This window comes from Styela clava, chromosome 10, assembly GCF_964204865.1.
Source record: "Styela clava chromosome 10, kaStyClav1.hap1.2, whole genome shotgun sequence".
Taxonomy (NCBI): Eukaryota; Metazoa; Chordata; class Ascidiacea; order Stolidobranchia; family Styelidae; genus Styela; species Styela clava.
Genome location: NC_135259.1, coordinates 15,032,741 through 15,093,688, shown reverse-complemented (window position 1 = coordinate 15,093,688; position 60,948 = coordinate 15,032,741). Strand labels below are relative to the sequence as shown.

The following is a 60,948-nucleotide window of genomic DNA, read 5'->3' as shown; positions in this document are numbered from 1 at the left end:
GTGTACTGGTATGAGATTTGTTAACTAGTTAAGTGTTTTCGGAAGCATGGACTTGATGGTGGAGGAAGCCGATAACAAAAGAAAATCTGGTCATTTCGCATTGTTTGTTTCATTAATCAATATATCATTTTTATGGTTACGAATTTTATATTTTCTATTATTCTAATGGATCACTGGACGCCTTGTTGCCATAGTTCATTTTGAATTCTTGTTGTTTTTTCTTTGTATGATTGTGTCAAATTAGATAAATGTGTAAGTAATAGGCCTATTCCACAGTTATTGTGGCATCCCGTAAATTAGTTCAATTTTTTATCAGATTTTTTTATGATTGTGTTTAATTAGGTTGTTATTTAACATTTAGTTGTTTCGTTACTATATTTGCAGCTTCAATTCAGCCGCAAGGTGTCTTTGAATAGATAACTTTTTGAATCTTTCGCCACCCCTCGTTAACTGCAACAAGCCGATATCCGTATTTGTAGTTCGTTACATATATATATTTTATTTATTTCATATCATAAGCTATATAGATTTTGCACGAAGAAAATAAATATGTGAAACTATCCGTAGGGTGGTTCAAGTAACTGATGGTCGGTAACGGCTTCCTCCACCATCAAGTTCATTCGTATGAAACTATTACCTGACTGATTGAGTTATCCTATAGCCCACCCGACAAGAATTGGTAACAGGGCGAAGAGCCGTGATTGGCTTCCACATACGATTGAGCCTACTTAACGACTTCCCTCTCCCCGGGATAAATATACGAATCCTATCTATTTTACATAGCCACTTCTTCCATGCACTGCAAAGCAACGAAAACAGCAAGAAAGGGAGAAAAGCTAAAAATCTATATTTAGAAAATGCTTTTTGATTGCGAATAATGATACCACTGATGAGATGATATTATTTTTCAAACTAGAAAAAATTTCCACAAACGGTGATATACGATATACTGACGTTCTGACTTCTTTTTCTGTCGGCTATTCTCCCCCGAATTTATCCAAAAGTGAATGGAATACCTATGATTAAAGTTGATCAGACTGAGAATCTCCCGATGCAACGTATTTTAAGTCTTCAAAATCATTGATTATTACCTAATTAATTATTAATAATTGAATTACATATTATTTTACAAATATTAATAAAACAAGAGAGCTATGCTCAAATATATGGACACGTCACAAGGTGCCGCTATTTTTTATTCTGACACTAAAAAACGAATCTCTTGAAGGCCACAGAGATTTTGGTAATAAGTAAAAGTAATACCCTTCTGGCAAAAAAAAATCAATCTTTAACCACTGAAAATTTCAAAGCAATTGGTCCGTATTCGAAAAGAAAAGCGATTTTATAATAATGATGAACAACAACAACAACATAATATTGAAACGGTCGTTATGTCCACTGACGTGTTCAATTAACATTCTCACTGTTTATACATAGGAATGGTTAGAAAGAACCAAGTGAAAAGGGGTATATCTGCAATGAGTTTCCTTTGAACGAACGTCGCTTCCAAATTTATAAGCACACAACTTATGAAAAATGGGTGCTGTCGAGGGATCAGAAAAAACAATAAAAATGATTCCTCACTTTATAGAAGACTGATCAAATTTATATACTGAAGACAACAGTTTCCCTCTTATTTCTATATACTATTATTTAAACAAAATAAATAAAACGTTTCATCATAAAACGTTGATGAAATTGAATTAATAAAATATTTATTTTGTGCAAAGGTTAAACATGATATGCTCAATAATAGAAATGAGTAGTGAAAAATAAACGGAAAAGAAACAAATGAACGTATTGGTCCAAAAAAGCGAATGGAACGAACGTTCGTTCAGTTTTCGTCCCATTTGTAATTTTACCTTTTTATCGATACTGGCACAATGATAATACTCGTCAGTTGCATCCGTGGTTTAAAATGTATAAATGCTTATAAATTGAAGTTAAAGCAATATATATATATTTAATATGTTGGAAATGCGTCCACTCTATATACGTGACGGACGCCAATCTCATAAAAAAAGGAAAAGGTTTGGCTACGTCTTCCTTCAATATTTTTTTGAGTCTTTAAAATGAATTTTTGACAAAATTGGTATAATATAAATAATATTAAACAATATCTTGAATAGTAGTAGTTTCATTCAATCGTTTATAAACGTCACGTCGAATAATCGGGATTACTTTTCATAGGGCTGAGATGTATTTCGGTCATTAAAGATGGATCTATTGTAGGATCATCTTGTTGTGCTGATTCATCAGCCGAATATTTTGTACTTTTTGGATCTTGAGTGTTATTGGTTTTGTTTGATGGTGATTCATCTGTATTATAATAGTTTATGATCAACAGTACACAGTACAATTTGATGCTTCATCGCAATTTCTAACTTACCCAAATTTTGCATATTTTTATAAGTGAGCGCAGTAGAATGATTCAGGGTTGGTCCATCTGTTTGTGACTGAGTTCCAACTCCTATCAAAAGAAATATTATCAACATAAAACCTAAAAACTTTTTCTAAATTGCAAATACCTTAGTATATATAGTCGTAAAAACTTACTCAGAAGACTTTTCGCTAAAATGCATTGTCGCGAATGGTAGGATATGACCCCGGTAAAAGGAAAATCGGCGAGTAATAATATGGATAACCATGGCCTCTTGTCCGTTTACCAGTCCATGTCGAGTATGGGATTAGTTAGCCAGTTATTTGTTTTCAGATGCAATAACTTGATGAAGGAGGAATCTGCAACCGTTACGTGAACTCCACAGCGATGATGAGTCAAGCAACTCTCTCGCATATATATGATTATCCCCCACGGGAGTCGAACCCGCGAACCCAATCAGGGTAATCAGAGGTGATGTGGCCAGTGTATTCCTGATGCTTATGGCGATGCGCCACACCGCCGATGCGCTACCGAGAACTACCGATTGTCCCTTTTTGAACATATTGTTTCCTACTGAGTTTTCCATAAGACAAGTTTGAGTACCTTTTGGCTCATATATGCTCATATATATATAAGAGAAAAAGAGAGATGCATGAGATTTTAAGTATTTAAACAATTCACAATATAAAATATATTAAATCAAAATATTATAGGGAACTACAGGTTATTCTCAAATAAGGTTGTTGTCCACCCGGAAGATAGTAGCCTACCTGTAGACGCAGTTGATGTGGCATCATGAACATCGTATACAGATGATTTTCTGAGGTTTATTTGAGGCAGATATTTTGTCCACAGCGTTCGAACATCTTTACGTTTCACACAGAAGAGAAGAAATATAAAAAGGCCCTAAGAAAGACGTATACACGATCATCGCATATAGTAAAAGATAGAAAGGAATAATGTTGGACGGGTCAGAGTTTTTGATTAAACCTCTACCTGAAATGGTAGTTAAAAAATGTTGTTATATGTGGAGTTTGTATGTTTTTTATCAATTATTGACAGTCATAAAAAATAATATCTCAACAAATCAAATTTTAGTATTGCACGGTTTCGAACAGAAAAGACAGTCGTAAATTTAGGTTATTAGCTGGCGAATTCGTACTGTTTGAGAACGATTATATGTGTGGACTGGAAATCAAATTTGTGAGGTAATTTGTTACCTGGAAAGCATTTGATAGTGAAAATAACCATCCAAACACTTCGTTTACAATAGCGTCATCAGTAATTGTTAGTGGAACAGCAAATATCCATGTGATCCCAAGAAGAATAGACACCATAAATATTCTATACGCGTGATCCTTTGTTTCATTTTTTTGAATTTTCGTTGATCTTAACTATAAACAACACGAAGTTAAATTTTATTGTTAGTTATTTATATGTTTTTTAACTGTCATAATTACGTAACATTTAGCCTACAATAAGATTCGGAAATTAATAGCAAAAACAAGAGAGCGATTCTTAAATATATGGACACGAAGACCAAAACGTAGTAATACGAGTATGAAATCGGTCACAGTAGACGACCGGTACAGCAGTTTTTATGACTAACAAAAACGCGGAACCGCCACAAAGTGCGCAAATTTTGATGGCGTCATCGCACAAAACAACGAATCCCATGGAGCCAACAGGAAATTTTGAAATAAATAAAAGTATTAAACTTCTAGCAAAAAAGACAATCATTGACCACTGAAAATTTCAAAGCAATTGGTCCAGCAGTTAATGAGAATAGCGATTTTTTTCATAACAATGAGAAGAAAAATGACGAAAGATGTTGTCAGTAAACAATATTATTTAGTCCCAACACTTTGTTTTGGTAATTTTATAATTCTAACCTCTGAGTTGGATTTCGTCAACACTCGAATGATATTGATAAACCCAAAAATATTTCCGATGAACATTATCCCAACAGGTGTCAAGAATCCAAAATACAAAGAATATCCATGAAGCCAACATAAACGATCGCTTACATAAAAGGACGGATGAAACTGGGGATCTGAAAGTGTATTTTCTAAGAATTAATTAATATAACAAAGGACGAGAAGATAAATATCAGTATTCTTTCAAAATATATCATCAAGCGTACGCTATTTGTCCGAATTCTTGGCCTAGAATAAATGAAACAATTCGAAAAACATTTGGCATTTTCCCACGATTTCATGCTGAAAGTTAATTTTCAGAATCAAATTATTTTACCGTTATCCGCGGCAGTAGACCATCCTTCATATTGCATCATATCTCCAGTGACGTAAGCCACGATGATTGTTAGACCGGTTGCCAACAGTGAGAGAATGTAAACAATAAAGGACGCTTTCATTACATAATTAGATGACATATGACTGAAGATATATACAAATTTCCTGAACATAACAAATTTATTTAGGTTAGGCTTTTCTTATACAAAGTTACATAACTTTTGTCATAACGTAACCGTTCATTGTATGGGTTGGTACCACTGATTGAACTTAACAGTAATGCCAATTACTGAAGGTGAAAGTACAATTTTCGAAATCAAAGGACCCAGTAAACCCACAGAAAACTAAAATTAAGTAATATCTCTCTTGAAAACATTTTCGTTTTTACCTACTACAAATTTGGTAGCGATTGATGTAAAATTACAAAAAGGTTTCCTGTAAGCTATCAGTAAAAACAACAACAGCACTTCATCGAAATGACCTATATGTCAAAAATAATGAACATACGTCTACCTGTACATTGTTATACTTTCAGCAAACATCCAACCCCAAGCAGACAAAAATGAGAATTGAAGAATTCCTCCGACAATCATGCAAGGTATATACGAACGAGGTCTTTCGACTCCGATAATAAATGTCAAATAGGCAACAAGTAAACATATACTCAAATGAATGTGAATCTGATTGATTTGACTAACACGAAGTTTTCTGGCAAATATAGGAATTTATATTACATTATTTAATTCAAGTTGAATATCACCAAAATTGTTATTAAACGCTAACAACGCCTTTTTAGTCACAACCTTTGACCCTTTTGCGTACGAATATTGTACCTTGAAAAAGTAACCTAATTTAACTGTGTCTCAAAATGAATTATTGTTCAAAGTTGAATAAATATGGTCCTTACTGCTAATCAGAGCAAGCTATTGATGAATATTTACTTACTTAATGGACAAATAGATGATCAGCACGAATGTCAATCCAGCAATTGAGCAAGAACAACCAACATAACTTGCGATATTGATTGCGTAGCTGCCTGCAACTGCATGCGTTTGCTAAAAAAAGATATAATTTTTTTTTCGACAATATTTTTTATCATGCTGTTATGGGTATGCATAGCACCAGTGACTAGAAAAAATTGTATCCCACGTGTCCCACACTTGTTTCACTCTTGTTCGCCTTTAATCATACTTTCTCACCTTGCACCTCGATTGTTCATAAGGAGTGAGATTAATACAATTGGGACAAGTATAGAACAACTGGGGGAGCGTGACATTTTCGAAATACTCGGTACATAATTCGGTTTCGAGGGTTATGGAATTTCTCCGACGTGTATATTTAGTCGAGTAACATTTCGTTCTGAGGTATTGCGATGGTAACAATAACTTACGCGACAATAGATACATTTTCAATTTTCCAAAATAAAACTAAAATTTGTCCTAGTCGGAAATATATCTTCCCATTATATCTGGTTCATTTGTCATTGAAAACTTTTACATATTTGTGTGAGTTCTCGTTGTTTCAATTTTCCTAATTAACTTAAGAAACTTTAAATATAAATATCTTACTACAAGAACTGCAAAATTAGTTGTGTGATCGCAGTCACAGGTAGTTGTTATTGAGTCAGTCACTGACGTTTGGCATCCATCATGTTTCCAGCCTCCATCGGATAAGTCCAAATAAGCACAGCGATGAGTTATAAAATCCTATATTTTCAAGAAAAGCTAAATAAGGAAGGTCTAATAATATACACTAATAATTATTCCGAAAGCTGTGGTCACAAATCACAGTTAAAATTCTGTCATCACCCATAATACGCGATTTCATCATGCATATCTGGATAAATTAAAATTCAAACATATAAAAGATGATTTTGGTCTTCCAGGGGCATTGTCGGTCATCGGGACAAGATCGTAACCAGCTCAAAATTGGGAGGGGGGGGGGCAAATTATTTTTTGTATATTAACGTAATACGACGCTTACTCGTGTTATTTGCAAACGAACAACGCTAGATAAATCAGCCATTGTTATCTAACAATATCTTATTAAAGAATCTCTCCACAAACTTACTTCGCTGTCGAAGGTATCCAGGCTATATAACCGCGCATGTTCATCTATCTCGGTTGTTCATTTGGAGAAAAGACTATTGATAGTATGCAAGAAAACCTCGGGATTTCAATAAATCGTTGAAGAATAAAGCAAAATGGTGTTGAAAAGACGTAATAATATATGTCATGGGCCCTCATATAACCCCCTTGACTATGCTGGGACTGCAAACTTCAAAGTAGGCGTGTACATGAATTTTTAGCAATGCCAAAAATTATTATTTACCCTTTTTTGTCCAGTTTCTCGTTTGGGTTGTCCAAACTTGTGTGATATTGGTTCTGATAGTTGACTCAACTTAGTTCTGGTAATTTGTGAACTGAAAACCTGACGAAATAAACATGCCAATAACATATTTTCCTAACCGATGACTTTTGTCTTAAATATTGTATTATATTGTAATTAATATCTTAATAATATTGTATTATAAATATTGTATATCGGTATCCCATAGATATCGTCATATTTGAGATCATAGTCTATTTTTCTTTTGTTGAAACATGAATTTCCAACAAAATGGTACAAGATAAAGTACTAGTTACTTTGATCTTCACTTACGTATTACATATTACTCAAACATTTTAAGCTTGTATACCCAAGTTTTTGTAATTACACCCTATATGCGTGTACATGGTTAAATATCGTTTTTCGATTGTCTTATTTACTTTCATACTTCATATTGATGAGAGTTCATTACCTGATTTAGTGTAGTTTTTGTTCTGGTTAAGCTCGGAAATAAGGTCCCATCTTTATGCAAATAAAATACTGCAAATGCAGTTTCATTACATGAGTTCGGAAAAGCAGAATCTGGAATTACAGAATGCACGTTGGGTTGAAATGTTCTCGTTCGGTCAGAGATCGTCTGGTTGAATGTGATAGCTGATGATGCATTTGTTGAACATTTGATCTTTTGTGCCTAGAATAGGATAAAGTTCGCTGTTGAGATTGCGGATTGTAACACAGGAAACAGATAAAGGTGGAAACGAACGGAAAAGAAAATGGATGGAAAGTTAAAAGAAGAATAGCATTTAATATATATTTTTTTTATAGTTTCCGGTAATTAATACAAGTTAAAAATACGGAGAATTTCATGCTAGTCCGGTTACCAGTCAAGATGAAGCAGAGTATGCACCCTGCATCATTCGTTCAGAGGCATTTACTGAAAAAACAAGATGTAAAGAAGATAGCCTAATATGATAGTATACCGTGAAAACGTTCGAATTCGAAGTTACAGTAAGTTCATCGTCATTCATAACAAGATTAGATGCGAACATTTCCAACGTTTTTGCAAAAGACATTTTATCTTCGTTTGATAAAGTTGCCACACCATTTGTATAATCCATCTGCACCGCGTCATATATGTCATCAACTATCGACAGTAGGTACATCATTGTGTTTTTCGTTATCTAATGGCAAGAAAACAAAATTTGTAATCGATGGCACGGCGAACGGCTCATCGTGCTGATCGTTGGGAATACGCTTGCTATCCCAGCCCTGATTCCCTGCGTTCGTTTGCAGGTTTGTATCCCGTGGAGATAATTATGCTCGAGAGGATTGCTGGTTCCTCACTGCCGTATTGTGTTTCAATTGACCGCTGTTGGGATACGGCTTCAACCACCGTCAGGTACATGCAACAAAACAACTTGCTCACTTATCAACCCCATACTTGACATGGACTGGTGACCGGACGAGTGACCGTGATACGCCATGCGACTTTCCCCTGCCCGGGTTAAAAATATTGATTTATCCTTATATATAAAATTTTACAAGATAATTACATCGATATCATCTTTTTCAGCAGCCTTCTGTAAGACGTCCAGGGCGTTTACAATGTTTTTTACACCATCGTCCGCCATATTTGATGAAATGGAACTCAATGCCCCTATGGTCAATTCAAGAGTATAACTCGTATAGTTGGTGTCCTGAACAAATACAAATAGTCCCGATAAGCATGAGAAAGTATCTGGAAATGCTAAATTTGAATCAGCTATCAACTTACATAGAAGCTAATTTTGGTCTCATGGAAAGTATTGAGGCTTGCACAATTTTTGGAATGATGACTGATTGTTTACCATTCAATTTGAGTTTAACGTTAAAACTCTAAAGTACAGCATGTTATTGGGATAAAATATTGACGGTATTACCTCAAGCATACACCCCTAATCTTTGCACAAGTTATATAGTGGGGCAAAACCAAACGTACGCAATGAAGCAATTTCATCATAAGTGTACAATAATCTGTGTAATGTATGTCAAAGCAATGAACAAATACATATTGAAGTCTATGACTATATGCTTTTAAAAAAAAAAATAAAAAATAATTACCTCATTAACAATTTCCGAAGCAGATTTGTCACAGAAATATTCTATCAATGTTTCAGTATCATAATATCCTATCGGCTCTCCTTCTTCGACGTCCAAAAGGGCGCATTCGATTAAAGCATAATAGCCTGAAACAATTCCAAATACATGTAAAAAATCAAATCACGGTGGGGTAAAATTTGACTTCATATATTTTACTTTGTCAATATTAACTAGCCTTGCATGAGTCCAAGAAAGTGGTTTTCAACCGGCTTACGCAGAGCCCTAGGGTTTCGACGGCGCAGTCTAAAGAATTCCGTGAGTTTACATTCAACTACGAGAGTCTTTATGGTCAAAAGTAAATATACACTTTTGATCTTGATTTGTTTTTAGGTACTCACCATAGAGCGTTCATTTCTTCATAAAACACAGTATGGTTATTAAGTAATAAAATTTAGTTACTTTTTGTATTTTGCATCAACCTACAGAATCACAAGGAGATTAACCCAAGAAATGTAGCGTATAAATCAGTAAGGCATATTCAGCGCCTCTTTAACAGAGAATTCGGAATTAATTCAAAAAGTTACCTGGACTTGAACACGTTTCTTGAGATCGTTGTATCGTATGAATTTCAGCATTTGGAAAACTGTATGTTCTACCAACTACTTTTCTCGACTGAAATGTATCTCCGACGCATAGAGGAGAGACTAGATGTCGAAATATGTATAAAAGGAAGTATGTACTTATTATTTACAAAATATATAAGACACTAAATGAAGATCCTTGGACGATTACAAACTACTATGTCGAATTGCCGTTCTGAAGATTTCATTGGCATAATTTGAATTTGGGTACTTGTTGAAAAAAGCGAAACGGCGATTAGAGATAACGCATAACCATACAGTAATGCAGTAACCCCTTAAACGACTGCACAAACTTTGCCTTTGTCGCTATGTCATAAAAAGCTGTGAAAAGTATCCAATTTGCATGTACCATTTTTGCGAACTCGTATACACCCTGCATCAATCATTAGTATGGGGCATCGATCGCGTTCGCCACTCTTTTTTGCGCAAACGATTTACTAGGCTTAGACCAATTTTACGCATTTCGTTCTTTCATTTGACGAAAGTCACAGTTGGTTAGGGTTGGAGTCAGGGCACGGCCCAAGTTCGTTTTTAACCTTTTGAGGGTTTGCAGTAGTTTACTGCTTGGTTAACGATTCTTGATTAGTGATTATTTGGTCTTTTGCCCTTATTTTGGGCTCAAAGTTAGGCACAAACCGTGATGATAACGTTTTTGTTATAATCTGTCGCAAACACAAATGATCGAGGTCATTTTTATGAGTCGAAAAAAATATGCTTCATATCGATTGCTCAATTCTGGAACAAGTCAACAGCAATATTCTTTACCTGACATGGGAGCATCCACGACAATACCCGGTAAACCTTGCAGCGAATTCCAGAAATTTGTGTCAATAGTTATGTTGTACATTTTTTTGAAAATTGGTAATGTAAGTTGCTCGCTGGTCAAAACTTCATAGGTTAGTATTACGGATCCTGCATAACAAATATTTTTTTATTATAATAACAGTCATCAAAGTACGTAAAAAGTGAGTCAGACTCAATTCTGCTTATGGTCGAATCTGTTATTTTGTTTGTGATTCAACCTAAATGAATGATATTACGTAACAATCTCATCGTTTCTTGCGATGTTCTGAACTGTATATCATTACACGGCGCTCCAGAAGTGTGTGTACCAATATGGAAGTAACTAATTGTTTTTGCCTACTTTACATCAAGTTGGGGACGAAAGCGTAAAGGGACGGAAGCGTTTGGGCAGGGGGTATATTCACTTGGCCAACACTAACAGTCCCTGAACTCGTAATAGACTTAAAATAGAAGATTTGAATTGGTCGCCGGCGTTAAAAAATGTTGCAAATAACTTTATTGCTTTGTATATATATCAACATTGGTTCCCAACCGTTTGTGTTCAATCTTTCGTGTATCCTTAGTTAGTGTGTGCGTAAATAAGCATTATATAGCAATGAAAATAAAGGATATTAGTAGTTTTTTACAGCACATACAAAGCTAAAATTCCTCCCAAGAAAGAGAAAATTCCTCTTCGGAGAGAAATTCATCCCAAGTTGCGAAACCTTGATCAAAACATTAGAAACGTATACCTTTAGTCAACTTGACCGCATGTATTCCATGAACATAAAATCCATATGGTGTTACTTGGTAACTGTGCATAAGTCTTTGTGTCAATAAACTCGTCATATTTTGATACTCAAGTGACGAGGTATTCGACAGAGATTGAGAATATGGAAATCCGAAACGTTGACTGATGATAGTAGCGCCTGAATTTAATTCCATAATATATATAAAAACATGAAGCAGAATCACTCAATGCTCGCTCAAAAATAAACTCAAAATTAATCAAATAACACTACATGCATGTTTAAAAGTGATGGGGATTTAATTTAATTTGCAAATGTTATCTTTTTCTATGTTACAATTTTGAGTGTCGGTTTCAAATTTAATTTTATCACCCATTTTTAGTTATTGCCATTTTCACACTTGCATACTTTTGAAACAGGACTATTTCACCAAAACTCAATGGAAAACTTATAATACACTTCTCCTGCTTTTGTATTACAGCCTATAGTGACATTGAATCAAAAAACACAATAATAGAAACCGTAGACTTACAGAAACATGTGGTTGTGCTCGAAGGAAAAGCAACTATATTGTTTCTAGGTATTTCTGAACCATCCAAGTCTGTTTCACCCGACCATATATTAACAGTCCTGCGGAAATATCCTTTTGGACAAACGCAGATGTATCCGCCGGGTATATTCTTACACAGCATCATCGGACATAGATTTCTCTCAACAATGCATTCATCTATATCTTCACAAGTTCCATTCACTTCTTGATAACCGGTTTGACAGGGATCTATATGAAAAGAACAATACTTTCAATGCTGTGCATACTTCATATTATATATGCATATATGCATAAGAATTAACTAACAACAGATTCCATTATTTCAATCTCACTACGTAAGCTACATTAACAAAACACATATAATATAATCCAAAACTTTACAACGCCAACTATAATGCTAGTCGTCAGCTGCGGTGAGCGTACCCCCCCCCCAATAACAAGAACGGGTACGCTGACTACGTTGTAAGAACAGAACGGGTTCCCTGTGCGAGCCTCCTGAATCCCACCGCTGATCATACGAACAAATTCTAGTAGAACCTAATTGATAGTTCATTCCAATATTCCATAACAATGTATACCAATTTGGTAATAATATCATCAACGGCGCTCCAGAAGTGTATGTACCAATATGAAGGTAACTAATTTTTTTCGCCAACCTTATATCAAGTTGTGTAAAAGGGACTGAAGCTTACAGTCCCCGAACTCGTAATAAAACTAAAATAAGGAAAATTGGAATAAAATTATGGCCTAACCCTAACATTATCAACTATAGCAAGCAGTATACGTTCAGTACAACGATTAGACGTTTTGTGAGGTATCATTTTCATGTTTTGCTCTTTTGTGCTTTGTCAATGAATCCTTCCGACTTTCAATTGAGGGATTTTTATTGAAAAAAGGTGTTAAAACTGTTTTGGCGACTACTTCAAAAGTGAATCAATTGGTCCAGGTATATGGCGCGTCAGAAAGATTTCGTTCTTTTCATAATTATCAATATATATATATCAAGTTTTGAGCAAAATGTGAAATGACATTTAGATCTTTTCTCATTCAACACCACGATTTCTACATGGCTGAGTATTGTGCTAAAAGCATAAATCTGATATTTATTCAACTTCAAGAGAGCAAAATTCTGAGAAATTGTTGAAAATTTTATTACGACATTTGAAAGGTTAGCTACCACAAATGTATACTTTTAGGGCGCTCCCGTATTATGCGAACCAAGATGGCTGACACCTGAATATAGAATGTGTACCAGGTGATGGTCAGGCCATAATTTTTTACAACTTTCCTCAGTTTAGTTCTATTAAGAGTTCGCGCACTAGACAAGTGACTCTCGTAGTATTTGTACCTGAACTTATGGCCTAACCCTAAACTGGTATACATACTACGTTTCGGTGTCCGCCTTCTTGGTTCACATACTACGGGTGTACCCTTTTAAGTTAGTATTTTTATCCTAACGATTTATGATCAGCTCGAGATAAAGGATTAGATTTCTGGTGAGTGTGATGATTAATGAAACGCAATCAGACCGGAATTTAATTACGTTTATATTGCAAATCCATCCCAAGAGAATTAAAGTTAACAACTCTGACGCGAGTTATATCGAACAATCTGGACAAAGATTTGCAACTTCAAGTTCATATTATACAACCCTATGCAGCGCAGTATGAAAGATATAAAACACCTCGAATCGTGGTGAATTCTGAAGTGGCTTCAGATGACTCGTACGTAGTTGATCCTTCGAACAATCCGCCTGTTAAATAACGTGTATTCATTATTGATACAAGGGTCATTTTGCGAAATTTTATCATAGTTGTATATATAATATATATTCGGAATTTAGTTAGTAATTTTCACTTGAAGCGTTTGAATGATGATTTTACGTGTAAGTCGCGTAGATAAACTACATTGCTTGCTTGTCTCAAAAATATCATTCTTTTATATAATTTATTTACCATTATATAATAAAATATTTATTTACTGGTTAATTAGCTGGTTAACTATTCTTATGCCGTAGATGGTTTTGGTATCGTGCCGAGGTTTAACTCTCAATCAAAAATCGAAGCGTCTTGTTGATTTCACAACCTTATTCCTTGCCTATCTTGGCAGACTATCAATATTGTTTCGAATGTTTGGAGTGGCGTAGTTATATTTAGGAAATTTATAATCGTAAATTTATTTCCATTGTGTATTACGTCCCTATATAAGTCAGTAAGTTTATAAATTCATCTAGTTTTTCTAGAGTACAGGCAATGAATTAGAACAGTCTGACGTCCACTCACTCGCCTGCTTTCATCGTTTTATCATTTACCGGAGCGAAGTTCATCTATGCTCAGACTTATCGAACACGTTTTCTTACTACAGGTCTGCACTTTGTTACTGTAGTAGTGCTTGAGATAAACAAAATATTTTGGAAAATCCCGAATGAATTTCTAATAATAACCTGCTTTCACTTTCAGGTACATCGACCTCTTATATTGCAGTATAGTATAGACATACCTTGTTTTGTAGCCAATTCTGTTGTGGTTTCTGTTGTTGAAGTTATTGTTGTTAGGCTTGAATTTGTTGCTAAAATTATTAATTGCAAAGAAGCATTTTAATACATTTTGAATGAATATGTGTCTTGTTCGAAGCTCACTTTCGAGACATATAGAAATTTAAGTGGGCTCATCAATATGTGATAGATTTAGTCGATCTACCTGTTCGTCCAAATAAAGTAAAGTACTAACCACTGCCATTTATAGAAAATATGAAATACAGAAAAATACACGGCAATTGCTGTTGAATAAATGTTATCAAAACTTTCTCTTTAGTTTGTAATCAACCTTGGTATGCAATAAAAGTGTCGCAAAACTTTCTCCGTGACTTAGCGTTTTAGTTACAAAGTTAGAATCGTAAAATATTTCTATTAAAATTGGGTTCCTACATAACTCAGTAAATGTATAAATTTATCTATATCTAGAGTCATTGACGAAAACATTGGAGAAGAACAGTCGGGCGTCCACTCACTCGCCTGCTTCATCCGTTTTATCATTTACCGTTGCGAATTTCCTTTATGCCCAAACTTATCGACCAAGTTTTCTTACTGAAGGTTTGCACTTTGTTACTGTAGTAGTGCATATGAGATAAACAAAATATTTTGAAAAATCCTGAATGAATTTCCAATAATAGCCTAGAACTGATTTCACTTTCATGTGCATTGACTTATTTTGCATTATAGACAGACCTTGTTTTGTAGTCAATTCTGTTGTGGTTTCTGTTGTTGAAGTTATTGTTGTTAAGCTCGAATTTGTTGCTAAAATTATTGATTGCAAAGAAGAATTTTTAATACATTTGGAATGAATATGTGTCTTGTTCCAAGATATATCATATTTGTCTCCCACTTCCGAAACAAATAAATTAGTTGATGCATCTGTTCGTACAAGCAAAGCCAAGTTATAACCATTGTTTTTTTGGAAAAGCATAAATGTTATCCAAACTTTTTCTTCTATTTCTAATCAGCCTTGGTATGCAATAGGAAGGTCGTAAAACTTCATGTGTTCTTGGTATGAAAATATGTGACAATTTTTTTTAAATTTCACTTACCGATTTGTAGGTCCTCTGTAGTCGTTGATTCAAATGGCAAATTGTTCGATCGTCCGGATGGATCCGACATCATTAACCGATCACCTATGAACACGTCACAAAATAATCAGATATAACGATTTGTGTGTAGGTGAATGAGAGGCAAAAAGCTTTTTTCTGTCCTACCTAGTCCTTGAATTGTGCTCTCTCGGTCTAGAGCTATACTAAGCTTCGAAATTTGGAGTTATTAGCAGCAATTCACTATGCCGTATTCACTCAAGCTTCTTCAAGTTTAATTTAAATGAAATTTGAATATGTGCAGGTGGTATATTCACTTGGCTAACACAAACAGACCCCGAACTCGTAATAGAAATAAAATAAGGAAAATCGGAATAAATTATGGCCTAACCCAAACGCGGTACATATACTACGAGCGTACCATTTTGAGTTCTCTAAACGTTGATTAATAAAGAAATATGAAGCTAACGTATTCTCTCCAGTAGTTTTGATTCAATACCAAATTATTAGTTATAAAAATTAGTTCTTACCTGACTTACACTCGACTTGAAAAAACAGTAACAATGCGCATAATTCAACGACAGTAACAAAACCAGAAGAACATATATCCCAAATCTTGAAAGTAGACTTCATTCCAGAAATATGCTTATCCTAAACATATGATATAATTAAATAACTTATCTCTAAAAACCTGTAACACCGCAATAGAATGGATTGTTACGGATATGACGCCAAAAAGAGATGGTGATTATTAATCTGTTTGCGTGATTAAATTCCTAAACAAAACGCGATGTCGCTGACTCGTTATCCAATGAATAAGAGTGTTGAAAATACCGAACGTACGACGCAGCATTACTTTTAGTACGCAACAACTGGTGAATAATCCTGATCGGATAACCAAAAACGCTTTGTGCAAAACGCGCTGTGCCTTATCATAAGACATCAGAACATCTATCATCGTCGCATTTTTTAACAGCCATGAATATTTTCAAAAATAAGTATGTTGCATATAATTTATTTTTGCTGACTAATGCGTATGCTTGAAAAACTCGTAAATGCTGATTTTCTTTCAAATGTAACTGAAACAACTTCTCAATATCCCTGATTTAGGAAGTTTATCAATCGGTATGGTCGGCAACCACCGGATGTCAGTTCATGACCGTGGAGAGTTCATGACCGGGCATATACTTTTTCTAGTTTCGACATTTTTAGTAACGTTGGACGCAATATTTTTAATGTTGTGTGAAAAAATACTTGACTGCTTGAATTTCAACATCCTGCTGTTATAAATATTACACGGCATAGGCGTCTCGTTGCAACAAAATCACTGCTGAATAAATGAAATTGTAATAAATTTTCATGGCTGAAGATTTTCGATTGTTATATGGAACACCTGTCCGAGAAAAAGTTCAAACTTTATATCGGTCGGCGGTGCAAAAAAAGATTTTCAATTCATGATTAAGCTATGAAAATAATATTCAGTGAACCCCCATTTTTGCATATATATCAACAAAAAAAATTAATTTCCCCCGAAAAGAGCCCTAAACATGGTGCCAATGATACCATATTTTAACGTATTTTTTCTGCCTAATATGTCTTCCTAATTAAATAAAGCATGATTCAAGTGCTGGCTGTATGGATTGCTGTATGCGGTATGAGTTCTGAATTTTTAGCCGATGATAAAAGATTTTAACTACGATTTTAGAGAAGGCAGGGGGTGGATTTTACTAGAAATATCATGTATTAATTTGTATCCAAATCAGTGGATACGATAGGTAATGGATACTTGTCTAGCATAGCACTCCCAGAAAACAGCCCATTCTCTCATATTATACATTTGCTGTTCAACTCTATCTGGACAGCTCGCATCTGGCTTTCAAAATACATATAAAAAATGGTGCGAGGTTCATCTTAGTTCAAACTTTTTTTGAATTCTTTTTCAAAAAGGATCAAATAATGAACAATTTGCATTCAATTTTGCTTGCTGTTTCATTTCATTATTAATAAATAAAATGTCCCATTGAAGCAATGAGTCGATGTAAACGCCTTACCATTATCATGCTAGAATTACACGTGGTGCTGTTTCAATGCAAAATGATTGTTAAAATACGATTATTCAAAATACGATTAAGACCACTACCTTAGGACTTCTTGCACATACATTACTGAATATAATTCTACTTTAAATTCCGAACATTTCTTTCGACATAGTTTCTCGTGAAACGTTGTGTGTATTTTTCTGAAGCTGCCCACAATATTTTACTCAACCAACCTTATCACTAAAAATTGAATAGGTTCTCATACGTATTTCAGCCCCAGGATTCGTAAATATATACTTTGAGCTATATTATACGTTGATAGCTCTTGATGAAATGATTGCAATTTTCCGCTAAGCTTCAAGCAGATGCGAGCGGTCAGTTGCTTCGAGTTTTCATGCTAAACAACTCCTAATAGCCGGAAATAATAGACTATAATATTACAGGATAATGACTCAATTTTGCAGCTAATTTTCTATTACGTACCAGATTCATAAAATCCTGGAAAGATTATCAATAGCCATCATGAATTCAAAGATATTTTCTACTATATAGTTTACATATTTACTCCAAAGTAAACCTTTTATTAAAACTCTGAGGTAATATTACTATAGATGCACAAACAAGAACAAATTCCGATTGACATATCTGGATGGACGTTGAAACGCAAAAATTACATTTATTAGTGCGTTTTCGTAAATTGTCTTCATTGACGTTTAAAATATTCTTTGTGGTCTCTTCATTAGAAAACTGTCAATTCAAATTATATTTTTTGATCCATGGGTTCAGGCTCAATTGGCATAACCATGATTTGCGTAACTAAGCATTGCAAAGCGTAACTAAGTACTAAATTACATTCCCATTATCAGTGGACAGAATATGGCCGATTAAACACGAAAAATCGAGCAATTTCCACAGTATTCGTATCGGCGTAAAAATCTAGTATTTTAGTAAGTAATAGTAATCATTTTATTATCTTATTTATCATCTTCAAACTTTATCATTCAATAAACATGCCTGCTAAATAAGTATAAGACGATGGGAAAAAAGACACTTGAGAAACACTTGCTTTACGTTAGATGGAGATCGTGTGTTGCAGCATTCATTCAATTTTTACTTAAATTGAGAGACATTACAGCACGCGCATGTTTGGTTATTACAATAAATATGAAGGCGCCACATCCTTTTAATTTCCATTATTGTTCATGGATTTTTTTAATTGCTGCCGAACCCATAGCCGGTGATATTCCTTCAATCCGATATAAAATAACGATATGTATCATACATTGAAATGTATAATGGTCAAATGACTGAAGACAATTTAATCTATTAACTGTCACTATCTAAAAAAATGTATGCCCTCTTCAAATACCTCATTTATGTAGAATGGATTGCCTCACAACTATTATCCTTGTCGTATTCACCCCAACTGCCAAGCCAACTTAATTCGTTATAGTTTTCATAGCACATGGCATTTGATTGGTCGACGATACCTTTGATAAGAGTTGAACCAGGATCTCTTTGAGGTGGGTAATTTGTGACGTCATAATATGGTACCAGATCTTATCTGAAAATTTAGTGTGACGCCATAGTGGTTTTCTGTAAAATTCATTATGCTGTTAAAATGGAATTTTAATATGTAATATATATTATGATGATATAAATTTTTTTCATTTGCGTAAATAACCAAATTTGCATAGTATACTTACTCTCATCACTCTGAAATATTTAATAAAATAAGGAACCTTAAAACTGTGATTAAACGTCATGGTACTAAACAAGTGACGATCTAACCCTTTTTCTAGTCGGGATAAAGGAAGGGGCCATGGTCTAATGCCCCATCGCAGCCTAGTGTATGTATAATTTCTAAGTATGTTACAATGAGATGTATAATGGTAAAATGTTGACAGTCCAGCAAATCCATTTAGTGTCACTCTAAAAAAATTATGCCCAGAGTTTTTTTCCATATCCTTTCTTTATGTAGAATGCACTTTTCTAATCATATTGACCCAAACTGTCATGCCAATATAATTCGTTATAGTTTCTATAGCACTTGGAATTTCATTGGTCTCTCGTAATTTTTCACAGAGATGAGTCTCCTTCATACTTTTGAGTGAATGTGAGTAACCTTGCTTAGAGAGAATTTTTTAGAGAATCCATTATCACACAATTATTTTGTTTTTTCATTTTGTCTTTCTATAAAACATATGCAAGGAGTTTGTGGTCAAAACAACAAGAATACATACAACATTGCTTGCTGATATACTTAAAACACGATGTAGCCTTAAACACCAATGACTTTTTGGTAGCGGGATACCTGACCAAATTTCCAAAGTAGTATTTGACGCAAAAATCAACATCGCGTAGGCAAAATTTCAATCGATACCTGTATAAATGTAGAAATAACTTATTCTACGGCAACCAAGCGAAACCAGACGTGACGTCTTAAGCCCATGAACGAAATATTCATTGTTCAAGTACAAGACCGTTATGTATGTCGCACATGTACAGAATCATCAAAAATATAGATAAACAGGCAGAACGTTTTTCGAATTCGATCGCGCTTTAGTTTTTATAGTTGAATCAGCGATTAATTTAGGTACGAGATATAATTTATAATTAATCTTATATTTGGGTTTAAAATTCATGGCCTAGCTAGATACACTTGATGAGCGATTCTACCACATTAGTGAGTAAGGAACTTTCATCAAACACACAGCCAGTAGGAGATGGGCCGTTGTTTTAAAAGTTCGTTACGATACTTGGGTAAGAAAGACATTCTAACTTTTTCATAGTGTTGCATAATAATCAAATATGGCTATGGCAAATTTAGTTTATAGATGTAGAGTGACAACATTTTATTATGAATCCGTCTCTCGGCTCCTCATTTCAATGTAATTGCCTCCGACGCCAGCGCCTGACTGTGTAATAAATACAGTTGCCATGCCGAGGATCTTTTTGAGGAGGTGATTTATCTAAATTTCTGAACTACAAATTTAGTGTGACGTCATATTGATTTTCCGTAAAGTTGATTATGACGTTGAAATTAAATTTTAATATGTAATATATATTTAGAAGTTATAAATTTTTTTCATTTGCGTAAATAACCAAATTTGCAGATTATACGTACTCTCATCACTCTGATATTTTTGGTAGTAACTTTAAAAAATAAAGAACCTCAAAACGGTGGTGAAACGTCATGGTACCATAGGTGAAGTCCCAATCCTTTTTCTAGTCGCGAAAAAGTAGGTGGACATGGTCTTAGGTGGGCCCCATCTCAGCCTAGTGGAGGGTTGTCCAAACCCAGGCCCGCGGGCCACATGTGGCCCACTGATTCATCATATCTGGCCCGCGTCACATTCGGAGAAATCCAAAAATCACATTCCGTGTTGTTTCGTAATAAAATTAATCAGAAAAATCTTTTGACATATTGTTTCATCACTAATGTTACTGAATTGACTAGTGTTATGGCTATCTGAGGCAACTATGATTATCTGGCTTTCTATCTTTTTGGTCGGGAATATATGCCAACAATATATGCATCATAGAAAACTAAAAATCAAATGCGGATTTTTTTAGCCTGGTATGGCTATGTCTGATAACTATGTGTTTGCACATTAAAAGTGTTTGTTTTGCATTGCCCTGTTTACCTATTCTTGGCACTGTTGTAGCCCGCGAACAATGCAAAAATAATTTTGTGGCCCGCGGAGCCGGCAACCTTGGACCACCCTGGCCTAGTGCGTGTATAATTTATCAAAATAACTCGTGAGAACACATTTCCAATCTCACGCTTCATAAGTCTGGATGAAAGTAGCAAATGGGACTTTCCAGATTCTCGGACGCTGTTACTGGAGTAATAAAAACTTCGTTACTTTTCCGACACATATTGGTTAGTGGTGAACTCCATTGTCGACAACGTACGCCTAACTATCAGCAGATACAATAGAGTGATATGGGATAAGGTTCCATAGTATGTATTGAATTAAATAAAAGAACTTCGATGTGCTCTTCATGCAACTAATTTTGGGCATATAAATGTGTACTGAAGAGATACAGTATTGACACCACAAGTCGATATGGACTAAATTTGTACGATGTAACCGAGATTTTTAATTCTAACCTTACTTCAATGCTAAATTAAAACCAAACCTTGGAAGCTACTGAAATATAGTTTCATCAAAGTGTAGTTCGTACGTTGTGTACATAAGTGTAAAGCATGATAGTTGATTTTTTCGAAAAAAAAAAAAAACAGAAAAAGATTAAATTAGTGGCAAGCTTTACAAGTCACAAGTTGATTCAATCCAAACAAATACTTCAAATCTATATTAGCAGTTTGCTAACATTTCATGGCAGTAACATTTAAGGCGAATGGAATATTTGTCACAATATGTTACACCTCTGTTCGGTGCCGTAAACGTTTAGTGATTAGATGTTTGTTTGCAGCAAAAGAGCCTTTGTAAACGTAGACATAAACAAGCTGTTACATGAGAGATGATGAGTGAATGGTTGTACTTCCATGTTCGCGGGTTCACAAGTAATCATCAAAGTAATAGTAGACGGTATTGAGTCGCATTTAAAATCACGTTAAACAAATTTCTATAATTTCTAATTTGCAAAGATATTTTGTTACCCACTCATTCCTCTTTCTGGTAATTAGTTCGGAAATGCGTTTACATCGTATTCGCAAATATTGGTTTAACCTGAACCAGTTGAACTAGTCTTATAACATTTACATGCTCCGAGAACAAATCATGTAATTTAGATATGGGATGTGCGCCTTTGAGTGAAGCACCAAATGTATATATGTATCGTATGATATTTTATTTTAATGCAGTATTTATAATTGTTTGAGATTTACGATTTCAGAATAACAAGATGGATATTATGTAAAGTCAAAATTTTAGTCAGTTTTAAAAAATATAACAGTATCAACCAATTTCCTCACTATCAATAGTGACTAAATTTTCAAATTGTTTTGTCAAAATTGCAACAATTTGCTATAAGATATCAAATTATAGTCCATCTAGAAAAGTTAATTGAAACAATATATATTTAAAATTATTTTAGTTTTGTATATTTTTGCTTTAAATAAATAATACTGGCATTTGGATTTGGCGATGTGTTATTAATAAAGTTACGAAGTAATTAAATATTTTTGAACAATATGGAATGTGTGAAATGTATGTAATCGTGTGATACAACATGTAAAATGTTGTTACCAGGAGTATTATAATTAATGCAATGTAAGATATTTATCGGCGGGTTTCATCTTTGAACCGTGCTTGTCAGTTTGCTCTGGGAAATATTTCCGGTGGGATTTTTCATTTAATTATTATAATAATAATTAATATTTTTATAATTAATATTGTTATGTTAACAATATTATTAGAGCACGTTGATCACACTTAGGAAAACAATCGCAATCGACTATGCTACTATGATATATCATAATAAAGATAGCACAAAGCTCAATATTCCAGTGTTTGATATATCGTTATCGGTACAGCTGAAAACTGCAATAGAGGCATTGAAGATAAGGCTATTTCAGTGACAATCAATTATACATTTTATTTATTCAGAAATACATGGCGTTACATAGAGACGATAACTCCCGCCCGTTTACGATAATGAATCGAGTAAAAAAATAGACTTTATGGGAGAATTCGTAGACAGTTCGTAGTGATTTAAAGGAGTGGATGACCACTGCAACAAGAGCGTCAAAGATAGAGCTAGCTCAATTATACATCATTATAAGACGATAATACTACGTTTGAATCGTGTACACTCCCGCGCTAAAAACTTCCCGGTAATATTAAAAAAACAATTTAGAACATTTTATCGTTGTCAAACTTGGTCATTGACTTTAGAAACTTGATCGTACTTGGCTGTATGCGATTATATAAATAGTTTTAGAAATACAAAGGCCGGATACCTGTTACTCTTACGCCCGTGAAGTGCAAGCATTCACGTGGAAATGTGTGGTTACTTGTGTTTCCCCATAGTAGCCAAATTTGATGACGTGAATGAGTATTTGTAGAAATAAAATAAACGGTTGAGAACTTGACGTAAGCTTCAACGCGAGGTCTCGCGATTGTCAGTATGCAGCATAATAATAGTTACTTATTTCTGGCATAAGAAGTAATTCACTAACTGCAGTGATGCTGTGCGTAGACATTGCTAGGCACATTTGTACATTTTCTAGACATGACTAATCTTGATAAGCAGAGCATTAGTAATAACATTCTCACGTTTATGATGGAACATTGAACATCTTTTCTGCTGTCTTCTTTAAATGTTTATTGCTATTTGGCCAGTACATTGCTTTTATTTACGCGATGTTTCGACAAGTGTAAGACCTAAATATGGAAATATCAGATTTAAATATTTCACAGAACGCGCTCTACGACCCAGGGGATTCGCGTGTTTAATTTCCCCGAGTTCGAATGAATATCAAAGGGAAACAACGTAATAATTATAACGATAGGTCATGCGGAAAGCTCTGGCATAGAATTTGTGTCATAATCATATGGCAATGATATAACTATCATACGGATGAGAATAGGTTAAGGTTTTAAAGGCCATAAAGCAGGGTATGGATACTAACAAGAGTCATGTGCAACAACAATGATAAATGTACTTAATTGTTATAATGATGAGAAGGGTTTCCCAAACTATCGCTACTTTTTGTACAATTTATAGCTTCGCTCGTGTACTACAATTGCGTTCGTGCTAATTTTGACGTGATTGGACAAAATAAGTCATGTGAACTGCGATAGTATACTTGGTAGTTACTGTAGTTGTGGTTAAATCAGGGTGAAAATGTGATTTTCTAAGGAATTCTCAAACTCAGGTCTTCGATGATTATCATCAGGCGAAAACAAAAATTTTCTAAGGCAAATCAGAAGTTAAGGGAAGACTATCTTTTCCGTGATCTGATTAACCAGTCAAAAGGAATCCCCTGCTGTGGATGTACCTCAGTTTGGGAACCTCTATTCTAGTGGGACTGAAATAGAATGGGTAAAATGCCAAGTAATATGGTGGAGTGATTTCAAACTTGTTTTCGCGTGGTGATTTCTAAACCCCAATAAAATATACATTTTAACAATATGCTCAGATTACCTCTCAACTCCACAGAAAATTGAATGAGGATATTTATACAAATTCACCTCTTTTATAATCATTATACTTTATACCAATTTGGTTATTTTCATCAACTTTGAAATATGTCATCAAAGCATAAATATTTCCAAAATTTGGTATAAATGACAGTTTATATGTTAAAGTTTCCACACTATGCTCAAAGTGTCTTCCGCAAGAAAATAAGTAGAAAGGCACATGTGGTATATCTCGAGCATATAAAGTAGGAAGGATTACCAATATATACTATTTGTTATATACAGCACAATGTAATTATTAAACATTTCAAATGGCACGGAGTTAGTTAGCAGTGGATCGTTTCCGTGTCGATAGTTAATTAGTTATATCCACGCGTTCAGCAGAAAGAATGGATTCGGCCAATGGAAATCATGAAACAGGGATAAAAATTATCAACTCCAATGAGATGGAATTTGTTCAATACTTGGCAAGCGGTGGAATGGCTGCAGTTTCTTTGTACAAATGGAGGAGAAAAACTTCAACTGAAATTTTCGTGGCAATGAAAAGTCTTCTTCACGGTCATATAGAAAACAGGTGAGAGTAAGAGTATTCTCAATGATCCTATGACCTAATATGCTCAATGCAAAACTATTTGATGACAGAACTTTTCTCATTGCTGTTTAAAATCACAACTCATTCCTACTAATTATAATAATAAATTTAGACGATAACCGATATTTCTGTAGAATCGATGTAGGCCCATCTAGCACATCCCATCCATGGTTTGTGGTGGACAGAAAACGACAAACAACGTTATTAACGCATGTACGGCGGACATAAAAGGTTATAGGAGTAGTTTTCTCGTTTATAGTAAAATATTGCAAGGAAAAAATGCACTTTAATGGTGGGAAAAAATAACGAGAGTTATAATACCATGAATACCTATGGATCACCATAGATAAGTTTACAAACTTACTCGTTAGTTAAAAGAATTGTGCGTTTTACGCAGTTTAAATATTTCGAATATTCGGATCATTTTCTGCTCACTTATTATATTTCAAACACATGTGTAAAATACGTAGGCATGTATATTCTCGGAATTCAAGTTGATAAAACTACTTATGGATATGCATGTTTTCAACGTCATTTTTTTTCACTAAATTTGATCAAGGTCATATAATAAATAAATTACTTTCAGATTTAAGCCTCATCTACGTCGGGAGATGGCAATTCTTGCAACTTTGGAACACGAGAACATTGTGCAAATATTTGGTGTCGTACAGACTAGCGATAAATTTGGGCTTGTTATGGAGTACTTCCCTTTCGGTTCCTATCTCAGTTTTTTTGGCAGTCTATGGGACGAATTCGAAAAAAATGACATCATAGAAAAATTAATCGTGCCAATCAAAATTCAAATATTGTGCGAGGTTAGTATAATTGATATGTTTAAACAGACTCATATTGTTGTATTTTTGTACATTCGGTACCTATTTTTACCCAATTATATCTGTCAGAAATCGGACAATTTTTCTGTGTGATATAAGAATGCTTTTCGAAAACGAATAAGTTTACTTCTAGGTAGATTTGAACAAGGCTTGTTTAACATTCTGATATATGGCTGAGCCCTGACAACATCGAAAATGGCATCATTTGACAATATGGTGGCAAATGAATCCAATATAATTTTAAGAGGCTGTGTATTATTGTAATATGAGTCAATTGCAAATAGTAAATCTTCATTGTGTGTTTTACAGATAATATCAGCAATGAAGTATTTACACGGAATCAGACCAAGAAAAGTTTTACATTTGGATTTGAAAAGCGACAATGTACTGCTAGATGATAGTCTTCATGCAAAAGTAATATTGCATTGTGTTATTGCTTCTAAACGATGTGTTATGAAATACATTATTTGACTTTGACTACATCCAGATTATTCAAATTTTTTTTTTTTACTTAAGATTTGTGATTTCGGATTGAGCACTATGAGCACGTTAACTGATCTCCGAAGCAGATCCATTATAATAGAAGGTAATTATTATATAATAGTACATTGTGTTTACCGACCGAGACTTATTTTTAAATGCTCCTTCTTAACCAAATATAGTTAAAGTTACATCTAATGCAACATGGAAATTTCATAACACTTTACCGCAAACATCGTTGAGGCGTCAAGTGAATAAATCATTCGGTGCATAGTATATGCCACGAGATAAAAACGATTTTAACCGTTTTACGTTTTTATATCAACTCTACCATCTCTATTTATATATTTCGAATCCCCTCATTTATTTAATACAGTTGTCCTCACATAACTTGCTGGCATTTATATGTCTTGAAAAGCAAATATGAGCAATTTTAATTATTTGCATAGTGTCGTGGTATTACCGCGTTGACATCGAACTAAACATGACTTTCAAAGTGTACGCGACTGTGCACGTACGGTAACAACCAAATTCAACATACCATATATATTTACTGCAGAGGTCGGCAATTTTTTGTCGCTCGCGGGCCTTAATTAAAGGTTGCAAGTCTTGGCGGGCCGCACATACTTTTAGAAAGTTAAAAACCGAACGTATGTCCGATGAACAACAATTTTTTTACACAGATCATTCAGTCAGTTGAAACTCAGTCGTCTTAGTAGAAAAAAAATTTACAAATGAAATTTATTGTGACACTTGTTGTTGCATCACGCCTGATAGCTTTTCGACATCAGGCGGCACATCGGATGAAGCCAAAGTTATAACATTTTCTAAAAGGGCATCACCAATCCGTGTTCTCAGATTGTTCTTTGTAATGTTCATTTTCGAAAATATTTGTTCGCACGCATATTTACTTCCAAACATCAATCTGAATTTGTCACATGGTTTATTGAATTTGGATATATATAGATTTCCTTCAAGAAGATATTTTATATAAAAATCAAACAGTAATGATACATCTCTCGAATAGAATATGGATTTCATTTCTTCGTTGCATTACATCTCAAAAAGCTCTATTCGATTTCTTTCTGCGCCATTCAACCCTCTGCACTCAGCATCTACTGTTTTGCGTGTTGCCATTTGGTAAATATAATTAAATTGTAGGCTCGTTAAACGAGTAGCCGTTCACTAAATTGTTAGGATATAATGTAATTTAATCTACATATGTCTCACAATAAATTCTGTTACGTAAAGAATATCAACTCTTAGAGCGTGGATTATAAAATTACTCATCGTCAAAAACTCCGTTTTGTCGCTATGATTCAGTGAAGCGTCGTGGGCCGGATCATTTTACTCCGCGTGTCGAATTTGGCCCACAGGCCCTTAAGTTGCCGACCCATGATTTACTGTATACTCTATATATGTGCAGGTCCTGGTGCAACGGGTGGAACTCCAGGATATATCTCGCCAGAACGGCTGAGGAACGTTAGAGCAAAGCCAACTACAAAAGCGGATGTATTCTCGTACGTTTAAAAAAAATTGTGATTTTTTTTTAATGCTGGTTTGTATAGGTACTGTAATTCATGTGTCGATGTGGCCGTTCCCATTCATATTCTTTTTTGTGGAAAACATGGCAGATAGTATTTACCGAGTCCCTCAAGGATTGGAAGATTACCCATTGGCTTGCCATTTATGAATATTAGGATGGCATTGTTACGAACTTGAGTCACACTTGAATAATTCGTCAGAACAGAATGAAAATATATCTTGTACCTTGTATTTAAAAAAAATTACTACTTTGCATACGATGAGTAACACAGAGACAATGACATTGTGTATGCTAGCTATTCATTGCTTTTTACAAAATTGACTAAGGTGTATGATATCATAAACGCAACAATTTTGAAATAGCAAGAAACAATACATCGTTAAAACTGCTGCTATGCGCAAACATTGTTTTTCTGCTCCGTAGCGGTGATATGTCGGCAATGAAATTCACTCTATATTAACAAGTCGAAATGTTTTTCCAAATGAGTTCAACAGAATAGACCAGTGTTTCTTTGTTTTTTTGCAATGTTTTTTGTGAAGATAAGCGGACGCGGAGTTAAATTACCTATGACCTATAGCAGGGATGACAAACCACTAACTCTTGGGTTACAAAGTTAAATATCTTGTTTTTCAGATGTTACGAATCAAAATGAACTTTATTGTAGTTAATGACTCCTGGGTTTGAAGTTTCGTGACGAAGTCGTAAAAAATGTTGAAATTCACTCTGCACGCTTTGGTTATTCATAAATTGAAACGGTATCATCACACACTAAAGATAAAGTGAAAAGCATCATAAATTTTGTTTTATTAGTTCCATGACAGATCAAAATGTCTCAACTCATTTTAAATATGCTATATATCGCATGAAGTTCACGTGACAACGGCAGCATTTCGCTTATAGTTACCAGGAACAGAAACGATACCATACGCACTCCAGGTTAAAAATGTCGAGAGCAATTTGCCCGTTTATATATTGTCAGTTTTAAACGAAGCCTGTGAAGATCATTGCTACGCGTTTATTCCAAAACACGATAAAAGAAAATATGATGTATGCTTAATCAATTCTACTTAGCGGCGATAGTTTTGAAAACCGTTGCATGGAGAATTTCCGAGCCGCGATATGGTTATTTACGAAACCTGTATGCAACTACAGGCAACAAAGCTGATACATCGTATATATATGCCTAAACAATTACAATTAATGTGCTTATTCCTCGTAGCGTCGTGTTACGGGTTCTCTTTTTGAGGTTAATGAATTAGGGCAGCCGCAAGATTTTTTGGGGGGCGGGCGGGGTGACAAAAACTCTGTGCTACTTTTCAGTTTGTTATTTTACCAGGCTTGTCCATGGCACATATTTTTCTGCACCATCCCATAGAGATCTATGCCTGTCCCATCTCATGGGATTCCCATTGGAATACAATTCAATAAAAATTGTAAAATTTCGATTTAGCGTCTACTAAATAGGACTACATGTACAAAGAGACATGCAAAACAACAAAATTTATTGACTTTGTAAAATGTACGCGGACTGTCCCAGCTTTTTCAGCTGTGTATGTATGTATGTATGTATGTATGTTTATTCGTCTCGTAAAATGATCTATGCTACATGAATCAGTTTATAAATTTGTGTTCCCATGAGTAATAATAATACAGCGAAATTGAATAAAATAATAAATCTTATAGGATTCATAGAAAATGTATGAATAAATAATAGTGATAGCTTTGTAGCAAAAATACAATATTCAACTACTGAAAATTTCAAAGCACTTTGCCCAGTAATAAAAGAGAAAAGCGATTTTTTCATAACGATAGTAGGTAAAATTCTAACAATAACAAGAACAAGAGCAATTATGTGAACAACAACATAATAATGAAACTCTCCATAGGTCCATTCCATGTCCAATAATAATTCCGTGTTCCATGATAAATACAAATGTTGCTGTCCCATCTCATCCCTTGGGACGTTTCCCATGGACAAGCTTGTAATTTACCATAGTATCGTTTAATGTTTAACGGTAATTCATATGCATGCGGAACCGCGTTTTCGTACATAATTTTTATAAAAACGAGTACCGGAAACCGCCTCAGCCCTGATATAAGTGCTGCATGTACAAAAACCAACTATCCAAAGATAAGATTCAACAACAAGGGCCTCATTGATGTCACACAATCTTCTTTCTCGTGACACGAATATAGTTAGTTTTTGACCCTTCCTTTTTAAAAAGGTTCGTCTATGCCGTATTGATTGCATCACTGTCTCCAAATCAAAACCAACAGATTATTTGCCGATAAGACTTTTATTGTTTTTTTAGCGCTCCAGAAGTATGTGTACTAATATGCAGGTAGCTAATTTTGTTCGCCTACTTTACATCAAATTGTGTAAAGGGAGTGAAACCTATGGAACCTATGTATATTCACTTGACTAACACAGACAGTCCACAAACTCGTAATAGAACTAAAATAAGGAAAATCTGAATAAAATTATGGCCCATACCCAACCTGGTGCACATACTACGGGAGTACCGTTTTTTCTTTATTTATTTATTTTATTACTCTCTCTCTCTCAGTAACAGCAAATGCGAAAACGTATCCGTTATCGCTTTGTCCGTAAACTTCAGGATTTTGACATTCAGTGTTTGCTTTTTTGATACATATCCAAACATCACCAAGGTTGTAACTTTCTTTAGTCATTTATATTGAATTTATGTCTATCGCAGTTAAGTAAACTATTATTCAAATATGTGTATGTATCAATGGTATACACAAGTAATCCGCTTCAAAAAAGTCATCGACAAATGTAAATAATATTATTAGAGCACAATTGTCGGTGTATTTTTATAACAGATGTAGGATAACAGATGTTACAATAATATTTAGTAATCATCGAGGATGACTAAAACACAGACGCGCAATGTGTTTGATAAATGTCCAAGCAATTTTCCCGCGCCATGCAATTTTCTTGGAGATACTGAATTGATACTTCGAAACTCCTGTCAGTGTACGAACAACAATCTTCTGCCTAAATTGCTTTGTGAAACAGATTCGAACAAAGTAAACAATAGAATATATTGTGATATCGTTTCAAATACTTGAAAATGTATATTTATTTATTTCATTTAGATTTGGTGTAGTTATGTGGGAGATCATGACAGATAAGCTACCGTACTCAGGTAAGAAATTACGAATAAATTTGTAAACTATTTTTCAGGTTGTGAACTTCGTATCTAAGTGTATTGTGCATCAGCTACGATTATCATATAACAATTGTTTTGTTCTGCGTTGGGATTCAAAATCTTCTAAGCGGATTCTGTTTATATACAGCATTTCATTCTACGAAAAATGGCAATGTATGATACAGAATAATCCTTCATTTCAAAGGGGGGGATTTCGACCCTCAAAACCTGGCTACGCCACGAGCGGTGGCGATGCTTATTTTGGGCGGGGGCTTTGTGCAAAATATTCGAAACTTCTGCCACAAATATCAATTGGTATCAAAACTTTCATGCTTTGGCATTTATATTTTGATCATAATAATTATTATCACGTATATATATATATTTGTTTGAAACATTATAAACGTAACTGATTTGTTTCATCTAAAGCGAGTTGTGTGGAACCAGCCTGTACAACGCAATGTATAATCAATCCTTTACACTCGCATTTCGTCAAGTATATTGTACAGAGAACTTCATTCCATTTTTATTTGCGTCGTTATGCTTCACACTTCGAATAAATGGTTTGCTCTAATGCTGCGCATCAACGCGCAACTCATTTTATCTCTGATTAACTGGTTTGTTGGTTATTTTTTACACAGAGCCTGTCACTAGTGACTATCATTCTGACGACTCAGAAGAACAGCGACCAGATCTTTCGTTACTGCCCAATGTATTTCCATCAGAAATGACAAGTATGATACGGTCAGCTTGGGCGAGTGATCCGAAAGCAAGACCGAGTTTCAGAGGTGAGTCTATAAAAATATATGTGAATACTGCTACCGTCGATTACGTTTAAAACTCGTGTCATGTATTACATTAAACCCAGACGGCACCCGGTATAATAAAACCACTATGTTGTGGTGTTCGTCACATGTTCACCAAATCAATCAAGCAAAAAATCCATGTACTGTAGTCATATATTAAAACCAGCAGATTTTAGCGTGAACACCACGAACCAAGAAAATTAATATAATGCAATAAATAATAGCATACTGGTAACGCATCCCTCTTCAACTACTGAAAAAATATGATAAAGATAGGTGCGATAGATGAAGGTAAAGGGTTTTTAATATACCAATAACAACAATTTAGCAGAATGATCTATAGATTTACAAGTTTCTAATTTTTTTTTTATTAAATCATTTATAAATTTTCGTTTGCAATATCTTCAGAACTTGATGAAGAGATGCTGTCAATTAAAGCTCGAATTCCGTGTTATAAACATCAAGTTAAGGAATCTCGAATTCAAACGTTACAACTATACAAGTCGGTAAGGGTTTCCGTTTTTTTTCAAAAAAATCGCCTTAAGTAGCGTATTTTGATAGAAAATTATGTCATGTTTTTACATAGACACGTGCGGGATCTGATGGCAATACACAGCAGCAAAGCGTGTCTTCACAATCCAGCAATATGCAACACCCCGGACAGTCAATCTGCACCACAGGTTACGCCGAAGGCAGTCAGGGTACAAAATCATCAGCTAAGCCACAGCACATCCGTAGCCCTGATACAAGAAATTTATCAAAAAGAATTTTCAATGGTACGACGCCACAACGGGTTGTTGGTGCATGGGGAGATGAAGAAAACAGTCCTTTACTTTCTTCCAGCACCAATACTTCAAGGCATAATAGTGATAGCAGTTTTGAGCCTCGTACAATTCGTTCCATGAATAATGGTATGATGTAGCGCATGAAACCCCACTAAATGTAATATTGCATGCGAAATGTTCATCCCATAATCCATGCATCCCATTTTAACCACAGTGTAGTTATTTAACAAAATTGCAATGCTCCATGATTAGTTACGATATTGGTTTTTTAACATTTTTTATTCAAATTTGGTGATGCAGTTGTGCTTGTACCTTCACTCACTATGGATATATATACAGTGGTCAAATTCAAAGGGTTCGAACAGGTTCGCGTGATGTTTATGTTTTGGTTCGTCATTATTTTCTGAAATGAGGGAACCCGTTGTTAGCGAGTTACAAATGACCCGTTGTTAGCGAGGATACAAATGAGAACCCATTCTTAACATTTTGAATCCCACCACTGGTTTATATGAATACTGAGATTCTTTTGCCGATCAATTTGCGCAGTAAATATCACTCCTCACGTTATGTATTTCAATCAGCGACGTTTCTGTATAATTACAGACGCAGGATTTGCAGGATTGTCGCCACTAAAATTATTGTTCGTCATCGTACTTCTCACATGTGTAATTATCGGACTTTCGGTTGGAATATGGACATCGACTAAGCCACCAGGTATTATGCTTTAGTGTTGAATTGCATTAAATATTTTGCGAATAATTTTGCTCAGGTAAATTTTTAAAAACTTATTAAAGGGCCTTGGTGATTACTGAAAGTGAAAGACATATATTAGGCTACATCAAAATATATAATCAGTGTTACATGCCCGGTAATTTTGAAAAAAAAGAGACTAAAATGGGCATACTCAGATAAAACGTTGAAATTAAAAACAAGATTCCTGTCTAAACCCATTACTCTGTCAAAGCATAGCAATATTTTTCTCTCTCGTCTTTTATGTAATCATCAAGACCGATGATCGAATTTTCTCAAATATATATTTATGACAGCTCCAAACTACAAGTGTACATCAAAATCGGGAACTTGCCTGAATTGGTACGAACACACGTGCGTTGCTGGATATAGAAGTGGATTATGCAGCGGAGACTCGAGTATTCAATGCTGTTTACCCTGCGATACTGATTGTAAGTGGGTATAGCCTACCAGCTCGGCGTGATTTTAATACAAACAGATATATATGCCATCAGGATCAATTATAGTGAAGTTTCCCCAGCCTGTCTTGCCAGAACTATATCAAAATTAGTCAATTTACTTCACAGGATAGCTTTGAAACATCCAGGAAAAAATAATTGAAAAAAAAATAGAAATTAATTTATGAATTTACTACAGGTCAAAAGACAGAAGCTGGATATAATGATACTGCTTGTGATAGCATTCATGGGATATGTAAAGACAAATCCAATTATTGCTCTCAACAATATATTAAAGGGAAATGTCCCGGCCCAGGAGATCGACAATGCTGCCCACCGAATCGTAAGTATACAGATTGTTTTTTGAACACGAAATGTACCTATGGATCGTTTTGTTATTATGTTGTTGTACTTGTTGGTATTTTGTGAAAAATCGTCTTTCTCTTTCATTACTGGACAAAATGCTTTTAAATTTTAATGGTTAAAAGATTGTTTTGCTAGAACGGTATTACTTTTATTTGTATCAGAAATTTCTATGGTCTCTATGGAATTCGTTTTTTGTGTGCGATGACGTCATCGAAATTAAAAATTGTGGCGGTTCCGTGTTCGCGTTAATTGTTATCTGGTGGTCAGGCGAAGACGTAAAGACCGCGGTGCCGGAAGGCTACTGTGAAAGATTACATACCCCATACCCGTACTACCTCATTTTGACATTCATGTTCATATATTTAAGCATTGTTGCCTTGTATTAATATCGTATTGATTACACGCAAAATATATATATATAGTGTTCTTTTATTCTAATCCCGCTTCAAGGATGTTTCATATATATATATATGTTTACAGCTGCCGACAAGAAATGCACAGAGCGAGAAGGAAAATGTATAAATTGGACTGACTATAAATGTATTGCAGGATATAGAAGTGGACTATGTACTGGCGATTCCGTCATTAGGTGTTGTCTTGCATGTGATGCACAATGTGGGTACACACATAATAGGGAAACAAGTTTTCAAAGTTGTTTTTATCACTTTTCATTTTAGTTCTACTGCTGCTTATCATAATTTCAATTATCGAACTGTGACTCTAAATTATTAGCAAGTGATCGCTACGTCAATTATTTGTAATTTATTTGTTCACAAAACGTAAATGGTTTGCTTCTTCCCAGTCTCAGTTGGACATATTTCACTATTTGCTTTGTTTGTTTACTACGATCCAAATTCTAAATATCGGTCTTACAAAGACTCTAAATTCAACATAGTTTATTTTCTTGATAATATTATGCTTTGTTTCTATTTGTCATTATATAGTTTTGAAATAGGTAAAACTGCTGAAGACGCCTACAAAGACCCGGAATGTGACAGTCTCAAGGGAACTTGTATGGATAAAACCAATTACTGCCCGACAGAATATCTTGATGGCAAATGTGCTGGACCTAATACTAGACTATGCTGTCATTCTTATCGTGAGTATTATATTTGGCTTTGGTGTTTTTTTTACTCAAGTTTTTTTTTATTTTTTTAGAGTAAATTAGATAGAATGTACAATAGTTCAAAAAATCCTCGCAAAAGCAAAGAAATTTGGGTTCAAATAAATGGGTCATTTATGCGTATTAAACAAATATTTCAATATAACTTTCTAATGAAGTAGCTTAGTGCCACTGTGTAAATATTAGTATATTTAAAACAGGTATTTTTGAGTCTTTGATCGAATCTTTACGTGGACCAATAGCAAACTATTTATGATAAAATTGTGATATTGGTGCTTCTTTCTTTTTTAAATACTCGATACTTTTAAAATACAAATATTCAAAATATTTAAATTTAATACCTCTTTTTTCTGTTTTATAATTTGAATAGCTCACTTTTTCAAAACTGTTAAATTTCTATAAATGTTTTTCTAGGACCAAAGTGGCTAATATGAAGAACAGCACTATTTCAGCAAGCAAACAAAGTTGTTGAGGTTTGTTCGCCAAAAAAACAACTGACTGAAAAGTTTTGACACATTTCGTACACGTAAGAAATCACGTCAAAACTACGAAATCAAGATCTCAACAAACATAAACATTACCCAAACTGGTTCTGGTTGACATAAAAACCGGCAGTAATGCTTGCAGAATAGCCTGAAAGATGAATACCGCATGTATTGTACCATGCTAATGCAATTGTATGTTTTGAGTGTTCAGTATATACACAATATGGCATTGGAAGTTCCAAGAAATTCTAATATTGCATTTCTACAGCAAGCAAAACATTCAAAATCTTTCAAAATATTTTTTTTTTAATGTCATTCAGACAGAAGTATGAGAAGAAATAAAGTAATAAATACTACTTATAGTAGCAAATTTTCTATCTTAGTTTTCATGTAATGAATAAAATATTGCATTTTTGTCTTACTGTACAACTGTCAAAATAATAATGGCATACCCACACTGGTACTTATTTATCAATAACAAATATGCAGAACATGGGTTTGAATTTATATCTTGAGTTTAAATAATTCTATAGAAGTGTCCAAAATCCTTAAGGTGTAGTAACCTTGACTAAAATACAATCACGTTTTTAAGTTATAGTCATATTTTAATATATTTATGTTAATGTGATGTTATAATAACGCAATAGAATTCGCATGGAAATATTACAAAATCGTATTCTTTCTTAACAGAAAACTGCAATTGGTGACTAAATAATAATTTGAGAACAATGATTTCACAAACTGAAAATGTGGTTCTGAATAAACCATATTATAGTTACACTCGAAAAATTATTCTGGAATAAAAAAAATTACCGCGCAATCACGGTGTTGAATCAGATAAATTGAGCTTCAGTAGCAAGGTTGTGAATTCGGAATTCAATAACATCTTACAGAACGAAGTCGGAGACTAATATAGCAAGAAGTCAAAACCACCATTTAGCTAATCACAACATGACTATAGTTTAATATCCGTCTTTTTCTCTGTAATTCACTGTTAGAGTTTTGCTTGGTACATGAGCATGGTTGATACCTTTGCTCATTTGTGCATCACAGTAAACAGCTTTAATCATTTAATGGTATAAGTTTAATATTACTTGAGAATATTTGCAGGAGAAAATAGATTGTATTTGTGATAGTAGCGATGGTTAAGTCGTAATTCCATCGTATCGATGTCTGGCATTTCACATCTGGATTTATCTTTGAAGCCAACGGTTATCTATTTTAGATAAAAGACTGCGATAGTCAACAATTTGTAGGCATGTTTTGAGGATCACAGGGTTCAGGATATAATGTTTGTTGAACAAGTTTACGAATCAACTCGGCCGCCGCATGCTTTGCTCCTCCTGAAGCTGAATCATATCCATCGCCTGCATTACAATCTTGTGATTGATGAGCTGTTGAGTCTTCGCATTTTCCGTGAAACTTAAACCACTTATATATTCCAGCGGTGCAGGTAAAAGTGTGACGGCCATAATTTACCTAGAGTCGTAATAGTGGTATAATATACACAAAACTGTGATAATAAGTAAAGAATGTTGTATATTTCTGAGTTAGAATTTTATTTTAACAATTCAGAATGAAGAATCTATTGCAACGTTCGTCTCACGTTCGAACATTCGTTTCAAAATACTTTTTGTTTACCGATTTTGTTCTAAATTCTCATATTTCAGTAGATAAATAAACAATAAGTAGAAATAGAGTAGAATCATAAAAGTATTCCGAAATGAAACTATATGTAGCCTATCTGATTGACGGTAAGAGGCTGGCCTCGTGAGAGATGGAAGAACATTATTGCATTTGAGAAAAAAAGAAAAGGGATAAGAAGTATTGAACCAGGAGGTAAATATAAGGAATTGCCATAAGCTACTCACCGGTATTACTTGGTACATTTGTAAGTCATCTAGAGTTGCATCAACATTAGTCCATAATATAGAATATTCACATTTATCTCCTACGTAACAGTGTGGACAGGTACAGGAAGGTTCGGGATTTGACCAATTTCCGTTTGTTTCGCATGAAATGGTTTTGTTTCCCTGAATAAATATCAGTGAAGTTATTTTCATACGTGATATTTATTTAAACTAAAGTTTCTCCGGTTCATCTCAAGCTTGGCGATATACTGTAAGTTCACTAGTTATTTGCACATAAAATGTTTAATACTCCCGGAGTATGGGAACCAAGATGGCGGACACCGGAACGTAGTAAGTGTACCAGGTTCGAGTTAAGACAAAATTGTATTGTATTGTTCTTATTTTAGTTCTATTACGAGTTCGGGCACTAGCCAAGTGACTCCCGTAGTATTTGTACTTGAAATTATGACCTAACCCTAATCTGGTACACATACTACGTTCCGGTGTCCGCCATCTTGGTTCCCATACTTTGGAAGTACCAATTTTTTTCAATAACAACACTGAAAATCGATGCGAAAAAAGAACAAACTTTTTTCAAACCTGGAATAAATTTCAACGTTTTCAATTATTTATTCAGTATTATTTACCTGAATTTGGTGATTGTTTAGACATTTCACAGTACATGTTGAATTCACAAAATATTGGTGAGTGCAGTTCAATTCCCCATTGGATACTGGTTCTGGCTGATCGCAAACTAAAATATAAATTACAAACAATTATTGCAGATTTAGTCATTTATTCAAATACATATGTATTACGGGGGTTTGAGTAAAATATGTACTTTTCATGAAGCCCAATTAATGTAGATAAAATTACCGGTGCTGGTTCTCGTCAACCTTGATGTCGATCCGCCAATTATATTCCAATATTATCTCTCAATTTTCAAATTTAAGACATTATTGACTGCCCATTTTGTGAGTTTTAACTCCTATTGATGTGTGAACCAAAATTGGTCAGATGTCCTACGCTTATTTCAAGTCTTGAACGGCTGGATTTTATTCATCATAACGGAGAAGTTCAGAAGCACATAGTACTTGCCTTGTTGGATTTATTTTAAACTGGCTGAAAAACTCGTACGTTTACGTAACTTATACCGTTCAAATTAGTTTTGGAAAATACTTTCCGAAAAATGTCAATCCTAGTCTGGGAAACCTTTGGATAGTTAATCCTTTTACAAAGGATTTTAATTCGTACAATTGTAACGCTGTTGAAAAAGAATTGATGTTTTAACATTCCTGCGATACCACGTTGATGTCGAAGCATAAATACTTGAATTTATCAAACTTTTGGATATCACTTGATGGCAAATATCCTAAGCTCAGTGATAAATCCATTAAATTACTGCTGATTTTTGTACAACCCACACTTATGTTAGAAAAGCTTTTTCATCGTTACCTCTCACCAAGACCAAACTGGAGAATCGTGTGGAAGTCAACGCTTTGTTTCGCTTTGCAGAAACTTCATTAGAAGCGGGTTTAACACGTATGATATTGAAAGACAAATTTATCAACAAATGAATTGTCTGCATTTGAATTGCATGCTTTGTCGTAATTACATTCGTTCAAATATGTATTGTGTTTTTGACAATTTGGGTTGGTTTCATCGGTCCGCAAAATTCGTTTCGGAATTTTACCGTTCCGCAAACTAAAAAATGTTGAGAATCACTGGGTTAACCAGTATTTATTGATAGTCAAAACTCACAACAAATTAAAACATAAGTTCCCAACCTAAATTGTGCTTGCCTACTTCTTTATAGAGCAACAAAACTATGTTTTGAACATCCCAACAAACCTCTCTCGCAAACAGGCTTCTTGTCGTTCCATTTCCCCCCACTGCATAGAATCGTATCTTTTCCAATAATTCCGTAACCTTCGTCGCACACAAAATTACATTTAATATTGTATTGATCAGACCCAGTTGAGCAAGTCACATTCCCATGTTCTGGTGCGTCCAGTATCCTGCATGGTGAGTCTGAAAATGAAAACAAATGAATCACGGTGAGTTTGCCATATGATTCCTAATTTCACATATACATAAATTGTAATAATCGACGTAGTCTGAATTTGACCCTGGTAATGTCACGTGTCATTTATTACTTGCTAATTATGACATCACACAGATGTCACGTGTTACGAGCACGTGTTTCCCCGTTCTCGATCGATCGGTCTCAAGGCCAGTTCTTTCTTTCGGGTTGCCCTTTGCATTTGGCAGCGCTTACTTTAGGATTTAGGCCAAAGTATGGTTTGTATTTCTGGATTTGACAAATGAAGGAATCGAGAAATACAGTCAGCTACATAGTCTACAAGCCGGCATTCTCGGTCGAAATGTATTTGTCGCCTTCACAGCTCATCAGGTTTTATGGCGTTCTGTACCTATATTTATATTTAAGTTCATATTAAAGCATGCATTTGAGATATCGATGTAAATAAAGTTTGAAAGCCACTAAAAGTTACTTTTATTTTCTTTCGTTTTCCATACAACAACTCCAACTGAAGTAATTGCACAAACAGATAAAAACAGAGCTAAGACGAGAAGAACCTTCTTTGTAGACACAAGCTTTTTCTCCAAAACTGTGAAAATATGATAATAATATTTGTTTAATGTATGGAGAATATTACAGAAGAACATATATTTGATTTTCACGTTTGAGAGCCACATTCTAAATTATTTAAAAGTCCTCAAACTCTTTTATAACCGAAAATATTATTACCATATTTTTTTTATACTTTTATTTCCAAATAACCCTTCCAAAGAAAAGCATCGATAATCAAATATAATCGTCCAGTAAAAGCTTTCCAAACCAAGAAATTAAACTGAGTTTCCAAGCATAGTGATTACTGGCATCGAATTTTTCTTCCCAAAACCAATCAAAGATATTGTGTGAAACATGCGAACAATCTAGGCAAATTGAAAATATATTACCATATCTTGGAACAGACACGGAAGGCTGCAACAGTGGTGCTAGTTCATCATTTGTTAAATCTGGAAGTGAATGCCTATTTCCTTCGGGATCATCTGTCATGGGTTTTGTTACACTTCCACGGTTAGGTGCACTTATGGGTCTGCGAGGACGGTCACCTCCATTTAATGGATATCTTCTGTCGTTAAGGCCACTGCTGTAAGGTTGGTGCCCCCGATGGCTCAAACATTGTGAGCTGCTTTGTGAAGCAAAGGAACACCTTTCCATCAGCTTAAGTTGTATAATAGCGTTTGAAAGGGAACTGTACACGGATAGTTTTGATGCGGTAGCAAAGTGGAAATATATGAAAAGAGTGAAATAGAGAGAAGTCAGAAAAGAAAATATAATAAACTTACTGATCTGTACAGCGTTAATATTTGTATTCTCGATTGTCGAACTTGTTCTTTATAAGCAGGAATACGATTTATAATCGTTTGAATATGGTCGTCGAGCTCTGAAAAATAGAACCAACATCTGAAATATGGATATTACATCATGGTAGTTATATTTCTATTGAACTTTAGCCACGAAAACGCAAAACTATAAAAATCAACCAACTCTTCTTTGTCTCAACATGCCAAACCCTTTTATATATTTTAGTTGAATTAAATAAAAAGAAACCATTCTAAAATGAAATATTTGTAAACCTTCAAATGTTGGTCTGTCTGATGGTTCTTGTGCCCACGATGCTTCCATCATATTTATTAGTTCCTCAGGCAGTACTTGTGGAACCTGGGAGATATCTGGACGGAGCTCTCTATTTGCAACATGGAAAGCAATTAGTGCATTGTCCAGTTCTAAAATAGGAATTTTTGTGATGAAACATTTTTCGGAAAAAGCGATATTAAAATTCGGAAGTATTCAGTGGTAACAGAATACTAACGTAAACGACCAAGTTGTTATTGGACCTTGTACAAACAAAGTGCAAAATTTGACAGAAAGAGAACTTTGCGCAAATGTAAACACCGTTGGATAAAAGTATTCTTATATGAATAAACGTTTGTTGTTCTATAATCTATGGTGTAAGTGTATTGTGCATACTAAATCAATCTAAGCTTTGTATGCGAAATTATCAAATTACTTGCATCCTAATCATAAATAGATTCTTACTATTTCACTCAAGGTCAATAATTCTCTACTTAAAATCAGCGATCAAATTTTTTTTTTTCAACGGAAAACAGCAAATTGGTTATGAATAAATAGTGAATTCGGGTAGGTTTAAGAGATTAACCTTTGGCTCGCAAGTAATTTTGACGCCGTTTGAACATACCATTCTATCGCCACTGTCGTTCTCATCTCGACATCCAAAAAGCGTGTCATTATTTATATATTGAATGGTAAAGTACAAATTAAAATATTATATCACCTTCATAAGATATTTTGTCTGTCAATATTTCCCATTGCAAAATTCCGAAGCTGAAATTGAATTTAAAAATAGTTAAGCAGACTTATCGCTGACATTTTTATATAAACTTGGTCAAATTTGTAAGGCTAAGCTTTGAATGCCTATTCTAATTTTAAACAGTTGAAATATTCGAATGAAAGATGTTTATCAGAGTTTAGATTATGTCGTGACCTCAGAAGATCGACAAAAATTAAAAAAAATCTGGACATTCGTTCCAAAATTTTATTACTTCCGGTACAAAAATTAGTATACCTATTTAAAAAAAATTTCCCGAGTTAGATTTAGAAGTTTCTGAATGTATGCAATGAAACTATGTTCTATCTATATAATGATTTTATAAAATATTTGCACTTACGCATAAACATCTGACTTTATCGTGGGTTTAACATGTATATCCTGAAGTCTCTGAGGGTCGATGTAGCCATATGTTCCAATAATAGAACCTATAATATGTATCAGTAAACGGATGTTAACCTTATTTATGTTGTAAAGCGAAAGGGATAAGCAATAACAAGAATTGTTTCGGTGTATATTTCTAAATTGGTATACCAAAATACAAACGCCGGATTTAAAACGAAGAATAAATGATAAAATATTACAGTATTTCGGCCAGGCACATAGCATCATACTTATAATAGACAAATCCAGGATTCCAAAATTGAAAAAGGATTCTAGAATTTAAATGAGAAAAAATAACTCACTTGCTGTCACAGTTGATCTTGAGCGTAACGTATTCAATGTTCGCATTTGGCTCAATCCAAAATCGCATATCTATAAAGTAAAGTAAATAAAACTTATGTCAATGTATCTAACACTACGTATCAGTCTTGGCTAACAGTACTTGAACTTCGAGTCACTCGTCAAATCGAGTCACAATCATTTAATTCTCGAGTCGAGCACGAATCTCATCAAGTCACAAATCTCGTCCTCGAGTCACAAGTCAAGCTTTTGTTCACAGTCGATGATTGAGACTTTCGTATATAATGCAACAAATTAGCGTTATTTCTAAAAACAGGATGGGATGGGATTATTTCTGCATCAGCGTGATAACTTGGTTCAATTACAGCCATTAGTCAAGTCTCACTTTTGGTTGTCGAGTAATTCTATCGAAGCGTAGCGAAGTATTGATTCGATTCCAACTCAATTTCAGTGGGTGCTCTACAACTTCGTTTTTATGCATATCTCTAACCCTACAAGGATTTGGTTTACTGTAGAAAAGAGACAAGAAGGCCAATTGATGATGCCAATACTGAAATGGCGTCATACAGCCACCATTTTAAAGATCCATACACGTTCAAACAAACCTTAGCATGTAATTCACTATTCAGCAACACATTGTCACTTTTCAGATCCAAATGTAGAATTGGTGGATTTCTGTTGTGTAGATAATTCATTGCTGATATGACCTAAATATTCAGTCGATTTCATGTTTAAACACCAGATAACATGAAGAGTAGCGTTGCAAGTTAAAGTAAAGTAATTTCATTGAATTCAATGGTAAATTTATAAAATAAACCGGATGTAAATTAATAAACGTTTATTGCTATAATTTGCATTCATTTTTTATTTTTTGACGAATAATTAGCTGCCAATATAAAGTCTGTAAAGGATGAGTTAAGATAATTTGCTCTTTCTGACAAACCTCTGATATTATTTTGATCTTCAGAGGCACCAACACTTTGTCAATTGTTGATGTTTTTTGTATGTTATCCCATAAACAACGGAAAAATTTCAAATATGAAGTGAATTGGTGGTATTCCATGACAAGCCCAAAATCGTCGACAGTTTCCACTGCTCCATATGTTGTTACAATGTTTTCGTGATCGAGTCGAGCCAGAATTGCCATCTCTTTTTTTAAGTTTGAGCGGTATCTGCAAAACATGAAATTACCTTAAAACGGCTAATACGTACGATTACCTGTTGATAAAAATAGTCAAAAATATATTGTCAATCAGTCGATCATGCTGTAAACTACTCTTGTAATGCATGGAATCGAAACATATAATATCAGAAATATATTTCTGTCAATACAAAAATAATATATAATACAATACCTGCTATTAAACAAAAGATCTTGACAAACAGTGATGGCTTTGCGCGCGAGTAGGCCTACTGGATGAGAATTGATATAGCGATATCGGGTGCGTGTTAATTCAAACCTTAGACGTCATACACCCATTGATGATACAAAAACACGACACTTTTGAACATACACATTACAATTAGAATAAGAAGAATCAAGTCGCATGCAACTTTTCATTGTCAGAATTAGGGCTGTCCAAAATCGAATATTTTTTCGATTCGAATCAAATATTTTCCCCGAATCGAACCGAATATGATTGCGCAATATTAAATCTAACTCTATTAAACAATAAACGCCTGCCCTTCGATGTTGTGGTAACGTTTGTGCAGTTACATCTTACTTACTGCTGGTATTTTGCAATACAATGTTTTCAGATTTATGAGGGGAGATCACACGCTTGTATGAACTGGTCAAAAAAATTGGAGAACTCCAAAATTTGGGTCTCGAAAACTGTTGAGTGTTAAGAGTAAAAATTGCACTATTCAAAAATTGCAATCTCAATTTTGATGGATTCAGTTTTAATAGGACATGTAAAGCCTGTAGATGCTATTTTAATCCTATTCACTAGTCTTATGTTTTTTTATGTAAATTTCAGCAAAATAATAACAACCATCAATATAGATAAAACTGTTGCTCAAGTTCAAAATTGCATTCAAAAATTCCAAGCTAGTTTGATGGCAATATTATTTGATGACTATAATTTTGTTAGTGTACAACAGCCATCAAAATGCAAGAGTGCAATTATTTGTCTTGGTATATAGATGGATAATACAGTAATGCCATCATATGAAATTACAAATTCCATTCAAAGAAGGTATTGCCATCATAAGGATCCCAAAACACCTGTTTCAGCTTTGAGTTGCCTGTGCCATGTTCCTATGATAACTAACTCAACAGCTTCAAATCGATTCTATTTATAGAATCATCGTTTTCTAAATTGTCTCCTTTTTCTCCTTGTTCTCTCTCAAAAACATCATGACCAATTATACCTTGTTATGATGACCATGCATGAAATGGCTAATCACGTGCCACCGGGCGGGCATTAGTAATGACATGTTTATCACAAAATGAAGGCGAGAGAAATATCCGGAAACCAATTAATCCGGGAGCGAGAGTGGTCTGAGCTCGGAGCGCCGCCGCTTGCCCGATGAAAAACATCCGGTAAAGGTGGTTTCCGCTTAATGTATCGGTACCTAATTTTAGCGATTCGAAAATTAGCCGAAAAACGATTCCAATAATTTGCGATTCGATTCGATTTCGAATATTTGGTTCGCTTGGACAGCCCTAGTCAGAATTCACCGAGAATGACTTGAGTTAATCAGAGTCTGGAAAAATCGCCGCATTACTAAAGACTTTTAAATTGGGCAATATACGGATAGTTCAACTTTGCTAGTAAAATAGAGGATTATCAAAATTGACATCAATGAATTTTAAAACCAAATCGCATTGTAATAAAGTTTAATGAGGGACTGGTTTGATCTTATAATTTTTTTTTAGAAATCTAAAAGTCTGAGTTAAAATACGACTTCCTCAACCATCAAGTCCTTGCGTCTGAAACAAATAACTGAATAACTATTTTTAAGCTATATAAAAACGGGTTGTAATTACCAGGGGACATAATGCGGAAGCTTTTGCATGGCTGGCTGAGGCGTCATCAAGTTCAGCTGAAGAGAAACACGTTGATCGTCAAACAATTAAAATTGAAGAATGAATAAAGTCGTACGACACTGTGGAAACTTCGGTAGAAAATCTCTAATGCTTAACATATCAGAAGAGTAGAAGGTACCTGCGAGTCATTGATCCACGAAATAGACTTTTCTTTGCCACCAAAGTTGTAGATCCGTTTGTATTCCATTTATAAAGCGATATATTTGCCATTCCACCACTGTCTATATGTTCCACAAACTCCAGGGTTTCAATATCTATCAACTGTATTTCTTCCTCATGGTCATCTCCAAAACTTTCGTTTGACATTGTTCACCTACACTATTCAATTAGAATGCATCGGTTTAACTCGTATTTTACAGTAACACAATCTGTTCTATTTTACATAAACGGGTGCAATTGCAGTCTGTTTATTCTCGCGGTAAGGTAATCAAAAACAGCCTTTTGTACCCCAACCTTTCACCACACATAAATTATGGTCAATTAATTTGTTGTGAACCTCAATGACGAAATCTACCGTTAATAGTAAATACTTTCTCAAACGCACATTATGCGAAGCTTAGCTCGTACCGTCCCGGTGGCTAAATCTGTCATGGGTTTATCAGGTGAGCGGAGTCATGGATCGATGCCTTCCAATGCTTTCCTATACTCTTTATTCACATTTGTAACATAATACGTTGTATTAAGAATATCATAACAATAATACAGTGTACTATGTAGTGAATTGGTGTGGGTTCGTGGTGTCGAAACAGTATTTAGATTCATTTGCGTTATTTGTTTGTTGGATTATTATTATTCATAAATAGGTACATTTCAAAACAGATACCTTATAATCTTAGAAATAGAAGCAGTTATGTAATCTCCGATTGCACTTGATTAACATAAGTAATAATAACAATATGCCACGCCATATTATTTTAAACGCCTATCGCCTACATATTCATACAGCTTGAAATTCTCTTAAGTAAGTCTCAATGGCTTCAAAATATACAAAGGGACTTGTGGACACGGCTCACTAATTTAGTAGAATTAAGTTCTACTAAATCTATCTTGATCTACACATCTATCTTGATCTACACATTTTTAGATTGTACTCAACATTTTTATAAACTTTGAACATCGAATAACTTTGTATACATAGTAGCTACTTTAAGATAAATTAGCTATATCTGGACAAAGCTTACCTGTTGTAAGCAGATTGCATAACTGAGATACATGAATTATAAATTTGACCACAAAAAATACTTTTACAGTTAAAATTAGATTATTTTATAACATAACAAAAAATGGATACTTTATTTGGGCTTGTTTAAGACTGTTGCAAATGAGACTTTACTGGTTCCTTCAACAGCACCTCGTCAAGCCTCGGGACGACGCTCGATAGCTATCTAAGTTCCTCATCTTTTTTCTACACTAGTTGGAGTCGAAATCTGTTCCTGAGTAAATACATATAAATGAGCAAGCTTGATTGTGAAAATAAATTTATTTCAATAACAATCCTGTGCCTTAATAGTGTTTATACGCCATTTCTATTGAAATAATAACATTCCGACTGTGTAGACTCCGGATCTAACCCTAATTATGTTTAAGTGTTTTGTTGTTGTTTTTATTTTGAATATACTTTCATTTGTATCGAATTCTTCCAAAACGAATTTGGACAAATATTCATGAATTCGCGATGTGTTAAATAGAATTATCAAACGAAATATATGACAATTGATGAGCATTTTTTGAGAGAACGTTTCATATATGTGATGTATATTAAAAAATTGGAAATATTAACAATTAATCTATCATCTGTATTAATCTATTTCCACACGGTGGAAGCAAAACCCCGAATTAAAGAATCAGATATTTTGAATAATTTTACTCGATGAAAACTTCATTGACGAGTTCATATAGTTGAACAATAAGTGACATCAGTAAGTCTGGGGATTGGTTCATACTTTATAACCGACTCTGATTGATCGAATATCATTTTACACCTCTCCAGTGCATAGTAAATATATATATATATATAATCTACATAACACTAATAATTTGTTTATTCGCTTTGACATATATATATATATAAAATGTTTGATCTGATCTGGAAGCTTTGATAAAACGTACATCCCAGACAAAATAATACTCGCAAATGATATATTGTGTCATCATGCTTTTTTATTAAGTAATTTTTTATTAACCCAGTCAAAATAACTAATGAGTAAATAACATTACAGAAACAGATTTAAGATATTGTGAATGCCTACATTGTTTTACGTTGAAGTGTCTCTATTTTCGCTACTATTCCCTTGTTTTGAAAGCGAAAACTCACAGGTATTGGCAGAGCAGTCAACCTCCCACGTTCCAGTCAACGACTTGTCAATATTAACAGAGTAAATAAAGACTGCACAACCAACGAATAACAAGACCAAGATCCATATAACTTCTGTTTACTGAGGCAATGTAACGTTTTCCATTTGGGAATATGAGTAACCGAGGTAGCAATGTAGTGAGACAAAGTATTCTCAAGTAACAGTATGACATAGAACTAACAGTTGATTCATTTTGTGGCAACATATTGCGGGCCCTAATATTAAAATAGAGTAAATTTGTTTTTCGTTAGAGACCTTGTAAAAACGGTTTCGCTATTCAATAGGGCACGTCATTTAACAGCCTGATAAATTATATGTGTATTGACCATTCGCCCGCAAAAAAGGCTTTTAAAATGGGTAGCCTGACTCGAAATAATGAGCCAAGAAAAGCAATTGTTTTTATTATGTCTCATGTTACGTCTCATGTAAGGTAGAATCTGTGAAGATTAGTAAAAATACACGTCAAATGCCAAAATGAAAGCCTGAGCTAAGGAGAAGCAGAAAACAAGGAATTTTTCAAGATATTACTTTTTGAAAAAAGAAACTCTGCTTGTGAATAATCAAAGGCAAAAGATAATATTTGCATGTCGATATTTCGAAAGTACTTTGAACTACTAGTGTTTGTCACTTTGCCTTTGCGAGACATTATATTTCATATAATTTCATAGATTACATTCCAGTGTATATAAAACGCAATGTCACCAAACGGTGTTGGCAATAAGCATGAAGAAGAAATACCACTTATAGATTTTCAGAGCATGAAATTCGTCGAGCTAATAGACAGTGGTGGAATGGCGGATATATCGCTTTATGAATGGAATAAAAATGGATCTATCTTTTTAGTGGCGAAGAAAAGTCTATTCCGAGGATCGATGGCATTGAGGTAGGTACAACATGAGTAGCCACCAAATCACCTGACCTGACCTTATTTGGCATTGAATTTGAAAAATGTTTAGTTAGAATAACTAGTTTTATTCCTGTCTGAAGTTTTTTTTATTGTTAGGTAATTTCCTAAGCTTTGAATCAAAGAATGTTATTTTTTATTATGTTCTAACTATTCTACTTTATCTGCCTGGCAGTTTTATATATCTATCAACATTTTTATTTCTATTTATCATGTTGAAAATACACTTTGTATAAACAGAATATAAAATGAATCAAAAAATAGGCATTCCGGGAGCAAAAAACAAATACTGAGGTTATCGAGCAGTGACATCCGTTATTAGGACTAAATTAATTTATAAATCGAATCGCTGTTATTCTACCCACACTACCGTAGTAAAATGATAGACAGACAGTCCTACTTATTTTACGGAAAAAATACCACAACCTAATTACAGATGTAATCAACATCTGCTTAAAACTGTTCCCATAGTTACCGGTAAATTATATGTCTTAAACTCAATTATGATCAGATGATTCGACTTATTCATGATTCAATTTGGTATTCGATTTCCCAACTCGATTTTAGTAGCCACGTGTAATTTGTAATAACATTCGAGCAAGTAAGATATCAATTTTCGATTAACAAATTTCAAAAAACTGAGACACCTGAGACAAAAAAATATTTTATATAATAAACAATATTTTTAACTTATATTTACAGATACCGTTCTAATCTTAAAAAAGAGATGGCAATTCTTTCTAAACTTGATCACGAAAACATTGTGAGAACCTACGGTGCTGTGCAAACTGACCACGATTTTGGACTTGTGATGGAGTATCACAAATTTAAATCATATTTGAAGTTCTTTCATGATTTAAGAGACAATATTGAAGAAACGGCAACAATCGACAAAGTTTTGGCTCCATTGAAAATTAAAATAATATCTGAGGTTTGCTGCGCGATTTTTGTTAAATATTTTAAGTTCATGTGTTGCACAGCACTCTGGGGGTTTGCTTAAATGTCAACAAAATATAATATAAGCAGGCTGGAAGTGTATTTGATTTATAAAAAATTAATTTTGGCAGCAATTGAAACAATTTAAAATATTTTATCAACTTTCACGTTCATTGAAATGTTACATTTCTTTTATTGGATGACATATAAATCCTATACAATAGAATATGGTGAAAATGATATTACCACGAAAAAGAGCCTTGGTTTATTGCTGGCTATAAATTTATTTACATATGTATAAAAATTATCTTCATTCAGATTTATTTTCTATTTGTTCAAAACGGTTTTATCTTCAGATAATATCAGCAATGAATTATTTGCACAACAGAAGTCCGCCGGTTTTACATCTGGATCTGAAAAGTGACAATGTGTTGTTGGACAGTGAATTGCATGCTAAGGTATTTTATAGTTGATTAAGTTCCGACTAACTCTGTGACAGTACAGAGGTTTATAATCCTTGTCGTTGAATTTTTTACCTTGCCTATTTTGAAACTCTTATTTCCTTCCTTCCTATGCATAATAGCCACTTTATAGTGCTCGTCTCATCGGCTGGGTTTAGCCTGCACTCTGCACAAGACAATTCATTCTCCTTGTATCGTTCACAGGATGTCATTCCCATATTGGCACCGTCTTGACGTTTGTAGAAACAACATTGAAATTTCGTAATTTTAACAAACATCAACAAATTATAGATGATTCAGTCAGATTGATTTGGTCTTGAAATATTTCTGGGATCAGCAGGAACAAGAATCGCAGTTGCCACGGAACAAGAACGTCTATTTATAGTTCATTTTTTAAAATCAATACTTCGTTGTACCCTATGTTTTGATAATATCTCGTTGTGACTATTTGGTATGAACTACCTTATATGCATTTATTGATACAGTATTTAAAGCAAAACATAGCAATCTGATCGAACTATTATATATTTTGTTCAGTTATGCGATTTTGGATTAAGTCAAATGAGAACACTGAATACTTTACGCTCAAGATCAACAGTGTTAGTGCGTAAGTTTTGCATCTTTTATTTAATATTTTGGAAAATTCAAATCTCAATGTTTTCGCAGTGCCTCTTCTCGTAGTGTAATTGATTAGGACACTGTGTAATCAAAATACTTAAGCGAGGTGGTTTTCCGGTTTTTGTTATGAAAATGACGATGTCTGTTTTACAAAATGTTTGTTTGAATTTTTGTTGAACCATTATACAATATATAGTCATGTCTGATTTGAATATTTGAGAAACCAAAGAATAACAAAAGGAGTTTGATGAATTGTTTTCGTGGTTGAGTTTATAGCCTTTCATTTCAGGTTCCATTGCTGGAACACCTGGTTACATTGATCCACAGAGACTTGCAGATCCAAAATTCAAACCTACAACAAAGTCTGATGTATATGCGTGAGGACAAAACTTTTATTGCGAAAATTATTTATTTTTTATCAAGTTAAATAACTTGATTAATTTAATAACTTGAAGTAAAAATAAAAATTGGACAAAAACAATTATTGTTTCAATTCAATTGTATTGCTATAATCTCTAATGTGCACTGACTGCTAGCTAATTTGTTTAGTTCGACATTGCCCTTTTTTGATCAATTTACCTATATATGAGTTTGAATTGTATTTTCTGCAGCTTTGGAATTCTAGAATGGGAAATACTAACAGATACACTCTCTTACGAAGGTAAGCGCGAGTCATATTTTTTTGTCTATAAGTAGTGAGAGATGTAGCATTTTTGTCCTGGACTGTAAAAGTCGGAGTTGGGGTGTTGTAGTGCTGGTTTTGGTGCCGCAGTCATAACCAATATGTCTATTTTAAGACCTTGAAGTCGGAGTCAAAATTGTAACTCACTGGAGTTGGGAGTTAAAATTTGCAACAGAAACTAAGATGAACTTGCATAAAATAAATATGTTTGTTATCATTAATCCGTGATCTTGGAGTTTGGAAGCTGGATTACCAGCCAAAATTATATTTTAAAATTGAAATCAAAAGTTGGATTTCGAGTCAACCCTTTGATCAGTCTGGATTGTGAAGCTGTAGACGGAGATTTTTAAATGTATAGTTAGAATAATATATTACAATCACTAATATTCACGAAAGTTTAAATGCTATGAATGTCTTGATATATTTATTACTTGGACTGACAGTCACATTGTCATATACTTAAAGAAAATAATCGACGAATAGGACTAATACTACATCTGCGTATTTTTGTTCTTGCTATCATTGGCATTGTGTTTATAAACATACTGGAATGATAATTTGATGGCGTAATAAACGTAGTCAGTAATTACAAACAAAAGAGCGTTGTTCAAATATATGGACACGAGGGCTAAAACAAAATAGAACGTATGTAACCTGTCACAGTAGACTATCGGTACCGCAGTCTTCACGATCAACGTGAACGCGCCATAAGTTCCACTAATCTCGATGACATCTGGCACACAAAAAAATTATTTTCATAAAAATAAGACCTACATGGATTTTTGAAAACAAATAAAAGTAATAGCCTTTTTAACGAAAATACAATCTTTAATCGAAATTAGTCCAGTAATTGAGGAAAAAAGCGATTTTTTCAAAACAATACGAAGAAAAATACCAACAAGAACAACATAATAGCACAAGAAGAAAAATAGCAGCAAGAACAACATAATAGCACAAGAAGGAAAATAGCAGCAAGAACAACATAATAGCACGAGAAGAAAAATACCAACAAGAACAACATAATAGCACAAGAAGAAAAATACCAACAAGAACAACATAATAGCACAAGAAGAAAAATACCAGCAAGAACAACATAATAGCAAACGATCCATGGGTCAATTTCGGGTCCAAAAGCGATCAATATGTACACTTCGTGACCAATAATACAGTGTATTCCCGAAATTAAAACCTACCCTGAAAATAGGACCTAGTCTGAAAATTTTAAAAATGATTCTAATATAAGTCTTCCCCTTACATTAAGGCCTAGTCGATAGCGCGAATGTTTTTGACCTAGTCGATAGCAAGAATCTCTCCTACAGTTTTAAATGATTAATCTAAATGGTGTGAGAGAGGCAAACGTCATTTATAAATTAATGGATATCGGTTTTTATATTTTGTATATTAGAAAATTTCGTAGTTATCTACTTTGTAATTTTGTTTTTGATAAATGAAAATAAAAGACATCCCCCCTAGGGTTATTTTTCGAAAGAAATTGAAATAAGATCCTGTCTTATTTTCGGGGTAACACGGTTAGGGGAACATTGGATCAACATTATATCATGTTATTTATTATGGACAGGAATGAACAACGAACAGATTGCTAATCATGTCATAATCAACAAACTTCGTCCGGAGGTTTCTCTTGTTCCTCAAATATTTCCTGATGGAATGACAAATATAATGGAATCGTCGTGGGCACAAGAACCGTCCGAAAGACCCACCTTCAAAGGTTGATTAAAATCATTCTTCGCAATATTTATTACATACCTGGTTTCGGTGTCTGATACTAAACCAACGTTACATTTAAATTTATACCCTTATAGAGATTGGAACGGTAAATTTGAACAATTGTATAATATTAACAACTCGACATTTAGAAAAATAAAAAGTGAGTAATAATTTGACATGAGCTTGATATTTGACGTAGCGTAAATTTGCACTATAGGAGGTCGTAAGCAATCGCAGTGAGGTAGTCTACATGGGATCGTTATTATATTTTTAGAGCTCGAAGACGAGATATTTTCTATTATAAAGGATATTCCGGATTACAAAGGACAAGTTCGCCAATCACGAATTCAAACATTGGCACGACACAAGGTGCGTAAAGTCCTCGTATTTACCTTTCCTTTCAGTTTATCCAGCCCTTTCTCCTCGCCTCTCGCTATAGGCTATCACATCTTCTTTTTCGTGTTTGGTCTCATGCTCTCGCATCTAGTCTATTCTAGTTTTCTTTCAAAAATATTTGATAAATTGTTGTTCATATCTCTATTGTCATTTCTTCTCTATCCCAACTTTTTCTTATATATAACACTATTATCAGGCTCTTTCTTTGTGACCATCATTATTCACCACGGCGGCGCGACGGTGTGGCTCATCGTGGTAAGCGTTAGGAATACGCTCGCCACCGCATCTTCGATTACTATGCGTGGGTTCGCAGGTTTGAATCCCATGCGGGGATAATTACGTGCGAGAAGATGTCTGGGCTCCTCGTCGCCGTAGGGTGGTTCACGTACCGCTGGTCGGTTACGACTTCCTACTCCATCAAGTTCAGGCTTCCGAAAACGAACAATATAACTAATCCCATACCCGACATGGAATGGTAACCGGACGAGAGGCCGTGGTTCGCCATATGGTTAAGCCGTCTTATCGGCTTCCTATCCTAATTAAGTCCTCATTACCTTTTTCCTGATCTTTGTTTCTGTTTTCGAGTGCTATTCCCATTTGTGTTTTTTGTTTTTGCTATAATTCTGTGAACATTTCCGTCTCCATCTGATAAGTATTATTTTTGATTAAGCTAATTGAAAGAACTTCATACGACACACAATGTAGCTCGCAAAATTTGAGCATTCAAGAACGTCAACCTCACAGCAGCTACCTTAATGAAAATAGACGTCCATCAAACGGAGGTGATTTGCCACAGAGACCTACAAGTGCCCCCAACTGCAGTGCAGAAACTAAACCTATGACAGTTGTCGATTCGAATGAAAGTCGGAATTCTATTGACCAACCAACAGTCAATGAATCAACGCCATTGCTACTATCTTCTAGCGCTGTTCCAAGATACGGTAAGTCTTATATAACTATACGCATGTCTTCACCAAATCGGCATTTGCGATTAGAGATAATGAGTAATTGATTGAACCTACTCCATGAGACGTGGTGCCATCCACAAGAGTCCGTTTCCGGGCGTTCATATTTGACATTGCATATACTGCAATATTGAATTATGATTTTTTTACACACACAACCTAAAAATAGTATGTGTACCAGGTTAGGTCTCAGGTTGTGCGCCATTATGGTGCACGAATTTGACGAAAAACACTAATACAAATATCAAGCCGTAAAAAAATTGCTCAAAGCTGCAAACTCCCCACCCATGTAGAAATGATGGGCAATGACCCCAAAATGAACAATCACAAATAAAAAAAACTTCATGTCTGAAAACAAGGTTGAGCCCAAAAAGGCCCCTTATCTGCCGGACTATTAGCCAAAGTACTGAAAGAAGGAATGAATCTACAGAACAGTCATCGAAATCAATCCCAGAAGATCAGGATGAGTTTATCAAATCATACTTAAATATGATATGTATATATAATATCTTTCATATTCATCAAGTATTTTTAACTTATACTTATTCACAAAATAATATTTTTTTACAGTTGTGGAAAAGAAGTTTATGTCCATAAAGAAAGTTCTTCTTGTTTTGGCCTTATTTCTGTCATTCAGTGCGATTGCATCTGTTGGAATTATTATCTGGAGAATAAAAGTAATGAACGGTACGTGAAGCAAATTATTTTTATTTCCTTTCTGAAAATGTTGGCACGCGGGCTGAATGCGTTTTGTGCCTTTATTTAGTAAAACACACCTCTATTTACAAACGTGGCCCATGTGACAGCAGTGAAGAAACGTAGAACTGAAGCAGTAGCTACAATCAAGAAACAATAGTTTTGTTATTTTCTGTGTGCTTTATATATCTCCCTTAAAGTAAAAAACGCCACCGATGCAACATAACAAAAACAGTAAACTATCATTCTTTCATAATTAAAGCATCTGAACTCACAGTATTTTGATCATTTTTGGGTTTTTCCGACTGCAACCCGCAAGGCCTTCTTAAAATTGTTTGCGGCCTTCAGTCCTATCTCACAACCTTGGACTACGCTGGTACAAAGGGTACATGATTAACAATTGGTTAATGGTACAAAATTTATGGTCCAGAAAATTTCAATACAGAAGACAAACACAGACGAACGAAATTCTGGAAAGTCTCCAAAACTTTAAACGAGATTTAGAACATGAGGCATATCCCTTTCATTTATGTCGCCACTTTTATTTTCAGCGCCACACTGCGGTAACATGAGCGCTCCATTGCACGGGAATGTGACGTGTTCAAATGAATCAGACAAATACAATAAAAAATGCAATTTTGTGTGTGATGAAGGTTACGGAATCTTCGGAAAACAAACGATTGTCTGTATTGGTGGAAAATGGAACGATAGAAAACCCGTGTGTGAGAAAGGTTCGTATATCCACGATGTCCTGTCTAAATATGATATTACCCAAACAAGAGAGTTTATGTACTATAATGTCGGCGTCAACTTTGCTCTGCTCAGCTGGATTGATTGGGCGGTTTCTATAGTCATAGCCTGGCTTCCATGTACATGTCTCGTGCAGCTTCCTAAAAAATCAACAAACTTTGTTTATATAAGCTCAATATGTCCTTTACTGAGTAGAGCATCCATATTATCATTGAAAACATACATGTACGCAATATAAGTTGCAATGAATTGACGTATGCTATATGTTTTCTTTTTTCAAATACAGCATGTGACCCACTCAATCCGATATCTCATGGGCAATTGAACTGCACTAATCAATTTTTCGTGAATTCGACATGCACTGTGAAATGTCTGGACAACCATCATATCCAGGTACAAAAATGAGGAAACTAGGAAAACAGTTCTGAAATAGCTTTTTTGATGGCCAGCAATTATATAAAAATACTCTCAGATACTGTTGCTTATCAACGAATTTCCATGAATAGATGCTTTCTTATATTTTTAAAAGGGCAACAATACTTTGACATGCCTACAAAATGGACGTTGGTCTAATCCTGAGCCTTCATGCAACTGTCCACACTGCTATGTCGGAGATCAATGCGAATATTCTATATCTTGGAAGAACGTTGCTGATACCCTGCAATTCATGAAACCCTACGAAGAACTATCAGTAAGTCATTATGATGAAATATTCGATGATGTCATTATTTCAATTTTGTCATTATTTATGAAAGACGCCAGACGGTTGTATTCAGTCATATCTAGCATCTGGGATTGTGAATCTTAAACGTAATAGTGTAAAGGGGGGGAGTTGACTTTGATGACCGTCTGGTCGTATCACTCCCTCCTGTCTATACCAAACTAGTTTAATCTCTCACTCTCTCTCTCTATTACTTTATATGAAATGTAGTACCACTTCCGACAATTCTTTCTGTGAAACGATCACAATATTTCAAGAAAGAGAAATAATTTTAAAAAGCAAGCTGTCTTGACAAATGACTATAATGTCCGTTTCCAATTTTAGGTAAATTATGGCGGCCATATCTCCATCTGTACCGCCAGAGTATACAAATGGTTCAAATTCCACGGAATATGTCAAGACCCAACAGCACGCCAGTCAGGCAGTTGTAGCAGAGGAAGTGGTTATGATTCGCCAGCAGGGAGTGCTGAACACGCTGCAGCAGAATTAATCAGACAATTGGTGAAGAGGGAGGTATATCCAGAACCCTGTGATCCTCAAAGCATGCCAACAGAGTGCTGACTACAGAGGAGGTATTTTTCAAACAACCGGCGAAAATCTATTCCAAAAAGAAGATCAGGGTGTCGTTGTATAGAAAAGCACATATTACTTTGTACGGCCTATATTGTTAGTATGCATGTAATTGTAGAATATCATAATTGTTTCACACTTGCAATTTTATACGTGCACCATCATGAATTAAAAAAAATAAAATTATAGGCTTACTGTTCAACCTGTCAATAACTCTTTCGTAATATATAATGACCGGCAACAAAAATAGCTCATTTTTTTATCCACGTGCTCTTTGGTAGTACAGGGAATTAATTTGCATCGAACTTCATTCAGTGGGATAGTATGACGAGAAATAATACAGACATAATTATGTTTGTCCTATTTTCGTGTAATAAAATTTATATTATAAAAATGAATTGTTGGTATTTTTCGCTCGGGAACGCAATGTCCTCCCAGATGTGGTTTTCCACATTTTGGGATAAAAAAATAATTTTAATATAGTTTTCCATGTCAGCGATTTGACAAGAGAAATTACCTTCAAACCGAATGTAACATCGTAAGTTTTGATGAAATGATTTTTACACATTCTATATATATACATCTGATTAATCTTCATCCACCTTGGCCTTCTTAAAGTCATAAAAGCATTTTATAAAACTTGAAAAGTTGCGATTCCGTGTGTATATATATAAATATTCTACATAATCGAAGAGCATTAGTACATGCGACTGATCATGTTTTAACACCATATGAAACTATAACAAACACTTTACGGCTTACCTCTACACATTTGCTCGCTCATACTAATCCAACAACCCCGGTCCACCTGTACAAATACCCAGTGGTGGGATTCAAATTTTTTGTCAGCCGGTTCCTTCACAAAAGTCATATTTTTCATCCGGTTCTGTAATAGGCTTGCACGTAATTGACAAAAATCAATTCCGTAATTACGGCAAAATCAATTACGTAATGACCCCGTAATTGCGATATTTTTCCACGCAATTAAACCTATCATAACAACCAATTGAATCCACTTCTTTTCCGAATGGGCCATTGAAGTTGGGTTTTCATATTCTTGGCAGTACTACACGCCGGCGGCAGATGTTAAAGACAAATATCAAGGAGTGAATTCAAACTAATTTTATTCTGATTTTTATCTTTTGTGTTAGCTTTGGTTTTCCTTTATCACCTTCACAAATTAACTTTCCCATTTTTATGCGATCAATTTTATCATTACCGACACTGGTATACGGATATTTATGGAAACGATAGTTTTTTTAAATCGACTCTCGTACTGAATAAAAATTACGGGTTTCTAATTTATTAACCAACGACGAGCTTATTCTCTCGTTTGATTAACCTTGCGATTTCCTCGCGACGAAGACTTGTTTTTGCAGCGTTTTCTGCATTATCCGACATTACTGCCTTGTTAGCATTTTATAATAATAATTATTGATGTCGACTTATTGACGATATTCCGATTACCATGCTTCATTTTACATTTAATCATTTCGCGGGCTGAATGTTTATAACATTATTTGCGATAAATTTAAATCAAATATTATTTATTTGCGTATAATTTAAATACCGAACTTATACAAAGTTATATCGCAAAGCAATGCATTTTGTGACATTTATTTTACACTCACGACATTTATTTGCTAACTCAAGTCGGCGATCCTATCAGTTTGGTCGAGTGTCGGTGGTATTCAAGTCGACGATAAATCAAAATAAGTTGCCGCATTTGGTAAGACAGTTAATCATATATGGCCGAAATATTGCGAGGAATTGTGAAAAACATCATGAGCAAGGCCAAGTCCGGACTGATATATAACGATAAAACCGTTAACAGAACATCAAGATTTTGTAATAGAAAATGGATCTCGCACAGAATATACACACTGGCTCATATTTGATTATATATGATAGCAGTTAAATTTTTAGCGGTCCGCGAGGAATCCGTCGTTTTGCTGTTTCTCTGCCGTCTCAATCGCTTTACCGATGCCGAGAAGACGAAGTTGCGCTGGTTCATTACGCAATCTCTCTTTTGTCGTCATATTTCTATTTGATAAACGCGACATTAATTATCACGGCGAGGTATTGGCGCGAGTGATCAATCGCTCTTTTCGCTTATTTGGTTCCAATTCGTCGCGAAAGCTCTTCGTTAAATTTCACAAGATCGTCGTGTTGAAAGGTTATGGATATTTTCCTGTTTATTCCCCAAGTCTGAAACAAAACAGCTAAAAACAGTATGATATTCCATGTTCATATATCAAGTGTTGATATTAACAATAAAGAATGGTTAAGCATTGCTAATCCACACTTGGTGGGGAATTCCCGCTATTTAAACGCGTGACTATAAATTAGAATAAAATAGAAACGGAACATATATACCATAAGTAACGGAAAACTGGAACAAGTAAATAATAAATAAAAGTAAAATGGATACAAATGTTTGATAGATCATGTTTGATAGATTGATCTCCTGCGTTCATTAGTCATTTCGCCCGAAGAAGTTGAAACCGGGCTGTTAGCGTCCATCGGTCTTAACACAATTCTTCCCCCTATCTACGGTTATTGTGTACATTGGCCATGGCCATGCTAGATAAGATGCGAGAGAAGTTGTAACCAGGTGTGTTGGCGTCAATCGGTCTCAACGCAATGCTATCCCTTATCTACGGTTAAGTTGCGGGAGAAGTTGAAACCAGGTGTGTTGGCGTCAAACGGCCATACTCAGTTCTTCCCTCTTAACTACGTTAATAATTAACATTGGCCATGCCAGATAAGTTCATAATAGGTTAGTAAATGGCAACGCGTCATGCCTTCCCTCACCAACGTAACAAGAGAGAGAAAAGCGAGAAAAACGGCTGCGAATATCGAAACCCTAACTTCTTCTACTTGTTGAGCTTTCATTTTTCGCAATCGACGAAATTGACTGCATTGAAGAAAGCTCGTTTCAATGCAATTATTACGACTTTACGTAATTCGTAACTTCCCTTCCGTAACTCCAAATAATTACGTAATTCCGTAAATTACGTGCAAGCCTATAATCTGTTACAAACAGAAGATTGACAGTAACCAGTAATGCCAACCGGTTCGCTGATCTCATAAAATTCCGTGAGACGGTTCTATAGAACCGTTGCGAACCGGCTGAATCCCACCACTGCAAATAACATACTACTATCCTGTTTATATGTATATAACTACCCACAGCGGCGCATGTCGCACCATAATGGTGTTTCAGGGTTGCATGTTCTTGTGCATATGCTTTCCGTATCCGACAACGATA

At 34.5% G+C, this 60,948-nt stretch overlaps 4 protein-coding genes across 7 annotated transcripts; 2 read left to right on the top strand and 2 right to left on the bottom strand.

The window, feature by feature from the left end:
* Nucleotides 1-1,642: 1,642 nt before the first annotated feature.
* On the bottom strand, nucleotides 1,643-16,030 carry LOC120337784 (uncharacterized). Its single transcript, XM_078117057.1, has 23 exons — nucleotides 15,875-16,030; nucleotides 15,348-15,431; nucleotides 14,989-15,057; nucleotides 14,262-14,330; nucleotides 13,447-13,515; nucleotides 11,745-11,990; nucleotides 11,216-11,392; nucleotides 10,446-10,592; nucleotides 9,624-9,743; nucleotides 9,061-9,185; nucleotides 8,514-8,657; nucleotides 7,941-8,141; nucleotides 7,433-7,651; nucleotides 6,964-7,062; nucleotides 6,201-6,338; nucleotides 5,578-5,687; nucleotides 5,146-5,340; nucleotides 4,634-4,797; nucleotides 4,273-4,433; nucleotides 3,601-3,774; nucleotides 3,151-3,286; nucleotides 2,390-2,470; nucleotides 1,643-2,319 (listed from the first exon to the last, which is right to left on the bottom strand). The coding sequence occupies exons 1-23, from the start codon at nucleotides 15,975-15,977 to the stop codon at nucleotides 2,159-2,161; spliced, it is 3,192 nt and encodes a 1,063-aa protein (XP_077973183.1). The 5' UTR covers nucleotides 15,978-16,030; the 3' UTR covers nucleotides 1,643-2,158.
* An 8,742-nt stretch (nucleotides 16,031-24,772) lies between these two features.
* LOC120338289 (uncharacterized) lies at nucleotides 24,773-35,860 on the top strand. Of its 3 annotated transcripts, none has more exons than XM_078117126.1 (15): nucleotides 24,773-25,069; nucleotides 25,674-25,902; nucleotides 26,230-26,334; nucleotides 26,437-26,506; nucleotides 27,827-27,920; nucleotides 31,067-31,116; nucleotides 31,761-31,907; nucleotides 32,334-32,431; nucleotides 32,512-32,626; nucleotides 33,314-33,424; nucleotides 33,757-33,891; nucleotides 34,097-34,240; nucleotides 34,744-34,878; nucleotides 35,219-35,362; nucleotides 35,801-35,860. In XM_078117126.1, the coding sequence occupies exons 1-15, from the start codon at nucleotides 24,885-24,887 to the stop codon at nucleotides 35,818-35,820; spliced, it is 1,782 nt and encodes a 593-aa protein (XP_077973252.1). In that variant the 5' UTR covers nucleotides 24,773-24,884; the 3' UTR covers nucleotides 35,821-35,860. The 3 variants fall into 3 exon arrangements, with proteins under 3 accessions (XP_077973252.1, XP_039262201.2, XP_039262197.2); XM_039406267.2 differs by having other exon boundaries at nucleotides 32,512-32,701; XM_039406263.2 differs by having other exon boundaries at nucleotides 32,512-32,836.
* Nucleotides 35,861-36,682: 822 nt separating this feature from the next.
* LOC120337127 (uncharacterized) lies at nucleotides 36,683-47,378 on the bottom strand. 2 transcript variants are annotated; one of them, XM_078117125.1, is made up of 15 exons: nucleotides 47,078-47,378; nucleotides 46,015-46,214; nucleotides 43,788-44,016; nucleotides 43,450-43,551; nucleotides 42,847-42,916; nucleotides 42,501-42,588; nucleotides 42,107-42,156; nucleotides 41,388-41,537; nucleotides 41,097-41,194; nucleotides 40,704-40,971; nucleotides 40,235-40,351; nucleotides 39,573-39,752; nucleotides 38,369-38,475; nucleotides 37,743-37,904; nucleotides 36,683-37,350 (listed from the first exon to the last, which is right to left on the bottom strand). In XM_078117125.1, the coding sequence occupies exons 2-15, from the start codon at nucleotides 46,200-46,202 to the stop codon at nucleotides 37,114-37,116; spliced, it is 2,046 nt and encodes a 681-aa protein (XP_077973251.1). In that variant the 5' UTR covers nucleotides 46,203-46,214; nucleotides 47,078-47,378; the 3' UTR covers nucleotides 36,683-37,113. The 2 variants fall into 2 exon arrangements, with proteins under 2 accessions (XP_077973251.1, XP_077973250.1); XM_078117124.1 differs by lacking the exon at nucleotides 47,078-47,378 and adding an exon at nucleotides 46,720-46,836.
* Nucleotides 47,379-48,761: 1,383 nt separating this feature from the next.
* Nucleotides 48,762-58,471, top strand: LOC120337782 (uncharacterized). The gene is made up of 14 exons (XM_039405668.2): nucleotides 48,762-49,133; nucleotides 49,857-50,085; nucleotides 50,447-50,548; nucleotides 51,089-51,158; nucleotides 51,459-51,546; nucleotides 51,781-51,830; nucleotides 53,431-53,580; nucleotides 53,854-53,948; nucleotides 54,646-54,916; nucleotides 55,511-55,627; nucleotides 56,188-56,367; nucleotides 56,673-56,779; nucleotides 56,916-57,077; nucleotides 57,432-58,471. Exons 1-14 carry the CDS (start codon nucleotides 48,946-48,948, stop codon nucleotides 57,666-57,668), a joined length of 2,046 nt encoding a protein of 681 aa, XP_039261602.2. The 5' UTR covers nucleotides 48,762-48,945; the 3' UTR covers nucleotides 57,669-58,471.
* Nucleotides 58,472-60,948: the final 2,477 nt, after the last annotated feature.

Coding starts and splice junctions, on each gene's coding strand:
- LOC120337784 (XM_078117057.1), bottom strand. CDS start 15,977: ATGAAGTCTACTTTCAAGATTTGGGATATATGTTCTTCTGGTTTTGTT. Junction 11,991..13,446: donor AGAATTCACCACGATTCGAG/GTGTTTTATATC, acceptor CTTTTCATATAG/ATCCCTGTCAAACCGGTTAT. Junction 10,593..11,215: donor TGCGGTCAAGTTGACTAAAG/GTATACGTTTCT, acceptor TTTGTTATGCAG/GATCCGTAATACTAACCTAT.
- LOC120338289 (XM_039406263.2), top strand. CDS start 24,885: ATGGATTCGGCCAATGGAAATCATGAAACAGGGATAAAAATTATCAAC. Junction 33,892..34,096: donor TTTACCCTGCGATACTGATT/GTAAGTGGGTAT, acceptor AATTTACTACAG/GTCAAAAGACAGAAGCTGGA. Junction 34,241..34,743: donor ACAATGCTGCCCACCGAATC/GTAAGTATACAG, acceptor ATATGTTTACAG/CTGCCGACAAGAAATGCACA.
- LOC120337127 (XM_078117125.1), bottom strand. CDS start 46,202: ATGTCAAACGAAAGTTTTGGAGATGACCATGAGGAAGAAATACAGTTG. Junction 42,589..42,846: donor AAGATCAACTGTGACAGCAA/GTGAGTTATTTT, acceptor TACATATTATAG/GTTCTATTATTGGAACATAT. Junction 37,351..37,742: donor AAATGTACCAAGTAATACCG/GTGAGTAGCTTA, acceptor TTACGACTCTAG/GTAAATTATGGCCGTCACAC.
- LOC120337782 (XM_039405668.2), top strand. CDS start 48,946: ATGTCACCAAACGGTGTTGGCAATAAGCATGAAGAAGAAATACCACTT. Junction 51,159..51,458: donor AAGATCAACAGTGTTAGTGC/GTAAGTTTTGCA, acceptor CTTTCATTTCAG/GTTCCATTGCTGGAACACCT. Junction 56,368..56,672: donor AAAACCCGTGTGTGAGAAAG/GTTCGTATATCC, acceptor TTTCAAATACAG/CATGTGACCCACTCAATCCG.